Here is a 72,089-nt window from a genome sequence, read left to right as displayed (position 1 = left end):
ACACCTATGGCAGGTTTCAGAAACACCATAACCTATGGAAGAAGCATAAAACTCTCAGGCAAGACCTTCAAATCTGCAGAGGTTCTCTGAGGCACATCACAGTACACCTTTCATTCATGGAAACGAAGACATAAAGTCAGAGCCACACCAGGGTGCTCCTCAAGTGACTTCGGGAAGGAACCTAATTTCTACCCAACAGTGATGGCAAACTGAACAACAAATATCCCACACACCCTCACACACACGAAAATAGTGATATACTAACAGTTATCTTGTGTGTGCATTTCTTACATGCTATGGAGTTAATTACAGCTTTGAGCAAGACCAGAAGTCATGGAACATCACACAGCCTTGTTCATTCCATGTGTTTCCCCAGAGGAAATGAAAGATTTTGATTAAAGGAGACTTTTGCGTGGCTACGCAGCGGATACAGTCAAAGAGTGTGAAATAGTTGCGAGTTTGAGAATTTATGACAAGGAGCAAAGAAATTAATACATGAAGATACTACAGGTATTAAACAGACACAAGGACAGACACACATACACAAAGATAAACAGAGAGGTCGACACACAGACACAAACACACACACACACACACAAACACACACAAACATACTCCCAGGAGCCCAGCCTGTATTCAAGGCATGTCGAATGTTATCTGCAACGGCTGAAATCCTTTTGTTATCCTACTGAGTGGACACTTTCAGCACTTGAGAAAGGATCAAACTTAGAAAAACACGTGAAGTGACATCGGTTCCACCAATGTCCTCGAAGGAAGACATACTACCACCATTATGCCAAGGAATGAGTAAGACTAATCCAGAGTCAGTGCCTGAAGCCATCACTTGAGTTGAAGTCAATTCTAGCAAAGTAAAGATGCATGTACATACATGCATCATGATAGCCTGACCTCACTGGCCATATTCAAGGAACAGTGAATCTTTCCTCCTCAGACAATTGATTACAGTTGATCTAGGGAATAACAACGCAGAGAAAAACTCAAAATTACTGTCTTCCAAGTAGCGTTCCTGAGTGGCATTATGAGGATCTGATCATCTAAGGGATACTGATCCAGGAAACATTTTTAACCACACATGCGCCCCTACACATAAACACACCCACAGAGTGCCTGTGATCCATGAATATTAACGATTTTGGAGTAAGTGAATTACTTACTCCAAAAGTAAATGACTTCTCATCTAAGAAAAGTACCTTTCAGCAGAACCCATTCTTAGGAATACCTACAAACACTGGGGATGAGGTGAATTTCTTGAAACCTTCAATGCCCGTGGTTTAATGGACCCTGCAGACCAGAGAAGAAATTATGTTAGATCAACAAGTGCCTGTGCTGGGCCTCCATGTAACCTTTTCCTCCCTTGACAGTCCACTAGAACCACACCCTGAGATCACGTGGTCAGGATTAGCAGCAGAAACCAAGGCTTCCTGTGAGCACAATGGCATCCAGGCGGCCTATTATGCTTGGGGAGTTCCTGCGAAACGACGCAGAGGACTATGGACACTAAAAGCTGTGTGGCACAGTCGCTTATGGTAGCTGTGAAGAATGGAACAACTCGAATCTGATATGCTCAGGTCACCCATGTGCTCCTGCCATGCGTGCCCCGTATACCTAGGACCCAAGTAAAAGAGAAGGCTTCCACACAACACAGTGGCTCCTACCTCCAGCTTCTCATGCTTGGCTGGCTGCGCTACCATATCAACAGGCCATGCAGGAGCTGCCTCAGGATTCTTTATGTTAAAGGGGCTGGGATCCCACTGTGACATCACAACCAAGTATGTCCTGATTGGTCAGACCACGTAAGCACTGCCTCTAAGGCCCCTCTCCCTGCAGTCTCCAGCCACTTGTGTGGCAGTTTCCTGGCAAGAACTGATCTGGGGATTGCTTTTCTCCTCCATGTTCTCTCCACAGATCATTGAATGTTCAACTGGCATGACATTTCTGTCATGTTCCAAACTACTCCCAATCTCGACCCCACACTTTGGAGGACAGGAAGGATTTCACCTGGTGAGTACAAAAATACCTCAAGCCCCTTGAAGGTAAAGCAGACCAGAAAACTCCCTGAACCTTGCATCAGGCAACTTCCTTCAAAGAACTACATCTCCCATCATCTCGGAGGGGATTCCCTCATGTGGACCAAAAAAGTCACACAGTGAGGACCAGGGACTCTTATCCAGCTTTTTGTGTTCCTATCTTGAACAAAACATGCAAACACATACACTGGCTGCCAAGAGCCTCAAGGTGACCACAGGAATTCATTTCCTCTCGACACAGAAATTACTTCACTTTGATCTGAGAAATACATAGGCACCACACGCTATTGTCTAGTAATGCTTAGGTTTCTCTAGTCAGTGAAAGTTTTACCAAGTCTCGGGACAATGGCACGTTTCAGAAAGACCATAACCTATGGAATAAGCATGAAACTCTCAGGGAAGACCTTCAAATCTGCAAAGGTTCTCTGAGGGACATCACAGTACACCTTTCATTCATGGAACCGAAGACATAAAGTCAGAGCCACACAATGCTGCTCCTCAAGTGACTTCGGGAAGGAACCTAATTCCTACAAATCAGTGATGGCAGCCCGAACAACAGATATTCCACACCCACTCACACACACAAAATTAGTGATGTACTCAAAATTGTCTTGTATGTGAATTTCGTACATTCTATGGAGTGATTTACATCCGTTAGCATGACCGGAAGTCATGGAACATCACACAGCCTTCTACATTCCATCTGTTTCCACAGTTTTAAAGATAGATTTTGATTCAAGGAGACTTCCGCATGCCTAAGCAGTGGATACATTCAACGAGGGTGAAATAGTTGCTAGTATAAGAATTTATGAGAAACTGCAAGGAAATTAATACATGAAGACACTGCAAATATTAAACACAGACACAAAAACAAACATACACAGAAAGAAAGACAGACAGACAGGTAGACACACACACACAACTCACACACACACCCCCAGGAACTTGGCCTGTATTTCAACGCATGTCCAATATTATCTGCAAACCCTGAAATTCTGGCGGGACCTTACTGAGGGGACATTTTAAGCACTTTACAAAGGATCAAACTTAGAAAACCACTTAAAGTGAGATTGGGTCCAGCAGTGTCCTTGGAAGGAACACATACTACCACGATTCTGCCAAGGAATAACTGAAGCCTAATCCAGAGTAGTTGCCTGAAGCCATCACTTGCATTGAAATCACTTCTACCTGGGTCACAATGCACGTACATACATACATGATGATAACCTGACGTACACTGGCTATATTCAAGGAACGTTGAAACATTCCTCCTCAGACAATTGACTACAGTTGTCCTAGGGAATAGCTACATGGAGAAAAACCCAAAATTGCTGCTTTCCAGGATGCATTTCTGACTGGGATAATTAGGATGAAAGCATCCAACTGACACTGATCCTGGATTACTTTAAACCACACATGCGCCCCCACACATAAAAACACCCACAGAATGGCTGTGATCCATGAATATGAACTATTTTGGAGTAAGTGAATTTCTGGGCTTTCATCTAAGAAGAACACCTTTCACCAGAACTCATACTTACGAATACCTGGAAACACTGGTGAACGAGGTGAATGTCTTCAAACCTTCACTGCTCGTGGTTTAATGGACCTGCAGACCAGAGAAGAATTTATGTCAGATCGACAGGTGCCTGTGCTGTGCCTCCATGTAAACTTTTCCTCCCTTGCCAATCCACTAGATCCACACCCTGAGATCACGTGGGCAGGAACAGAAGCAGAAACCAAGGCTGCCTGTACACCACAGCGAAATATAGGCGGCCTGTTCTGCTTGGTGAGTTTACAAGCAGAAACCAAGGCTGCCTTTACACCAGAGCGACTTGCAGGCAGCCTGTTCTGCTTGGTGAGTTGCCTGCCCCAGTGACACAGACACCTATGGCAGGTTTCAGAAACACCATAACCTATGGAAGAAGCATAAAACTCTCAGGCAAGACCTTCAAATCTGCAGAGGTTCTCTGAGGCACATCACAGTACACCTTTCATTCATGGAAACGAAGACATAAAGTCAGAGCCACACCAGGGTGCTCCTCAAGTGACTTCGGGAAGGAACCTAATTTCTACCCAACAGTGATGGCAAACTGAACAACAAATATCCCACACACCCTCACACACACGAAAATAGTGATATACTAACAGTTATCTTGTGTGTGCATTTCTTACATGCTATGGAGTTAATTACAGCTTTGAGCAAGACCAGAAGTCATGGAACATCACACAGCCTTGTTCATTCCATGTGTTTCCCCAGAGGAAATGAAAGATTTTGATTAAAGGAGACTTTTGCGTGGCTACGCAGCGGATACAGTCAAAGAGTGTGAAATAGTTGCGAGTTTGAGAATTTATGACAAGGAGCAAAGAAATTAATACATGAAGATACTACAGGTATTAAACAGACACAAGGACAGACACACATACACAAAGATAAACAGAGAGGTCGACACACAGACACAAACACACACACACACACACACACACACACAAACATACTCCCAGGAGCCCAGCCTGTATTCAAGGCATGTCGAATGTTATCTGCAACGGCTGAAATCCTTTTGTTATCCTACTGAGTGGACACTTTCAGCACTTGAGAAAGGATCAAACTTAGAAAAACACGTGAAGTGACATCGGTTCCACCAATGTCCTCGAAGGAAGACATACTACCACCATTATGCCAAGGAATGAGTAAGACTAATCCAGAGTCAGTGCCTGAAGCCATCACTTGAGTTGAAGTCAATTCTAGCAAAGTAAAGATGCATGTACATACATGCATCATGATAGCCTGACCTCACTGGCCATATTCAAGGAACAGTGAATCTTTCCTCCTCAGACAATTGATTACAGTTGATCTAGGGAATAACAACGCAGAGAAAAACTCAAAATTACTGTCTTCCAAGTAGCGTTCCTGAGTGGCATTATGAGGATCTGATCATCTAAGGGATACTGATCCAGGAAACATTTTTAACCACACATGCGCCCCTACACATAAACACACCCACAGAGTGCCTGTGATCCATGAATATTAACGATTTTGGAGTAAGTGAATTACTTACTCCAAAAGTAAATGACTTCTCATCTAAGAAAAGTACCTTTCAGCAGAACCCATTCTTAGGAATACCTACAAACTCTGGGGATGAGGTGAATTTCTTGAAACCTTCAATGCCCGTGGTTTAATGGACCCTGCAGACCAGAGAAGAAATTATGTTAGATCAACAAGTGCCTGTGCTGGGCCTCCATGTAACCTTTTCCTCCCTTGACAGTCCACTAGAACCACACCCTGAGATCACGTGGTCAGGATTAGCAGCAGAAACCAAGGCTTCCTGTGAGCACAATGGCATCCAGGCGGCCTATTATGCTTGGGGAGTTCCTGCGAAACGACGCAGAGGACTATGGACACTAAAAGCTGTGTGGCACAGTCGCTTATGGTAGCTGTGAAGAATGGAACAACTCGAATCTGATATGCTCAGGTCACCCATGTGCTCCTGCCATGCGTGCCCCGTATACCTAGGACCCAAGTAAAAGAGAAGGCTTCCACACAAGACAGTGGCTCCTACCTCCAGCTTCTCATGCTTGGCTGGCTGCACTACCATATCAACAGGCCATGCAGGAGCTGCCTCAGGATTCTTTATGTTAAAGGGGCTGGGATCCCACTGTGACATCACAACCAAGTATGTCCTGATTGGTCAGACCACGTAAGCACTGCCTCTAAGGCCCCTCTCCCTGCAGTCTCCAGCCACTTGTGTGGCAGTTTCCTGGCAAGAACTGATCTGGGGATTGCTTTTCTCCTCCATGTTCTCTCCACAGATCATTGAATGTTCAACTGGCATGACATTTCTGTCATGTTCCAAACTACTCCCAATCTCGACCCCACACTTTGGAGGACAGGAAGGATTTCACCTGGTGAGTACAAAAATACCTCAAGCCCCTTGAAGGTAAAGCAGACCAGAAAACTCCCTGAACCTTGCATCAGGCAACTTCCTTCAAAGAACTACATCTCCCATCATCTCGGAGGGGATTCCCTCATGTGGACCAAAAAAGTCACACAGTGAGGACCAGGGACTCTTATCCAGCTTTTTGTGTTCCTATCTTGAACAAAACATGCAAACACATACACTGGCTGCCAAGAGCCTCAAGGTGACCACAGGAATTCATTTCCTCTCGACACAGAAATTACTTCACTTTGATCTGAGAAATACATAGGCACCACACGCTATTGTCTAGTAATGCTTAGGTTTCTCTAGTCAGTGAAAGTTTTACCAAGTCTCGGGACAATGGCACGTTTCAGAAAGACCATAACCTATGGAATAAGCATGAAACTCTCAGGGAAGACCTTCAAATCTGCAAAGGTTCTCTGAGGGACATCACAGTACACCTTTCATTCATGGAACCGAAGACATAAAGTCAGAGCCACACAATGCTGCTCCTCAAGTGACTTCGGGAAGGAACCTAATTCCTACAAATCAGTGATGGCAGCCCGAACAACAGATATTCCACACCCACTCACACACACAAAATTAGTGATGTACTCAAAATTGTCTTGTATGTGAATTTCGTACATTCTATGGAGTGATTTACATCCGTTAGCATGACCGGAAGTCATGGAACATCACACAGCCTTCTACATTCCATCTGTTTCCACAGTTTTAAAGATAGATTTTGATTCAAGGAGACTTCCGCATGCCTAAGCAGTGGATACATTCAACGAGGGTGAAATAGTTGCTAGTATAAGAACTTATGAGAAACTGCAAGGAAATTAATACATGAAGACACTGCAAATATTAAACACAGACACAAAAACAAACATACACAGAAAGAAAGACAGACAGACAGGTAGACACACACACACAACTCACACACACACCCCCAGGAACTTGGCCTGTATTTCAACGCATGTCCAATATTATCTGCAAACCCTGAAATTCTGGCGGGACCTTACTGAGGGGACATTTTAAGCACTTTACAAAGGATCAAACTTAGAAAACCACTTAAAGTGAGATTGGGTCCAGCAGTGTCCTTGGAAGGTACACATACTACCACGATTCTGCCAAGGAATAACTGAAGCCTAATCCAGAGTAGTTGCCTGAAGCCATCACTTGCATTGAAATCACTTCTACCTGGGTCACAATGCACGTACATACATACATGATGATAACCTGACGTACACTGGCTATATTCAAGGAACGTTGAATCATTCCTCCTCAGACAATTGACTACAGTTGTCCTAGGGAATAGCTACATGGAGAAAAACCCAAAATTGCTGCTTTCCAGGATGCATTTCTGACTGGGATAATTAGGATGAAAGCATCCAACTGACACTGATCCTGGATTACTTTAAACCACACATGCGCCCCCACACATAAAAACACCCACAGAATGGCTGTGATCCATGAATATGAACTATTTTGGAGTAAGTGAATTTCTGGGCTTTCATCTAAGAAGAACACCTTTCACCAGAACTCATACTTACGAATACCTGGAAACACTGGTGAACGAGGTGAATGTCTTCAAACCTTCACTGCTCGTGGTTTAATGGACCTGCAGACCAGAGAAGAATTTATGTCAGATCGACAGGTGCCTGTGCTGTGCCTCCATGTAAACTTTTCCTCCCTTGCCAATCCACTAGATCCACACCCTGAGATCACGTGGGCAGGAACAGAAGCAGAAACCAAGGCTGCCTGTACACCACAGCGAAATATAGGCGGCCTGTTCTGCTTGGTGAGTTTACAAGCAGAAACCAAGGCTGCCTTTACACCAGAGCGACTTGCAGGCAGCCTGTTCTGCTTGGTGAGTTGCCTGCCCCAGTGACACAGACACCTATGGCAGGTTTCAGAAACACCATAACCTATGGAAGAAGCATAAAACTCTCAGGCAAGACCTTCAAATCTGCAGAGGTTCTCTGAGGCACATCACAGTACACCTTTCATTCATGGAAACGAAGACATAAAGTCAGAGCCACACCAGGGTGCTCCTCAAGTGACTTCGGGAAGGAACCTAATTTCTACCCAACAGTGATGGCAAACTGAACAACAAATATCCCACACACCCTCACACACACGAAAATAGTGATATACTAACAGTTATCTTGTGTGTGCATTTCTTACATGCTATGGAGTTAATTACAGCTTTGAGCAAGACCAGAAGTCATGGAACATCACACAGCCTTGTTCATTCCATGTGTTTCCCCAGAGGAAATGAAAGATTTTGATTAAAGGAGACTTTTGCATGGCTACGCAGCGGATACAGTCAAAGAGTGTGAAATAGTTGCGAGTTTGAGAATTTATGACAAGGAGCAAAGAAATTAATACATGAAGATACTACAGGTATTAAACAGACACAAGGACAGACACACATACACAAAGATAAACAGAGAGGTCGACACACAGACACAAACACACACACACACACACACACACACACACAAACATACTCCCAGGAGCCCAGCCTGTATTCAAGGCATGTCGAATGTTATCTGCAACGGCTGAAATCCTTTTGTTATCCTACTGAGTGGACACTTTCAGCACTTGAGAAAGGATCAAACTTAGAAAAACACGTGAAGTGACATGGGTTCCACCAATGTCCTTGAAGGAAGACATACTACCACCATTATGCCAAGGAACGAGTAAGACTAATCCAGAGTCAGTGCCTGAAGCCATCACTTGAGTTGAAGTCAATTCTAGCAAAGTAACGATGCATGTACATACATGCATCGCGATAGCCTGACTACACTGGCCATATTCAAGGAACAGTGAATCTTTCCTCCTCAGACAATTGATTACAGTTGATCTAGGGAATAACAACGCAGAGAAAAACTCAAAATTACTGTCTTCCAAGTAGCATTCCTGAGTGGCATTATGAGGATCTGATCATCTAATGGATACTGATCCAGGAAATATTTTTAACCACACATGCGCCCCTACACATAAACACACCCACAGAGTGCCTGTGATCCATGAATATTAACGATTTTGGAGTAAGTGAATTACTTACTCCAAAAGTAAAAGACTTCTCATCTAAGAAAAGTACCTTTTAGCAGAACGCATTCTTAGGAATACCTACAAACACTGGGGATGAGGTGAATTTCTTGAAACCTTCAATGCCCGTGGTTTAATGGACCCTGCAGACCAGAGAAGAAATTATGTTAGATCAACAAGTGCCTGTGCTGGGCCTCCATGTAACCTTTTCCTCCCTTGACAGTCCACTAGAACCACACCCTGAGATCACGTGGTCAGGATTAGCAGCAGAAACCAAGGCTTCCTGGGAGCACAATGACATCCAGGCGGCCTATTATGCTTGGTGAGTTCCTGCGAAACGACGCAGAGGACTATGGACACTAAAAGCTGTGTGGCACAGTCGCTTATGGTAGCTGTGAAGAATGGAACAACTCGAATCTGATATGCTCAGGTCACCCATGTGCTCCTGCCATGCGTGCCCCGTATACCTAGGACCCAAGTAAAAGAGAAGGCTTCCACACAACACAGTGGCTCCTACCTCCAGCTTCTCATGCTTGGCTGGCTGCGCTACCATAGCAACAGGCCATGCAGGAGCTGCCTCAGGATTCTTTATGTTCCAGGGGCTGGGATCCCACTGTGACTTCACAACCAAGTATGTCCTGATTGGTCAGACCACGTAAGCACTGCCTCTAAGGCCCCTCTCCCTGCAGTCTCCAGCCACTTGTGTGGCAGTTTCCTGGCAAGAACTGATCTGGGGATTGCTTTTCTCCTCCATGTTCTCTCCACAGATCATTGAATGTTCAACTGGCATGACATTTCTGTCATGTTCCAAACTACTCCCAATCTGGACCCCACACTTTGGAGGACAGGAAGGATTTCACCTGGTGAGTACAAAAATACCTCAAGCCCCTTGAAGGTAAAGCAGACCAGAAAACTCCCTGAACCTTGCATCAGGCAACTTCCTTCAAAGAACTACATCTCCCATCATCTCGGAGGGGATTCCCTCATGTGGACCAAAAAAGTCACACAGTGAGGACCAGGGACTCTTATCCAGCTTTTTGTGTTCCTATCTTGAACAAAACATGCAAACACACACACTGGCTGCCAAGAGCCTCAAGGTGACCACAGGAATTCATTGCCTCTCGACACAGAAATTACTTCACTTTGATCTGAGAAATACATAGGCACCACACGCTATTGTCTAGGAATGCTTAGGTTTCTCTAGTCAGTGAAAGTTTTACCAAGTCTCGGGACAATGGCACGTTTCAGAAAGACCATAACCTATGGAATAAGCATGAAACTCTCAGGGAAGACCTTCAAATCTGCAAAGGTTCTCTGAGGGACATCACAGTACACCTTTCATTCATGGAACCGAAGACATAAAGTCAGAGCCACACAATGCTGCTCCTCAAGTGACTTCGGGAAGGAACCTAATTCCTACAAATCAGTGATGGCAGCCCGAACAACAGATATTCCACACACACTCACACACACAAAATTAGTGATGTACTCAAAATTATCTTGTATGTGAATTTCGTACATTCTATGGAGTGATTTACATCCGTTAGCATGACCAGAAGTCATGGAACATCACACAGCCTTCTACATTCCATCTGTTTCCACAGTTTTAAAGATAGATTTTGATTCAAGGAGACTTCCGCATGCCTAAGCAGTGGATACATTCAACGAGGGTGAAATAGTTGCTAGTATAAGAATTTATGAGAAACTGCAAGGAAATTAATACATGAAGACACTGCAAATATTAAACACAGACACAAAAACAAACATACACAAAAAGAAAGACAGACAGACAGGTAGACACACACACACAACTCACACACACACCCCCAGGAACTTGGCCTGTATTTCAACGCATGTCCAATATTATCTGCAAACCCTGAAATTCTGGCGGGACCTTACTGAGGGGACATTTTAAGCACTTTACAAAGGATCAAACTTAGAAAACCACTTAAAGTGAGATTGGGTCCAGCAGTGTCCTTGGAAGGAACACATACTACCACGATTCTGCCAAGGAATAACTGAAGCCTAATCCAGAGTAGTTGCCTGAAGCCATCACTTGCATTGAAATCACTTCTACCTGGGTCACAATGCACGTACATACATGCATCATGATAACCTGACGTACACTGGCTATATTCAAGGAACGTTGAAACATTCCTCCTCAGACAATTGACTACAGTTGTCCTAGGGAATAGCTACATGGAGAAAAACCCAAAATTGCTGCTTTCCAGGATGCATTTCTGACTGGGATAATTAGGATGAAAGCATCCAACTGACACTGATCCTGGATTACTTTAAACCACACATGCGCCCCCACACATAAAAACACCCACAGAATGGCTGTGATCCATGAATATGAACTATTTTGGAGTAAGTGAATTTCTGGGCTTTCATCTAAGAAGAACACCTTTCACCAGAACTCATACTTACGAATACCTGGAAACACTGGTGAACGAGGTGAATGTCTTCAAACCTTCACTGCTCGTGGTTTAATGGACCTGCAGACCAGAGAAGAATTTATGTCAGATCAACAGGTGCCTGTGCTGTGCCTCCATGTAAACTTTTCCTCCCTTGCCAATCCACTAGAACCACACCCTGAGATCACGTGGGCAGGAACAGAAGCAGAAACCAAGGCTGCCTGTACACCACAGCGCAATATAGGCGGCCTGTTCTGCTTGGTGAGTTTACAAGCAGAAACCAAGGCTGCCTTTACACCAGAGCGACTTGCAGGCAGCCTGTTCTGCTTGGTGAGTTGCCTGCCCCAGTGACACAGACACCTATGGCAGGTTTCAGAAACACCATAACCTATGGAAGAAGCATAAAACTCTCAGGCAAGACCTTCAAATCTGCAGAGGTTCTCTGAGGCACATCACAGTACACCTTTCATTCATGGAAACGAAGACATAAAGTCAGAGCCACACCAGGGTGCTCCTCAAGTGACTTCGGGAAGGAACCTAATTTCTACCCAACAGTGATGGCAAACTGAACAACAAATATCCCACACACCCTCACACACACGAAAATAGTGATATACTAACAGTTATCTTGTGTGTGCATTTCTTACATGCTATGGAGTTAATTACAGCTTTGAGCAAGACCAGAAGTCATGGAACATCACACAGCCTTGTTCATTCCATGTGTTTCCCCAGAGGAAATGAAAGATTTTGATTAAAGGAGACTTTTGCATGGCTACGCAGCGGATACAGTCAAAGAGTGTGAAATAGTTGCGAGTTTGAGAATTTATGACAAGGAGCAAAGAAATTAATACATGAAGATACTACAGGTATTAAACAGACACAAGGACAGACACACATACACAACGATAAACAGAGAGGTCGACACACAGACACACACACACACACGCACACACACACACACATACACACACACATACACACACAAACATACACCCAGGAGCGCAGCCTGTATTCAAGGCATGTCGAATGTTATCTGCAAAGGCTGAAATCCTTTTGTTATCCTACTGAGTGGACACTTTTAGCACTTGAGAAAGGATCAAACTTAGAAAAACACGTGAAGTGACATGGGTTCCACCAATGTCCTTGAAGGAAGACATACTACCACCATTATGCCAAGGAACGAGTAAGACTAATCCAGAGTCAGTGCCTGAAGCCATCACTTGAGTTGAAGTCAGTTCTAGCAAAGTAACGATGCATGTACATACATGCATCGCGATAGCCTGACTACACTGGCCATATTCAAGGAACAGTGAATCTTTCCTCCTCAGACAATTGATTACAGTTGATCTAGGGAATAACAACGCAGAGAAAAACTCAAAATTACTGTCTTCCAAGTAGCATTCCTGAGTGGCATTATGAGGATCTGATCATCTAATGGATACTGATCCATGAAATATTTTTAACCACACATGCGCCCCTACACATAAACACACCCACAGAGTGCCTGTGATCCATGAATATTAACGATTTTGGAGTAAGTGAATTACTTACTCCAAAAGTAAATGACTTCTCATCTAAGAAAAGTACCTTTTAGCAGAACCCATTCTTAGGAATACCTACAAACACTGGGGATGAGGTGAATTTCTTGAAACCTTCAATGCCCGTGGTTTAATGGACCCTGCAGACCAGAGAAGAAATTATGTTAGATCAACAAGTGCCTGTGCTGGGCCTCCATGTAACCTTTTCCTCCCTTGACAGTCCACTAGAACCACACCCTGAGATCACGTGGTCAGGATTAGCAGCAGAAACCAAGGCTTCCTGGGAGCACAATGACATCCAGGCGGCCTATTATGCTTGGTGAGTTCCTGCGAAACGACGCAGAGGACTATGGACACTAAAAGCTGTGTGGCACAGTCGCTTATGGTAGCTGTGAAGAATGGAACAACTCGAATCTGATATGCTCAGGTCACCCATGTGCTCCTGCCATGCGTGCCCCGTATACCTAGGACCCAAGTAAAAGAGAAGGCTTCCACACAAGACAGTGGCTCCTACCTCCAGCTTCTCATGCTTGGCTGGCTGCGCTACCATAGCAACAGGCCATGCAGGAGCTGCCTCAGGATTCTTTATGTTCCAGGGGCTGGGATCCCACTGTGACATCACAACCAAGTATGTCCTGATTGGTCAGACCACGTAAGCACTGCCTCTAAGGCCCCTCTCCCTGCAGTCTCCAGCCACTTGTGTGGCAGTTTCCTGGCAAGAACTGATCTGGGGATTGCTTTTCTCCTCCATGTTCTCTCCACAGATCATTGAATGTTCAACTGGCATGACATTTCTGTCATGTTCCAAACTACTCCCAATCTGGACCCCACACTTTGGAGGACAGGAAGGATTTCACCTGGTGAGTACAAAAATACCTCAAGCCCCTTGAAGGTAAAGCAGACCAGAAAACTCCCTGAACCTTGCATCAGGCAACTTCCTTCAAAGAACTACATCTCCCATCATCTCGGAGGGGATTCCCTCATGTGGACCAAAAAAGTCACACAGTGAGGACCAGGGACTCTTATCCAGCTTTTTGTGTTCCTATCTTGAACAAAACATGCAAACACACACACTGGCTGCCAAGAGCCTCAAGGTGACCACAGGAATTCATTGCCTCTCGACACAGAAATTACTTCACTTTGATCTGAGAAATACATAGGCACCACACGCTATTGTCTAGGAATGCTTAGGTTTCTCTAGTCAGTGAAAGTTTTACCAAGTCTCGGGACAATGGCACGTTTCAGAAAGACCATAACCTATGGAATAAGCATGAAACTCTCAGGGAAGACCTTCAAATCTGCAAAGGTTCTCTGAGGGACATCACAGTACACCTTTCATTCATGGAACCGAAGACATAAAGTCAGAGCCACACAATGCTGCTCCTCAAGTGACTTCGGGAAGGAACCTAATTCCTACAAATCAGTGATGGCAGCCCGAACAACAGATATTCCACACACACTCACACACACAAAATTACTGATGTACTCAAAATTATCTTGTATGTGAATTTCGTACATTCTATGGAGTGATTTACATCCGTTAGCATGACCGGAAGTCATGGAACATCACACAGCCTTCTACATTCCATCTGTTTCCACAGTTTTAAAGATAGATTTTGATTCAAGGAGACTTCCGCATGCCTAAGCAGTGGATACATTCAACGAGGGTGAAATAGTTGCTAGTATAAGAATTTATGAGAAACTGCAAGGAAATTAATACATGAAGACACTGCAAATATTAAACACAGACACAAAAACAAACATACACAAAAAGAAAGACAGACAGACAGGTAGACACACACACACAACTCACACACACACCCCCAGGAACTTGGCCTGTATTTCAACGCATGTCCAATATTATCTGCAAACCCTGAAATTCTGGCGGGACCTTACTGAGGGGACATTTTAAGCACTTTACAAAGGATCAAACTTAGAAAACCACTTAAAGTGAGATTGGGTCCAGCAGTGTCCTTGGAAGGAACACATACTACCACGATTCTGCCAAGGAATAACTGAAGCCTAATCCAGAGTAGTTGCCTGAAGCCATCACTTGCATTGAAATCACTTCTACTTGGGTCACAATGCACGTACATACATGCATCATGATAACCTGACGTACACTGGCTATATTCAAGGAACGTTGAAACATTCCTCCTCAGACAATTGACTACAGTTGTCCTAGGGAATAGCTACATGGAGAAAAACCCAAAATTGCTGCTTTCCAGGATGAATTTCTGACTGGGATAATTAGGATGAAAGCATCCAACTGACACTGATCCTGGATTACTTTAAACCACACATGCGCCCCCACACATAAAAACACCCACAGAATGGCTGTGATCCATGAATATGAACTATTTTGGAGTAAGTGAATTTCTGGGCTTTCATCTAAGAAGAACACTTTTCACCAGAACTCATACTTACGAATACCTGGAAACACTGGTGAACGAGGTGAATGTCTTCAAACCTTCACTGCTCGTGGTTTAATGGACCTGCAGACCAGAGAAGAATTTATGTCAGATCAACAGGTGCCTGTGCTGTGCCTCCATGTAAACTTTTCCTCCCTTGCCAATCCACTAGAACCACACCCTGAGATCACGTGGGCAGGAACAGAAGCAGAAACCAAGGCTGCCTGTACACCACAGCGAAATATAGGCGGCCTGTTCTGCTTGGTGAGTTTACAAGCAGAAACCAAGGCTGCCTTTACACCAGAGCGACTTGCAGGCAGCCTGTTCTGCTTGGTGAGTTGCCTGCCCCAGTGACACAGACACCTATGGCAGGTTTCAGAAACACCATAACCTATGGAAGAAGCATAAAACTCTCAGGCAAGACCTTCAAATCTGCAGAGGTTCTCTGAGGCACATCACAGTACACCTTTCATTCATGGAAACGAAGACATAAAGTCAGAGCCACACCAGGGTGCTCCTCAAGTGACTTCGGGAAGGAACCTAATTTCTACCCAACAGTGATGGCAAACTGAACAACAAATATCCCACACACCCTCACACACACGAAAATAGTGATATACTAACAGTTATCTTGTGTGTGCATTTCTTACATGCTATGGAGTTAATTACAGCTTTGAGCAAGACCAGAAGTCATGGAACATCACACAGCCTTGTTCATTCCATGTGTTTCCCCAGAGGAAATGAAAGATTTTGATTAAAGGAGACTTTTGCATGGCTACGCAGCGGAAACAGTCAAAGAGTGTGAAATAGTTGCGAGTTTGAGAATTTATGACAAGGAGCAAAGAAATTAATACATGAAGATACTACAGGTATTAAACAGACACAAGGACAGACACACATACACAAAGATAAACAGAGAGGTCGACACACAGACACAAACACACACACGCACACACACACACACATACACACACACATACACACACAAACATACACCCAGGAGCGCAGCCTGTATTCAAGGCATGTCGAATGTTATCTGCAACGGCTGAAATCCTTTTGTTATCCTACTGAGTGGACACTTTCAGCACTTGAGAAAGGATCAAACTTAGAAAAACACGTGAAGTGACATGGGTTCCACCAATGTCCTTGAAGGAAGACATACTACCACCATTATGCCAAGGAACGAGTAAGACTAATCCAGAGTCAGTGCCTGAAGCCATCACTTGAGTTGAAGTCAATTCTAGCAAAGTAACGATGCATGTACATACATGCATCATGATAGCCTGACTACACTGGCCATATTCAAGGAACAGTGAATCTTTCCTCCTCAGACAATTGATTACAGTTGATCTAGGGAATAACAACGCAGAGAAAAACTCAAAATTACTGTCTTCCAAGTAGCATTCCTGAGTGGCATTATGAGGATCTGATCATCTAATGGATACTGATCCATGAAATATTTTTAACCACACATGCGCCCCTACACATAAACACACCCACAGAGTGCCTGTGATCCATGAATATTAACGATTTTGGAGTAAGTGAATTACTTACTCCAAAAGTAAATGACTTCTCATCTAAGAAAATTACCTTTTAGCAGAACCCATTCTTAGGAATACCTACAAACACTGGGGATGAGGTGAATTTCTTGAAACCTTCAATGCCCGTGGTTTAATGGACCCTGCAGACCAGAGAAGAAATTATGTTAGATCAACAAGTGCCTGTGCTGGGCCTCCATGTAACCTTTTCCTCCCTTGACAGTCCACTAGAACCACACCCTGAGATCACGTGGTCAGGATTAGCAGCAGAAACCAAGGCTTCCTGGGAGCACAATGACATCCAGGCGGCCTATTATGCTTGGTGAGTTCCTGCGAAACGACGCAGAGGACTATGGACACTAAAAGCTGTGTGGCACAGTCGCTTATGGTAGCTGTGAAGAATGGAACAACTCGAATCTGATATGCTCAGGTCACCCATGTGCTCCTGCCATGCGTGCCCCGTATACCTAGGACCCAAGTAAAAGAGAAGGCTTCCACACAACACAGTGGCTCCTACCTCCAGCTTCTCATGCTTGGCTGGCTGCGCTACCATAGCAACAGGCCATGCAGGAGCTGCCTCAGGATTCTTTATGTTCCAGGGGCTGGGATCCCACTGTGACATCACAACCAAGTATGTCCTGATTGGTCAGACCACGTAAGCACTGCCTCTAAGGCCCCTCTCCCTGCAGTCTCCAGCCACTTGTGTGGCAGTTTCCTGGCAAGAACTGATCTGGGGATTGCTTTTCTCCTCCATGTTCTCTCCACAGATCATTGAATGTTCAACTGGCATGACATTTCTGTCATGTTCCAAACTACTCCCAATCTGGACCCCACACTTTGGAGGACAGGAAGGATTTCACCTGGTGAGTACAAAAATACCTCAAGCCCCTTGAAGGTAAAGCAGACCAGAAAACTCCCTGAACCTTGCATCAGGCAACTTCCTTCAAAGAACTACATCTCCCATCATCTCGGAGGGGATTCCCTCATGTGGACCAAAAAAGTCACACAGTGAGGACCAGGGACTCTTATCCAGCTTTTTGTGTTCCTATCTTGAACAAAACATGCAAACACACACACTGGCTGCCAAGAGCCTCAAGGTGACCACAGGAATTCATTGCCTCTCGACACAGAAATTACTTCACTTTGATCTGAGAAATACATAGGCACCACACGCTATTGTCTAGGAATGCTTAGGTTTCTCTAGTCAGTGAAAGTTTTACCAAGTCTCGGGACAATGGCACGTTTCAGAAAGACCATAACCTATGGAATAAGCATGAAACTCTCAGGGAAGACCTTCAAATCTGCAAAGGTTCTCTGAGGGACATCACAGTACACCTTTCATTCATGGAACCGAAGACATAAAGTCAGAGCCACACAATGCTGCTCCTCAAGTGACTTCGGGAAGGAACCTAATTCCTACAAATCAGTGATGGCAGCCCGAACAACAGATATTCCACACACACTCACACACACAAAATTAGTGATGTACTCAAAATTATCTTGTATGTGAATTTCTTACATTCTATGGAGTGATTTACATCCGTTAGCATGACCAGAAGTCATGGAACATCACACAGCCTTCTACATTCCATCTGTTTCCACAGTTTTAAAGATAGATTTTGATTCAAGGAGACTTCCGCATGCCTAAGCAGTGGATACATTCAACGAGGGTGAAATAGTTGCTAGTATAAGAATTTATGAGAAACTGCAAGGAAATTAATACATGAAGACACTGCAAATATTAAACACAGACACAAAAACAAACATACACAAAAAGAAAGACAGACAGACAGGTAGACACACACACACAACTCACACACACACCCCCAGGAACTTGGCCTGTATTTCAACGCATGTCCAATATTATCTGCAAACCCTGAAATTCTGGCGGGACCTTACTGAGGGGACATTTTAAGCACTTTACAAAGGATCAAACTTAGAAAACCACTTAAAGTGAGATTGGGTCCAGCAGTGTCCTTGGAAGGAACACATACTACCACGATTCTGCCAAGGAATAACTGAAGCCTAATCCAGAGTAGTTGCCTGAAGCCATCACTTGCATTGAAATCACTTCTACCTGGGTCACAATGCACGTACATACATGCATCATGATAACCTGACGTACACTGGCAATATTCAAGGAACGTTGAATCATTCCTCCTCAGACAATTGACTACAGTTGTCCTAGGGAATAGCTACATGGAGAAAAACCCAAAATTGCTGCTTTCCAGGATGCATTTCTGACTGGGATAATTAGGATGAAAGCATCCAACTGACACTGATCCTGGATTACTTTAAACCACACATGCGCCCCCACACATAAAATCACCCACAGAATGGCTGTGATCCATGAATATGAACTATTTTGGAGTAAGTGAATTTCTGGGCTTTCATCTAAGAAGAACACCTTTCACCAGAACTCATACTTACGAATACCTGGAAACACTGGTGAACGAGGTGAATGTCTTCAAACCTTCACTGCTCGTGGTTTAATGGACCTGCAGACCAGAGAAGAATTTATGTCAGATCAACAGGTGCCTGTGCTGTGCCTCCATGTAAACTTTTCCTCCCTTGCCAATCCACTAGAACCACACCCTGAGATCACGTGGGCAGGAACAGAAGCAGAAACCAAGGCTGCCTGTACACCACAGCGAAATATAGGCGGCCTGTTCTGCTTGGTGAGTTTACAAGCAGAAACCAAGGCTGCCTTTACACCAGAGCGACTTGCAGGCAGCCTGTTCTGCTTGGTGAGTTGCCTGCCCCAGTGACACAGACACCTATGGCAGGTTTCAGAAACACCATAATCTATGGAAGAAGCATAAAACTCTCAGGCAAGACCTTCAAATCTGCAGAGGTTCTCTGAGGCACATCACAGTACACCTTTCATTCATGGAAACGAAGACATAAAGTCAGAGCCACACCAGGGTGCTCCTCAAGTGACTTCGGGAAGGAACCTAATTTCTACCCAACAGTGATGGCAAACTGAACAACAAATATCCCACACACCCTCACACACACGAAAATAGTGATATACTAACAGTTATCTTGTGTGTGCATTTCTTACATGCTATGGAGTTAATTACAGCTTTGAGCAAGACCAGAAGTCATGGAACATCACACAGCCTTCTTCATTCCATGTGTTTCCCCAGAGGAAATGAAAGATTTTGATTAAAGGAGACTTTTGCATGGCTACGCAGCGGAAACAGTCAAAGAGTGTGAAATAGTTGCGAGTTTGAGAATTTATGACAAGGAGCAAAGAAATTAATACATGAAGATACTACAGGTATTAAACAGACACAAGGACAGACACATACACAAAGATAAACAGAGAGGTCGACACACAGACACAAACACACACACACACACACACACACATACACACACACATACACACACAAACATACACCCAGGAGCGCAGCCTGTATTCAAGGCATGTCGAATGTTATCTGCAACGGCTGAAATCCTTTTGTTATCCTACTGAGTGGACACTTTCAGCACTTGAGAAAGGATCAAACTTAGAAAAACACGTGAAGTGACATGGGTTCCACCAATGTCCTTGAAGGAAGACATACTACCACCATTATGCCAAGGAACGAGTAAGACTAATCCAGAGTCAGTGCCTGAAGCCATCACTTGAGTTGAAGTCAATTCTAGCAAAGTAAAGATGCATGTACATACATGCATCATGATAGCCTGACTACACTGGCCATATTCAAGGAACAGTGAATCTTTCCTCCTCAGACAATTGATTACAGTTGATCTAGGGAATAACAACGCAGAGAAAAACTCAAAATTACTGTCTTCCAAGTAGCATTCCTGAGTGGCATTATGAGGATCTGATCATCTAATGGATACTGATCCATGAAATATTTTTAACCACACATGCGCCCCTACACATAAACACACCCACAGAGTGCCTGTGATCCATGAATATTAACGATTTTGGAGTAAGTGAATTACTTACTCCAAAAGTAAATGACTTCTCATCTAAGAAAAGTACCTTTTAGCAGAACCCATTCTTAGGAATACCTACAAACACTGGGGATGAGGTGAATTTCTTGAAACCTTCAATGCCCGTGGTTTAATGGACCCTGCAGACCAGAGAAGAAATTATGTTAGATCAACAAGTGCCTGTGCTGGGCCTCCATGTAACCTTTTCCTCCCTTGACAGTCCACTAGAACCACACCCTGAGATCACGTGGTCAGGATTAGCAGCAGAAACCAAGGCTTCCTGGGAGCACAATGACATCCAGGCGGCCTATTATGCTTGGTGAGTTCCTGCGAAACGACGCAGAGGACTATGGACACTAAAAGCTGTGTGGCACAGTCGCTTATGGTAGCTGTGAAGAATGGAACAACTCGAATCTGATATGCTCAGGTCACCCATGTGCTCCTGCCATGCGTGCCCCGTATACCTAGGACCCAAGTAAAAGAGAAGGCTTCCACACAACACAGTGGCTCCTACCTCCAGCTTCTCATGCTTGGCTGGCTGCGCTACCATAGCAACAGGCCATGCAGGAGCTGCCTCAGGATTCTTTATGTTCCAGGGGCTGGGATCCCACTGTGACATCACAACCAAGTATGTCCTGATTGGTCAGACCACGTAAGCACTGCCTCTAAGGCCCCTCTCCCTGCAGTCTCCAGCCACTTGTGTGGCAGTTTCCTGGCAAGAACTGATCTGGGGATTGCTTTTCTCCTCCATGTTCTCTCCACAGATCATTAAATGTTCAACTGGCATGACATTTCTGTCATGTTCCAAACTACTCCCAATCTGGACCCCACACTTTGGAGGACAGGAAGGATTTCACCTGGTGAGTACAAAAATACCTCAAGCCCCTTGAAGGTAAAGCAGACCAGAAAACTCCCTGAACCTTGCATCAGGCAACTTCCTTCAAAGAACTACATCTCCCATCATCTCGGAGGGGATTCCCTCATGTGGACCAAAAAAGTCACACAGTGAGGACCAGGGACTCTTATCCAGCTTTTTGTGTTCCTATCTTGAACAAAACATGCAAACACACACACTGGCTGCCAAGAGCCTCAAGGTGACCACAGGAATTCATTGCCTCTCGACACAGAAATTACTTCACTTTGATCTGAGAAATACATAGGCACCACACGCTATTGTCTAGGAATGCTTAGGTTTCTCTAGTCAGTGAAAGTTTTACCAAGTCTCGGGACAATGGCACGTTTCAGAAAGACCATAACCTATGGAATAAGCATGAAACTCTCAGGGAAGACCTTCAAATCTGCAAAGGTTCTCTGAGGGACATCACAGTACACCTTTCATTCATGGAACCGAAGACATAAAGTCAGAGCCACACAATGCTGCTCCTCAAGTGACTTCGGGAAGGAACCTAATTCCTACAAATCAGTGATGGCAGCCCGAACAACAGATATTCCACACACACTCACACACACAAAATTAGTGATGTACTCAAAATTATCTTGTATGTGAATTTCTTACATTCTATGGAGTGATTTACATCCGTTAGCATGACCAGAAGTCATGGAACATCACACAGCCTTCTACATTCCATCTGTTTCCACAGTTTTAAAGATAGATTTTGATTCAAGGAGACTTCCGCATGCCTAAGCAGTGGATACATTCAACGAGGGTGAAATAGTTGCTAGTATAAGAATTTATGAGAAACTGCAAGGAAATTAATACATGAAGACACTGCAAATATTAAACACAGACACAAAAACAAACATACACAAAAAGAAAGACAGACAGACAGGTAGACACACACACACAACTCACACACACACCCCCAGGAACTTGGCCTGTATTTCAACGCATGTCCAATATTATCTGCAAACCCTGAAATTCTGGCGGGACCTTACTGAGGGGACATTTTAAGCACTTTACAAAGGATCAAACTTAGAAAACCACTTAAAGTGAGATTGGGTCCAGCAGTGTCCTTGGAAGGAACACATACTACCACGATTCTGCCAAGGAATAACTGAAGCCTAATCCAGAGTAGTTGCCTGAAGCCATCACTTGCATTGAAATCACTTCTACCTGGGTCACAATGCACGTACATACATGCATCATGATAACCTGACGTACACTGGCAATATTCAAGGAACGTTGAATCATTCCTCCTCAGACAATTGACTACAGTTGTCCTAGGGAATAGCTACATGGAGAAAAACCCAAAATTGCTGCTTTCCAGGATGCATTTCTGACTGGGATAATTAGGATGAAAGCATCCAACTGACACTGATCCTGGATTACTTTAAACCACACATGCGCCCCCACACATAAAAACACCCACAGAATGGCTGTGATCCATGAATATGAACTATTTTGGAGTAAGTGAATTTCTGGGCTTTCATCTAAGAAGAACACCTTTCACCAGAACTCATACTTACGAATACCTGGAAACACTGGTGAACGAGGTGAATGTCTTCAAACCTTCACTGCTCGTGGTTTAATGGACCTGCAGACCAGAGAAGAATTTATGTCAGATCAACAGGTGCCTGTGCTGTGCCTCCATGTAAACTTTTCCTCCCTTGCCAATCCACTAGAACCACACCCTGAGATCACGTGGGCAGGAACAGAAGCAGAAACCAAGGCTGCCTGTACACCACAGCGAAATATAGGCGGCCTGTTCTGCTTGGTGAGTTTACAAGCAGAAACCAAGGCTGCCTTTACACCAGAGCGACTTGCAGGCAGCCTGTTCTGCTTGGTGAGTTGCCTGCCCCAGTGACACAGACACCTATGGCAGGTTTCAGAAACACCATAATCTATGGAAGAAGCATAAAACTCTCAGGCAAGACCTTCAAATCTGCAGAGGTTCTCTGAGGCACATCACAGTACACCTTTCATTCATGGAAACGAAGACATAAAGTCAGAGCCACACCAGGGTGCTCCTCAAGTGACTTCGGGAAGGAACCTAATTTCTACCCAACAGTGATGGCAAACTGAACAACAAATATCCCACACACCCTCACACACACGAAAATAGTGATATACTAACAGTTATCTTGTGTGTGCATTTCTTACATGCTATGGAGTTAATTACAGCTTTGAGCAAGACCAGAAGTCATGGAACATCACACAGCCTTCTTCATTCCATGTGTTTCCCCAGAGGAAATGAAAGATTTTGATTAAAGGAGACTTTTGCATGGCTACGCAGCGGAAACAGTCAAAGAGTGTGAAATAGTTGCGAGTTTGAGAATTTATGACAAGGAGCAAAGAAATTAATACATGAAGATACTACAGGTATTAAACAGACACAAGGACAGACACATACACAAAGATAAACAGAGAGGTCGACACACAGACACAAACACACACACACACACACACACACATACACACACACATACACACACAAACATACACCCAGGAGCGCAGCCTGTATTCAAGGCATGTCGAATGTTATCTGCAACGGCTGAAATCCTTTTGTTATCCTACTGAGTGGACACTTTCAGCACTTGAGAAAGGATCAAACTTAGAAAAACACGTGAAGTGACATGGGTTCCACCAATGTCCTTGAAGGAAGACATACTACCACCATTATGCCAAGGAACGAGTAAGACTAATCCAGAGTCAGTGCCTGAAGCCATCACTTGAGTTGAAGTCAATTCTAGCAAAGTAACGATGCATGTACATACATGCATCGCGATAGCCTGACTACACTGGCCATATTCAAGGAACAGTGAATCTTTCCTCCTCAGACAATTGATTACAGTTGATCTAGGGAATAACAACGCAGAGAAAAACTCAAAATTACTGTCTTCCAAGTAGCATTCCTGAGTGGCATTATGAGGATCTGATCATCTAATGGATACTGATCCAGGAAATATTTTTAACCACACATGCGCCCCTACACATAAACACACCCACAGAGTGCCTGTGATCCATGAATATTAACGATTTTGGAGTAAGTGAATTACTTACTCCAAAAGTAAAAGACTTCTCATCTAAGAAAAGTACCTTTTAGCAGAACGCATTCTTAGGAATACCTACAAACACTGGGGATGAGGTGAATTTCTTGAAACCTTCAATGCCCGTGGTTTAATGGACCCTGCAGACCAGAGAAGAAATTATGTTAGATCAACAAGTGCCTGTGCTGGGCCTCCATGTAACCTTTTCCTCCCTTGACAGTCCACTACAACCACACCCTGAGATCACGTGGTCAGGATTAGCAGCAGAAACCAAGGCTTCCTGGGAGCAAAATGACATCCAGGCGGCCTATTATGCTTGGTGAGTTCCTGCGAAACGACGCAGAGGACTATGGACACTAAAAGCTGTGTGGCACAGTCGCTTATGGTAGCTGTGAAGAATGGAACAACTCGAATCTGATATGCTCAGGTCACCCATGTGCTCCTGCCATGCGTGCCCCGTATACCTAGGACCCAAGTAAAAGAGAAGGCTTCCACACAACACAGTGGCTCCTACCTCCAGCTTCTCATGCTTGGCTGGCTGCGCTACCATAGCAACAGGCCATGCAGGAGCTGCCTCAGGATTCTTTATGTTCCAGGGGCTGGGATCCCACTGTGACTTCACAACCAAGTATGTCCTGATTGGTCAGACCACGTAAGCACTGCCTCTAAGGCCCCCCTCCCTGCAGTCTCCAGCCACTTGTGTGGCAGTTTCCTGGCAAGAACTGATCTGGGGATTGCTTTTCTCCTCCATGTTCTCTCCACAGATCATTGAATGTTCAACTGGCATGACATTTCTGTCATGTTCCAAACTACTCCCAATCTGGACCCCACACTTTGGAGGACAGGAAGGATTTCACCTGGTAAGTACAAAAATACCTCAAGCCCCTTGAAGGTAAAGCAGACCAGAAAACTCCCTGAACCTTGCATCAGGCAACTTCCTTCAAAGAACTACATCTGCCATCATCTCGGAGGGGATTCCCTCATGTGGACCAAAAAAGTCACACAGTGAGGACCAGGGACTCTTATCCAGCTTTTTGTGTTCCTATCTTGAACAAAACATGCAAACACACACACTGGCTGCCAAGAGCCTCAAGGTGACCACAGGAATTCATTGCCTCTCGACACAGAAATTACTTCACTTTGATCTGAGAAATACATAGGCACCACACGCTATTGTCTAGGAATGCTTAGGTTTCTCTAGTCAGTGAAAGTTTTACCAAGTCTCGGGACAATGGCACGTTTCAGAAAGACCATAACCTATGGAATAAGCATGAAACTCTCAGGGAAGACCTTCAAATCTGCAAAGGTTCTCTGAGGGACATCACAGTACACCTTTCATTCATGGAACCGAAGACATAAAGTCAGAGCCACACAATGCTGCTCCTCAAGTGACTTCGGGAAGGAACCTAATTCCTACAAATCAGTGATGGCAGCCCGAACAACAGATATTCCACACACACTCACACACACAAAATTAGTGATGTACTCAAAATTATCTTGTATGTGAATTTCTTACATTCTATGGAGTGATTTACATCCGTTAGCATGACCAGAAGTCATGGAACATCACACAGCCTTCTACATTCCATCTGTTTCCACAGTTTTAAAGATAGATTTTGATTCAAGGAGACTTCCGCATGCCTAAGCAGTGGATACATTCAACGAGGGTGAAATAGTTGCTAGTATAAGAATTTATGAGAAACTGCAAGGAAATTAATACATGAAGACACTGCAAATATTAAACACAGACACAAAAACAAACATACACAAAAAGAAAGACAGACAGACAGGTAGACACACACACACAACTCACACACACACCCCCAGGAACTTGGCCTGTATTTCAACGCATGTCCAATATTATCTGCAAACCCTGAAATTCTGGCGGGACCTTACTGAGGGGACATTTTAAGCACTTTACAAAGGATCAAACTTAGAAAACCACTTAAAGTGAGATTGGGTCCAGCAGTGTCCTTGGAAGGAACACATACTACCACGATTCTGCCAAGGAATAACTGAAGCCTAATCCAGAGTAGTTGCCTGAAGCCATCACTTGCATTGAAATCACTTCTACCTGGGTCACAATGCACGTACATACATGCATCATGATAACCTGACGTACACTGGCAATATTCAAGGAACGTTGAATCATTCCTCCTCAGACAATTGACTACAGTTGTCCTAGGGAATAGCTACATGGAGAAAAACCCAAAATTGCTGCTTTCCAGGATGCATTTCTGACTGGGATAATTAGGATGAAAGCATCCAACTGACACTGATCCTGGATTACTTTAAACCACACATGCGCCCCCACACATAAAAACACCCACAGAATGGCTGTGATCCATGAATATGAACTATTTTGGAGTAAGTGAATTTCTGGGCTTTCATCTAAGAAGAACACCTTTCACCAGAACTCATACTTACGAATACCTGGAAACACTGGTGAACGAGGTGAATGTCTTCAAACCTTCACTGCTCGTGGTTTAATGGACCTGCAGACCAGAGAAGAATTTATGTCAGATCAACAGGTGCCTGTGCTGTGCCTCCATGTAAACTTTTCCTCCCTTGCCAATCCACTAGAACCACACCCTGAGATCACGTGGGCAGGAACAGAAGCAGAAACCAAGGCTGCCTGTACACCACAGCGAAATATAGGCGGCCTGTTCTGCTTGGTGAGTTTACAAGCAGAAACCAAGGCTGCCTTTACACCAGAGCGACTTGCAGGCAGCCTGTTCTGCTTGGTGAGTTGCCTGCCCCAGTGACACAGACACCTATGGCAGGTTTCAGAAACACCATAATCTATGGAAGAAGCATAAAACTCTCAGGCAAGACCTTCAAATCTGCAGAGGTTCTCTGAGGCACATCACAGTACACCTTTCATTCATGGAAACGAAGACATAAAGTCAGAGCCACACCAGGGTGCTCCTCAAGTGACTTCGGGAAGGAACCTAATTTCTACCCAACAGTGATGGCAAACTGAACAACAAATATCCCACACACCCTCACACACACGAAAATAGTGATATACTAACAGTTATCTTGTGTGTGCATTTCTTACATGCTATGGAGTTAATTACAGCTTTGAGCAAGACCAGAAGTCATGGAACATCACACAGCCTTCTTCATTCCATGTGTTTCCCCAGAGGAAATGAAAGATTTTGATTAAAGGAGACTTTTGCATGGCTACGCAGCGGAAACAGTCAAAGAGTGTGAAATAGTTGCGAGTTTGAGAATTTATGACAAGGAGCAAAGAAATTAATACATGAAGATACTACAGGTATTAAACAGACACAAGGACAGACACATACACAAAGATAAACAGAGAGGTCGACACACAGACACAAACACACACACACACACACACACACATACACACACACATACACACACAAACATACACCCAGGAGCGCAGCCTGTATTCAAGGCATGTCGAATGTTATCTGCAACGGCTGAAATCCTTTTGTTATCCTACTGAGTGGACACTTTCAGCACTTGAGAAAGGATCAAACTTAGAAAAACACGTGAAGTGACATGGGTTCCACCAATGTCCTTGAAGGAAGACATACTACCACCATTATGCCAAGGAACGAGTAAGACTAATCCAGAGTCAGTGCCTGAAGCCATCACTTGAGTTGAAGTCAATTCTAGCAAAGTAACGATGCATGTACATACATGCATCGCGATAGCCTGACTACACTGGCCATATTCAAGGAACAGTGAATCTTTCCTCCTCAGACAATTGATTACAGTTGATCTAGGGAATAACAACGCAGAGAAAAACTCAAAATTACTGTCTTCCAAGTAGCATTCCTGAGTGGCATTATGAGGATCTGATCATCTAATGGATACTGATCCAGGAAATATTTTTAACCACACATGCGCCCCTACACATAAACACACCCACAGAGTGCCTGTGATCCATGAATATTAACGATTTTGGAGTAAGTGAATTACTTACTCCAAAAGTAAAAGACTTCTCATCTAAGAAAAGTACCTTTTAGCAGAACGCATTCTTAGGAATACCTACAAACACTGGGGATGAGGTGAATTTCTTGAAACCTTCAATGCCCGTGGTTTAATGGACCCTGCAGACCAGAGAAGAAATTATGTTAGATCAACAAGTGCCTGTGCTGGGCCTCCATGTAACCTTTTCCTCCCTTGACAGTCCACTACAACCACACCCTGAGATCACGTGGTCAGGATTAGCAGCAGAAACCAAGGCTTCCTGGGAGCAAAATGACATCCAGGCGGCCTATTATGCTTGGTGAGTTCCTGCGAAACGACGCAGAGGACTATGGACACTAAAAGCTGTGTGGCACAGTCGCTTATGGTAGCTGTGAAGAATGGAACAACTCGAATCTGATATGCTCAGGTCACCCATGTGCTCCTGCCATGCGTGCCCCGTATACCTAGGACCCAAGTAAAAGAGAAGGCTTCCACACAACACAGTGGCTCCTACCTCCAGCTTCTCATGCTTGGCTGGCTGCGCTACCATAGCAACAGGCCATGCAGGAGCTGCCTCAGGATTCTTTATGTTCCAGGGGCTGGGATCCCACTGTGACTTCACAACCAAGTATGTCCTGATTGGTCAGACCACGTAAGCACTGCCTCTAAGGCCCCCCTCCCTGCAGTCTCCAGCCACTTGTGTGGCAGTTTCCTGGCAAGAACTGATCTGGGGATTGCTTTTCTCCTCCATGTTCTCTCCACAGATCATTGAATGTTCAACTGGCATGACATTTCTGTCATGTTCCAAACTACTCCCAATCTGGACCCCACACTTTGGAGGACAGGAAGGATTTCACCTGGTAAGTACAAAAATACCTCAAGCCCCTTGAAGGTAAAGCAGACCAGAAAACTCCCTGAACCTTGCATCAGGCAACTTCCTTCAAAGAACTACATCTGCCATCATCTCGGAGGGGATTCCCTCATGTGGACCAAAAAAGTCACACAGTGAGGACCAGGGACTCTTATCCAGCTTTTTGTGTTCCTATCTTGAACAAAACATGCAAACACACACACTGGCTGCCAAGAGCCTCAAGGTGACCACAGGAATTCATTGCCTCTTGACACAGAAATTACTTCACTTTGATCTGAGAAATACATAGGCACCACACGCTATTGTCTAGGAATGCTTAGGTTTCTCTAGTCAGTGAAAGTTTTACCAAGTCTCGGGACAATGGCACGTTTCAGAAAGACCATAACCTATGGAATAAGCATGAAACTCTCAGGGAAGACCTTCAAATCTGCAAAGGTTCTCTGAGGGACATCACAGTACACCTTTCATTCATGGAACCGAAGACATAAAGTCAGAGCCACACAATGCTGCTCCTCAAGTGACTTCGGGAAGGAACCTAATTCCTACAAATCAGTGATGGCAGCCCGAACAACAGATATTCCACACACACTCACACACACAAAATTAGTGATGTACTCAAAATTATCTTGTATGTGAATTTCGTACATTCTATGGAGTGATTTACATCCGTTAGCATGACCAGAAGTCATGGAACATCACACAGCCTTCTACATTCCATCTGTTTCCACAGTTTTAAAGATAGATTTTGATTCAAGGAGACTTCCGCATGCCTAAGCAGTGGATACATTCAACGAGGGTGAAATAGTTGCTAGTATAAGAATTTATGAGAAACTGCAAGGAAATTAATACATGAAGACACTGCAAATATTAAACACAGACACAAAAACAAACATACACAAAAAGAAAGACAGACAGACAGGTAGACACACACACACAACTCACACACACACCCCCAGGAACTTGGCCTGTATTTCAACGCATGTCCAATATTATCTGCAAACCCTGAAATTCTGGCGGGACCTTACTGAGGGGACATTTTAAGCACTTTACAAAGGATCAAACTTAGAAAACCACTTAAAGTGAGATTGGGTCCAGCAGTGTCCTTGGAAGGAACACATACTACCACGATTCTGCCAAGGAATAACTGAAGCCTAATCCAGAGTAGTTGCCTGAAGCCATCACTTGCATTGAAATCACTTCTACCTGGGTCACAATGCACGTACATACATGCATCATGATAACCTGACGTACACTGGCAATATTCAAGGAACGTTGAATCATTCCTCCTCAGACAATTGACTACAGTTGTCCTAGGGAATAGCTACATGGAGAAAAACCCAAAATTGCTGCTTTCCAGGATGCATTTCTGACTGGGATAATTAGGATGAAAGCATCCAACTGACACTGATCCTGGATTACTTTAAACCACACATGCGCCCCCACACATAAAAACACCCACAGAATGGCTGTGATCCATGAATATGAACTATTTTGGAGTAAGTGAATTTCTGGGCTTTCATCTAAGAAGAACACCTTTCACCAGAACTCATACTTACGAATACCTGGAAACACTGGTGAACGAGGTGAATGTCTTCAAACCTTCACTGCTCGTGGTTTAATGGACCTGCAGACCAGAGAAGAATTTATGTCAGATCAACAGGTGTCTGTGCTGTGCCTCCATGTAAACTTTTCCTCCCTTGCCAATCCACTAGAACCACACCCTGAGATCACGTGGGCAGGAACAGAAGCAGAAACCAAGGCTGCCTGTACACCACAGCGAAATATAGGCGGCCTGTTCTGCTTGGTGAGTTTACAAGCAGAAACCAAGGCTGCCTTTACACCAGAGCGACTTGCAGGCAGCCTGTTCTGCTTGGTGAGTTGCCTGCCCCAGTGACACAGACACCTATGGCAGGTTTCAGAAACACCATAACCTATGGAAGAAGCATAAAACTCTCAGGCAAGACCTTCAAATCTGCAGAGGTTCTCTGAGGCACATCACAGTACACCTTTCATTCATGGAAACGAAGACATAAAGTCAGAGCCACACCAGGGTGCTCCTCAAGTGACTTCGGGAAGGAACCTAATTTCTACCCAACAGTGATGGCAAACTGAACAACAAATATCCCACACACCCTCACACACACGAAAATAGTGATATACTAACAGTTATCTTGTGTGTGCATTTCTTACATGCTATGGAGTTAATTACAGCTTTGAGCAAGACCAGAAGTCATGGAACATCACACAGCCTTCTTCATTCCATGTGTTTCCCCAGAGGAAATGAAAGATTTTGATTAAAGGAGACTTTTGCATGGCTACGCAGCGGAAACAGTCAAAGAGTGTGAAATAGTTGCGAGTTTGAGAATTTATGACAAGGAGCAAAGAAATTAATACATGAAGATACTACAGGTATTAAACAGACACAAGGACAGACACATACACAAAGATAAACAGAGAGGTCGACACACAGACACAAACACACACACACACACACACACACATACACACACACATACACACACAAACATACACCCAGGAGCGCAGCCTGTATTCAAGGCATGTCGAATGTTATCTGCAACGGCTGAAATTCTTTTGTTATCCTACTGAGTGGACACTTTCAGCACTTGAGAAAGGATCAAACTTAGAAAAACACGTGAAGTGACATGGGTTCCACCAATGTCCTTGAAGGAAGACATACTACCACCATTATGCCAAGGAACGAGTAAGACTAATCCAGAGTCAGTGCCTGAAGCCATCACTTGAGTTGAAGTCAATTCTAGCAAAGTAACGATGCATGTACATACATGCATCGCGATAGCCTGACTACACTGGCCATATTCAAGGAACAGTGAATCTTTCCTCCTCAGACAATTGATTACAGTTGATCTAGGGAATAACAACGCAGAGAAAAACTCAAAATTACTGTCTTCCAAGTAGCATTCCTGAGTGGCATTATGAGGATCTGATCATCTAATGGATACTGATCCAGGAAATATTTTTAACCACACATGCGCCCCTACACATAAACACACCCACAGAGTGCCTGTGATCCATGAATATTAACGATTTTGGAGTAAGTGAATTACTTACTCCAAAAGTAAAAGACTTCTCATCTAAGAAAAGTACCTTTTAGCAGAACGCATTCTTAGGAATACCTACAAACACTGGGGATGAGGTGAATTTCTTGAAACCTTCAATGCCCGTGGTTTAATGGACCCTGCAGACCAGAGAAGAAATTATGTTAGATCAACAAGTGCCTGTGCTGGGCCTCCATGTAACCTTTTCCTCCCTTGACAGTCCACTAGAACCACACCCTGAGATCACGTGGTCAGGATTAGCAGCAGAAACCAAGGCTTCCTGGGAGCAAAATGACATCCAGGCGGCCTATTATGCTTGGTGAGTTCCTGCGAAACGACGCAGAGGACTATGGACACTAAAAGCTGTGTGGCACAGTCGCTTATGGTAGCTGTGAAGAATGGAACAACTCGAATCTGATATGCTCAGGTCACCCATGTGCTCCTGCCATGCGTGCCCCGTATACCTAGGACCCAAGTAAAAGAGAAGGCTTCCACACAACACAGTGGCTCCTACCTCCAGCTTCTCATGCTTGGCTGGCTGCGCTACCATAGCAACAGGCCATGCAGGAGCTGCCTCAGGATTCTTTATGTTCCAGGGGCTGGGATCCCACTGTGACTTCACAACCAAGTATGTCCTGATTGGTCAGACCACGTAAGCACTGCCTCTAAGGCCCCCCTCCCTGCAGTCTCCAGCCACTTGTGTGGCAGTTTCCTGGCAAGAACTGATCTGGGGATTGCTTTTCTCCTCCATGTTCTCTCCACAGATCATTGAATGTTCAACTGGCATGACATTTCTGTCATGTTCCAAACTACTCCCAATCTGGACCCCACACTTTGGAGGACAGGAAGGATTTCACCTGGTGAGTACAAAAATACCTCAAGCCCCTTGAAGGTAAAGCAGACCAGAAAACTCCCTGAACCTTGCATCAGGCAACTTCCTTCAAAGAACTACATCTGCCATCATCTCGGAGGGGATTCCCTCATGTGGACCAAAAAAGTCACACAGTGAGGACCAGGGACTCTTATCCAGCTTTTTGTGTTCCTATCTTGAACAAAACATGCAAACACACACACTGGCTGCCAAGAGCCTCAAGGTGACCACATGAATTCATTGCCTCTCGACACAGAAATTACTTCACTTTGATCTGAGAAATACATAGGCACCACACGCTATTGTCTAGGAATGCTTAGGTTTCTCTAGTCAGTGAAAGTTTTACCAAGTCTCGGGACAATGGCACGTTTCAGAAAGACCATAACCTATGGAATAAGCATGAAACTCTCAGGGAAGACCTTCAAATCTGCAAAGGTTCTCTGAGGGACATCACAGTACACCTTTCATTCATGGAACCGAAGACATAAAGTCAGAGCCACACAATGCTGCTCCTCAAGTGACTTCGGGAAGGAACCTAATTCCTACAAATCAGTGATGGCAGCCCGAACAACAGATATTCCACACACACTCACACACACAAAATTAGTGATGTACTCAAAATTATCTTGTATGTGAATTTCGTACATTCTATGGAGTGATTTACATCCGTTAGCATGACCAGAAGTCATGGAACATCACACAGCCTTCTACATTCCATCTGTTTCCACAGTTTTAAAGATAGATTTTGATTCAAGGAGACTTCCGCATGCCTAAGCAGTGGATACATTCAACGAGGGTGAAATAGTTGCTAGTATAAGAATTTATGAGAAACTGCAAGGAAATTAATACATGAAGACACTGCAAATATTAAACACAGACACAAAAACAAACATACACAAAAAGAAAGACAGACAGACAGGTAGACACACACACACAACTCACACACACACCCCCAGGAACTTGGCCTGTATTTCAACGCATGTCCAATATTATCTGCAAACCCTGAAATTCTGGCGGGACCTTACTGAGGGGACATTTTAAGCACTTTACAAAGGATCAAACTTAGAAAACCACTTAAAGTGAGATTGGGTCCAGCAGTGTCCTTGGAAGGAACACATACTACCACGATTCTGCCAAGGAATAACTGAAGCCTAATCCAGAGTAGTTGCCTGAAGCCATCACTTGCATTGAAATCACTTCTACCTGGGTCACAATGCACGTACATACATGCATCATGATAACCTGACGTACACTGGCTATATTCAAGGAACGTTGAAACATTCCTCCTCAGACAATTGACTACAGTTGTCCTAGGGAATAGCTACATGGAGAAAAACCCAAAATTGCTGCTTTCCAGGATGCATTTCTGACTGGGATAATTAGGATGAAAGCATCCAACTGACACTGATCCTGGATTACTTTAAACCACACATGCGCCCCCACACATAAAAACACCCACAGAATGGCTGTGATCCATGAATATGAACTATTTTGGAGTAAGTGAATTTCTGGGCTTTCATCTAAGAAGAACACCTTTCACCAGAACTCATACTTACGAATACCTGGAAACACTGGTGAACGAGGTGAATGTCTTCAAACCTTCACTGCTCGTGGTTTAATGGACCTGCAGACCAGAGAAGAATTTATGTCAGATCAACAGGTGCCTGTGCTGTGCCTCCATGTAAACTTTTCCTCCCTTGCCAATCCACTAGAACCACACCCTGAGATCACGTGGGCAGGAACAGAAGCAGAAACCAAGGCTGCCTGTACACCACAGCGAAATATAGGCGGCCTGTTCTGCTTGGTGAGTTTACAAGCAGAAACCAAGGCTGCCTTTACACCAGAGCGACTTGCAGGCAGCCTGTTCTGCTTGGTGAGTTGCCTGCCCCAGTGACACAGACACCTATGGCAGGTTTCAGAAACACCATAACCTATGGAAGAAGCATAAAACTCTCAGGCAAGACCTTCAAATCTGCAGAGGTTCTCTGAGGCACATCACAGTACACCTTTCATTCATGGAAACGAAGACATAAAGTCAGAGCCACACCAGGGTGCTCCTCAAGTGACTTCGGGAAGGAACCTAATTTCTACCCAACAGTGATGGTAAACTGAACAACAAATATCCCACACACCCTCACACACACGAAAATAGTGATATACTAACAGTTATCTTGTGTGTGCATTTCTTACATGCTATGGAGTTAATTACAGCTTTGAGCAAGACCAGAAGTCATGGAACATCACACAGCCTTCTTCATTCCATGTGTTTCCCCAGAGGAAATGAAAGATTTTGATTAAAGGAGACTTTTGCATGGCTACGCAGCGGAAACAGTCAAAGAGTGTGAAATAGTTGCGAGTTTGAGAATTTATGACAAGGAGCAAAGAAATTAATACATGAAGATACTACAGGTATTAAACAGACACAAGGACAGACACACATACACAAAGATAAACAGAGAGGTCGACACACAGACACAAACACACACACACACACACACACACACACATACACACACAAACATACACCCAGGAGCGCAGCCTGTATTCAAGGCATGTCGAATGTTATCTGCAACGGCTGAAATCCTTTTGTTATCCTACTGAGTGGACACTTTCAGCACTTGAGAAAGGATCAAACTTAGAAAAACACGTGAAGTGACATGGGTTCCACCAATGTCCTTGAAGGAAGACATACTACCACCATTATGCCAAGGAACGAGTAAGACTAATCCAGAGTCAGTGCCTGAAGCCATCACTTGAGTTGAAGTCAATTCTAGCAAAGTAACGATGCATGTACATACATGCATCGCGATAGCCTGACTACACTGGCCATATTCAAGGAACAGTGAATCTTTCCTCCTCAGACAATTGATTACAGTTGATCTAGGGAATAACAACGCAGAGAAAAACTCAAAATTACTGTCTTCCAAGTAGCATTCCTGAGTGGCATTATGAGGATCTGATCATCTAATGGATACTGATCCAGGAAATATTTTTAACCACACATGCGCCCCTACACATAAACACACCCACAGAGTGCCTGTGATCCATGAATATTAACGATTTTGGAGTAAGTGAATTACTTACTCCAAAAGTAAAAGACTTCTCATCTAAGAAAAGTACCTTTTAGCAGAACCCATTCTTAGGAATACCTACAAACACTGGGGATGAGGTGAATTTCTTGAAACCTTCAATGCCCGTGGTTTAATGGACCCTGCAGCCCAGAGAAGAAATTATGTTAGATCAACAAGTGCCTGTGCTGGGCCTCCATGTAACCTTTTCCTCCCTTGACAGTCCACTAGAACCACACCCTGAGATCACGTGGTCAGGATTAGCAGCAGAAACCAAGGCTTCCTGTGAGCACAATGACATCCAGGCGGCCTATTATGCTTTGTGAGTTCCTGCGAAACGACGCAGAGGACCATGGACACTAAAAGCTGTGTGGCACAGTCGCTTATGGTAGCTGTGAAGAATGGAACAACTCGAATCTGATATGCTCAGGTCACCCATGTGCTCCTGCCATGCGTGCCCCGTATACCTAGGACCCAAGTAAAAGAGAAGGCTTCCACACAACACAGTGGCTCCTACCTCCAGCTTCTCATGCTTGGCTGGCTGCGCTACCATAGCAACAGGCCATGCAGGAGCTGCCTCAGGATTCTTTATGTTCCAGGGGCTGGGATCCCACTGTGACTTCACAACCAAGTATGTCCTGATTGGTCAGACCACGTAAGCACTGCCTCTAAGGCCCCTCTCCCTGCAGTCTCCAGCCACTTGTGTGGCAGTTTCCTGGCAAGAACTGATCTGGGGATTGCTTTTCTCCTCCATGTTCTCTCCACAGATCATTGAATGTTCAACTGGCATGACATTTCTGTCATGTTCCAAACTACTCCCAATCTGGACCCCACACTTTGGAGGACAGGAAGGATTTCACCTGGTGAGTACAAAAATACCTCAAGCCCCTTGAAGGTAAAGCAGACCAGAAAACTCCCTGAACCTTGCATCAGGCAACTTCCTTCAAAGAACTACATCTCCCATCATCTCGGAGGGGATTCCCTCATGTGGACCAAAAAAGTCACACAGTGAGGACCAGGGACTCTTATCCAGCTTTTTGTGTTCCTATCTTGAACAAAACATGCAAACACACACACTGGCTGCCAAGAGCCTCAAGGTGACCACATGAATTCATTGCCTCTCGACACAGAAATTACTTCACTTTGATCTGAGAAATACATAGGCACCACACGCTATTGTCTAGGAATGCTTAGGTTTCTCTAGTCAGTGAAAGTTTTACCAAGTCTCGGGACAATGGCACGTTTCAGAAAGACCATAACCTATGGAATAAGCATGAAACTCTCAGGGAAGACCTTCAAATCTGCAAAGGTTCTCTGAGGGACATCACAGTACACCTTTCATTCATGGAACCGAAGACATAAAGTCAGAGCCACACAATGCTGCTCCTCAAGTGACTTCGGGAAGGAACCTAATTCCTACAAATCAGTGATGGCAGCCCGAACAACAGATATTCCACACACACTCACACACACAAAATTAGTGATGTACTCAAAATTATCTTGTATGTGAATTTCGTACATTCTATGGAGTGATTTACATCCGTTAGCATGACCAGAAGTCATGGAACATCACACAGCCTTCTACATTCCATCTGTTTCCACAGTTTTAAAGATAGATTTTGATTCAAGGAGACTTCCGCATGCCTAAGCAGTGGATACATTCAACGAGGGTGAAATAGTTGCTAGTATAAGAATTTATGAGAAACTGCAAGGAAATTAATACATGAAGACACTGCAAATATTAAACACAGACACAAAAACAAACATACACAAAAAGAAAGACAGACAGACAGGTAGACACACACACACAACTCACACACACACCCCCAGGAACTTGGCCTGTATTTCAATGCATGTCCAATATTATCTGCAAACCCTGAAATTCTGGCGGGACCTTACTGAGGGGACATTTTAAGCACTTTACAAAGGATCAAACTTAGAAAACCACTTAAAGTGAGATTGGGTCCAGCAGTGTCCTTGGAAGGAACACATACTACCACGATTCTGCCAAGGAATAACTGAAGCCTAATCCAGAGTAGTTGCCTGAAGCCATCACTTGCATTGAAATCACTTCTACCTGGGTCACAATGCACGTACATACATACATGATGATAACCTGACGTACACTGGCTATATTCAAGGAACGTTGAAACATTCCTCCTCAGACAATTGACTACAGTTGTCCTAGGGAATAGCTACATGGAGAAAAACCCAAAATTGCTGCTTTCCAGGATGCATTTCTGACTGGGATAATTAGGATGAAAGCATCCAACTGACACTGATCCTGGATTACTTTAAACCACACATGCGCCCCCACACATAAAAACACCCACAGAATGGCTGTGATCCATGAATATGAACTATTTTGGAGTAAGTGAATTTCTGGGCTTTCATCTAAGAAGAACACCTTTCACCAGAACTCATACTTACGAATACCTGGAAACACTGGTGAACGAGGTGAATGTCTTCAAACCTTCACTGCTCGTGGTTTAATGGACCTGCAGACCAGAGAAGAATTTATGTCAGATCAACAGGTGCCTGTGCTGTGCCTCCATGTAAACTTTTCCTCCCTTGCCAATCCACTAGAACCACACCCTGAGATCACGTGGGCAGGAACAGAAGCAGAAACCAAGGCTGCCTGTACACCACAGCGCAATATAGGCGGCCTGTTCTGCTTGGTGAGTTTACAAGCAGAAACCAAGGCTGCCTTTACACCAGAGCGACTTGCAGGCAGCCTGTTCTGCTTGGTGAGTTGCCTGCCCCAGTGACACAGACACCTATGGCAGGTTTCAGAAACACCATAACCTATGGAAGAAGCATAAAACTCTCAGGCAAGACATTCAAATCTGCAGAGGTTCTCTGAGGCACATCACAGTACACCTTTCATTCATGGAAACGAAGACATAAAGTCAGAGCCACACCAGGGTGCTCCTCAAGTGACTTCGGGAAGGAACCTAATTTCTACCCAACAGTGATGGCAAACTGAACAACAAATATCCCACACACCCTCACACACACGAAAATAGTGATATACTAACAGTTATCTTGTGTGTGCATTTCTTACATGCTATGGAGTTAATTACAGCTTTGAGCAAGACCAGAAGTCATGGAACATCACACAGCCTTGTTCATTCCATGTGTTTCCCCAGAGGAAATGAAAGATTTTGATTAAAGGAGACTTTTGCATGGCTACGCAGCGGAAACAGTCAAAGAGTGTGAAATAGTTGCGAGTTTGAGAATTTATGACAAGGAGCAAAGAAATTAATACATGAAGATACTACAGGTATTAAACAGACACAAGGACAGACACACATACACAAAGATAAACAGAGAGGTCGACACACAGACACAAACACACACACGCACACACACACACACATACACACACACATACACACACAAACATACACCCAGGAGCGCAGCCTGTATTCAAGGCATGTCGAATGTTATCTGCAACGGCTGAAATCCTTTTGTTATCCTACTGAGTGGACACTTTCAGCACTTGAGAAAGGATCAAACTTAGAAAAACACGTGAAGTGACATGGGTTCCACCAATGTCCTTGAAGGAAGACATACTACCACCATTATGCCAAGGAACGAGTAAGACTAATCCAGAGTCAGTGCCTGAAGCCATCACTTGAGTTGAAGTCAATTCTAGCAAAGTAACGATGCATGTACATACATGCATCGCGATAGCCTGACTACACTGGCCATATTCAAGGAACAGTGAATCTTTCCTCCTCAGACAATTGATTACAGTTGATCTAGGGAATAACAACGCAGAGAAAAACTCAAAATTACTGTCTTCCAAGTAGCATTCCTGAGTGGCATTATGAGGATCTGATCATCTAATGGATACTGATCCAGGAAATATTTTTAACCACACATGCGCCCCTACACATAAACACACCCACAGAGTGCCTGTGATCCATGAATATTAACGATTTTGGAGTAAGTGAATTACTTACTCCAAAAGTAAATGACTTCTCATCTAAGAAAAGTACCTTTTAGCAGAACCCATTCTTAGGAATACCTACAAACACTGGGGATGAGGTGAATTTCTTGAAACCTTCAATGCCCGTGGTTTAATGGACCCTGCAGACCAGAGAAGAAATTATGTTAGATCAACAAGTGCCTGTGCTGGGCCTCCATGTAACCTTTTCCTCCCTTGACAGTCCACTAGAACCACACCCTGAGATCACGTGGTCAGGAATAGCAGCAGAAACCAAGGCTTCCTGGGAGCACAATGACATCCAGGCGGCCTATTATGCTTGGTGAGTTCCTGCGAAACGACGCAGAGGACTATGGACACTAAAAGCTGTGTGGCACAGTCGCTTATGGTAGCTGTGAAGAATGGAACAACTCGAATCTGATATGCTCAGGTCACCCATGTGATCCTGCCATGCGTGCCCCGTATACCTAGGACCCAAGTAAAAGAGAAGGCTTCCACACAACACAGTGGCTCCTACCTCCAGCTTCTCATGCTTGGCTGGCTGCGCTACCATAGCAACAGGCCATGCAGGAGCTGCCTCAGGATTCTTTATGTTCCAGGGGCTGGGATCCCACTGTGACATCACAACCAAGTATGTCCTGATTGGTCAGACCACGTAAGCACTGCCTCTAAGGCCCCTCTCCCTGCAGTCTCCAGCCACTTGTGTGGCAGTTTCCTGGCAAGAACTGATCTGGGGATTGCTTTTCTCCTCCATGTTCTCTCCACAGATCATTGAATGTTCAACTGGCATGACATTTCTGTCATGTTCCAAACTACTCCCAATCTGGACCCCACACTTTGGAGGACAGGAAGGATTTCACCTGGTGAGTACAAAAATACCTCAAGCCCCTTGAAGGTAAAGCAGACCAGAAAACTCCCTAAACCTTGCATCAGGCAACTTCCTTCAAAGAACTACATCTCCCATCATCTCGGAGGGGATTCCCTCATGTGGACCAAAAAAGTCACACAGTGAGGACCAGGGACTCTTATCCAGCTTTTTGTGTTCCTATCTTGAACAAAACATGCAAACACACACACTGGCTGCCAAGAGCCTCAAGGTGACCACATGAATTCATTGCCTCTCGACACAGAAATTACTTCACTTTGATCTGAGAAATACATAGGCACCACACGCTATTGTCTAGGAATGCTTAGGTTTCTCTAGTCAGTGAAAGTTTTACCAAGTCTCGGGACAATGGCACGTTTCAGAAAGACCATAACCTATGGAATAAGCATGAAACTCTCAGGGAAGACCTTCAAATCTGCAAAGGTTCTCTGAGGGACATCACAGTACACCTTTCATTCATGGAACCGAAGACATAAAGTCAGAGCCACACAATGCTGCTCCTCAAGTGACTTCGGGAAGGAACCTAATTCCTACAAATCAGTGATGGCAGCCCGAACAACAGATATTCCACACACACTCACACACACAAAATTAGTGATGTACTCAAAATTATCTTGTATGTGAATTTCGTACATTCTATGGAGTGATTTACATCCGTTAGCATGACCAGAAGTCATGGAACATCACACAGCCTTCTACATTCCATCTGTTTCCACAGTTTTAAAGATAGATTTTGATTCAAGGAGACTTCCGCATGCCTAAGCAGTGGATACATTCAACGAGGGTGAAATAGTTGCTAGTATAAGAATTTATGAGAAACTGCAAGGAAATTAATACATGAAGACACTGCAAATATTAAACACAGACACAAAAACAAACATACACAAAAAGAAAGACAGACAGACAGGTAGACACACACACACAACTCACACACACACCCCCAGGAACTTGGCCTGTATTTCAACGCATGTCCAATATTATCTGCAAACCCTGAAATTCTGGCGGGACCTTACTGAGGGGACATTTTAAGCACTTTACAAAGGATCAAACTTAGAAAACCACTTAAAGTGAGATTGGGTCCAGCAGTGTCCTTGGAAGGAACACATACTACCACGATTCTGCCAAGGAATAACTGAAGCCTAATCCAGAGTAGTTGCCTGAAGCCATCACTTGCATTGAAATCACTTCTACCTGGGTCACAATGCACGTACATACATGCATCATGATAACCTGACGTACACTGGCAATATTCAAGGAACGTTGAATCATTCCTCCCCAGACAATTGACTACAGTTGTCCTAGGGAATAGCTACATGGAGAAAAACCTAAAATTGCTGCTTTCCAGGATGCATTTCTGACTGGGATAATTAGGATGAAAGCATCCAACTGACACTGATCCTGGATTACGTTAAACCACACATGCGCCACCACACATAAAAACACCCACAGAATGGCTGTGATCCATGAATATGAACTATTTTGGAGTAAGTGAATTTCTGGGCTTTCATCTAAGAAGAACACCTTTCACCAGAACTCATACTTACGAATACCTGGAAACATTGGTGAACGAGGTGAATGTCTTCAAACCTTCACTGCTCGTGGTTTAATGGACCTGCAGACCAGAGAAGAATTTATGTCAGATCAACAGGTGTCTGTGCTGTGCCTCCATGTAAACTTTTCCTCCCTTGCCAATCCACTAGAACCACACCCTGAGATCACGTGGGCAAGAACAGAAGCAGAAACCAAGGCTGCCTGTACACCACAGCGAAATATAGGCGGCCTGTTCTGCTTGGTGAGTTTACAAGCAGAAACCAAGGCTGCCTTTACACCAGAGCGACTTGCAGGCAGCCTGTTCTGCTTGGTGAGTTGCCTGCCCCAGTGACACAGACACCTATGGCAGGTTTCAGAAACACCATAACCTATGGAAGAAGCATAAAACTCTCAGGCAAGACCTTCAAATCTGCAGAGGTTCTCTGAGGCACACCACAGTACACTTTTCATTCATGGAAACGAAGACATAAAGTCAGAGCCACACCAGGGTGCTCCTCAAGTGACTTCGGGAAGGAACCTAATTTCTACCCAACAGTGATGGCAAACTGAACAACAAATATCCCACACACCCTCACACACACGAAAATAGTGATATACTAACAGTTATCTTGTGTGTGCATTTCTTACATGCTATGGAGTTAATTACAGCTTTGAGCAAGACCAGAAGTCATGGAACATCACACAGCCTTCTTCATTCCATGTGTTTCCCCAGAGGAAATGAAAGATTTTGATTAAAGGAGACTTTTGCATGGCTACGCAGCGGAAACAGTCAAAGAGTGTGAAATAGTTGCGAGTTTGAGAATTTATGACAAGGAGCAAAGAAATTAATACATGAAGATACTACAGGTATTAAACAGACACAAGGACAGACACACATACACAAATATAAACAGAGAGGTCGACACACAGACACAAACACACACACGCACACACACACACACATACACACACACATACACACACAAACATACACCCAGGAGCGCAGCCTGTATTCAAGGCATGTCGAATGTTATCTGCAACGGCTGAAATCCTTTTGTTATCCTACTGAGTGGACACTTTCAGCACTTGAGAAAGGATCAAACTTAGAAAAACACGTGAAGTGACATGGGTTCCACCAATGTCCTTGAAGGAAGACATACTACCACCATTATGCCAAGGAACGAGTAAGACTAATCCAGAGTCAGTGCCTGAAGCCATCACTTGAGTTGAAGTCAATTCTAGCAAAGTAACGATGCATGTACATACATGCATCGCGATAGCCTGACTACACTGGCCATATTCAAGGAACAGTGAATCTTTCCTCCTCAGACAATTGATTACAGTTGATCTAGGGAATAACAACGCAGAGAAAAACTCAAAATTACTGTCTTCCAAGTAGCATTCCTGAGTGGCATTATGAGGATCTGATCATCTAATGGATACTGATCCAGGAAATATTTTTAACCACACATGCGCCCCTACACATAAACACACCCACAGAGTGCCTGTGATCCATGAATATTAACGATTTTGGAGTAAGTGAATTACTTACTCCAAAAGTAAAAGACTTCTCATCTAAGAAAAGTACCTTTTAGCAGAACGCATTCTTAGGAATACCTACAAACACTGGGGATGAGGTGAATTTCTTGAAACCTTCAATGCCCGTGGTTTAATGGACCCTGCAGACCAGAGAAGAAATTATGTTAGATCAACAAGTGCCTGTGCTGGGCCTCCATGTAACCTTTTCCTCCCTTGACAGTCCACTAGAACCACACCCTGAGATCACGTGGTCAGGATTAGCAGCAGAAACCAAGGCTTCCTGGGAGCACAATGACATCCAGGCGGCCTATTATGCTTGGTGAGTTCCTGCGAAACGACGCAGAGGACTATGGACACTAAAAGCTGTGTGGCACAGTCGCTTATGGTAGCTGTGAAGAATGGAACAACTCGAATCTGATATGCTCAGGTCACCCATGTGATCCTGCCATGCGTGCCCCGTATACCTAGGACCCAAGTAAAAGAGAAGGCTTCCACACAACACAGTGGCTCCTACCTCCAGCTTCTCATGCTTGGCTGGCTGCGCTACCATAGCAACAGGCCATGCAGGAGCTGCCTCAGGATTCTTTATGTTCCAGGGGCTGGGATCCCACTGTGACATCACAACCAAGTATGTCCTGATTGGTCAGACCACGTAAGCACTGCCTCTAAGGCCCCTCTCCCTGCAGTCTCCAGCCACTTGTGTGGCAGTTTCCTGGCAAGAACTGATCTGGGGATTGCTTTTCTCCTCCATGTTCTCTCCACAGATCATTGAATGTTCAACTGGCATGACATTTCTGTCATGTTCCAAACTACTCCCAATCTGGACCCCACACTTTGGAGGACAGGAAGGATTTCACCTGGTGAGTACAAAAATACCTCAAGCCCCTTGAAGGTAAAGCAGACCAGAAAACTCCCTAAACCTTGCATCAAGGCAACTTCCTTCAAAGAACTACATCTCCCATCATCTCGGAGGGGATTCCCTCATGTGGACCAAAAAAGTCACACAGTGAGGACCAGGGACTCTTATCCAGCTTTTTGTGTTCCTATCTTGAACAAAACATGCAAACACACACACTGGCTGCCAAGAGCCTCAAGGTGACCACATGAATTCATTGCCTCTCGACACAGAAATTACTTCACTTTGATCTGAGAAATACATAGGCACCACACGCTATTGTCTAGGAATGCTTAGGTTTCTCTAGTCAGTGAAAGTTTTACCAAGTCTCGGGACAATGGCACGTTTCAGAAAGACCATAACCTATGGAATAAGCATGAAACTCTCAGGGAAGACCTTCAAATCTGCAAAGGTTCTCTGAGGGACATCACAGTACACCTTTCATTCATGGAACCGAAGACATAAAGTCAGAGCCACACAATGCTGCTCCTCAAGTGACTTCGGGAAGGAACCTAATTCCTACAAATCAGTGATGGCAGCCCGAACAACAGATATTCCACACACACTCACACACACAAAATTAGTGATGTACTCAAAATTATCTTGTATGTGAATTTCGTACATTCTATGGAGTGATTTACATCCGTTAGCATGACCAGAAGTCATGGAACATCACACAGCCTTCTACATTCCATCTGTTTCCACAGTTTTAAAGATAGATTTTGATTCAAGGAGACTTCCGCATGCCTAAGCAGTGGATACATTCAACGAGGGTGAAATAGTTGCTAGTATAAGAATTTATGAGAAACTGCAAGGAAATTAATACATGAAGACACTGCAAATATTAAACACAGACACAAAAACAAACATACACAAAAAGAAAGACAGACAGACAGGTAGACACACACACACAACTCACTCACACACACACCCCCAGGAACTTGGCCTGTATTTCAACGCATGTCCAATATTATCTGCAAACCCTGAAATTCTGGCGGGACCTTACTGAGGGGACATTTTAAGCACTTTACAAAGGATCAAACTTAGAAAACCACTTAAAGTGAGATTGGGTCCAGCAGTGTCCTTGGAAGGAACACATACTACCACGATTCTGCCAAGGAATAACTGAAGCCTAATCCAGAGTAGTTGCCTGAAGCCATCACTTGCATTGAAATCACTTCTACCTGGGTCACAATGCACGTACATACATGCATCATGATAACCTGACGTACACTGGCAATATTCAAGGAACGTTGAATCATTCCTCCTCAGACAATTGACTACAGTTGTCCTAGGGAATAGCTACATGGAGAAAAACCCAAAATTGCTGCTTTCCAGGATGCATTTCTGACTGGGATAATTAGGATGAAAGCATCCAACTGACACTGATCCTGGATTACTTTAAACCACACATGCGCCACCACACATAAAAACACCCACAGAATGGCTGTGATCCATGAATATGAACTATTTTGGAGTAAGTGAATTTCTGGGCTTTCATCTAAGAAGAACACCTTTCACCAGAACTCATACTTACGAATACCTGGAAACATTGGTGAACGAGGTGAATGTCTTCAAACCTTCACTGCTCGTGGTTTAATGGACCTGCAGACCAGAGAAGAATTTATGTCAGATCAACAGGTGTCTGTGCTGTGCCTCCATGTAAACTTTTCCTCCCTTGCCAATCCACTAGAACCACACCCTGAGATCACGTGGGCAGGAACAGAAGCAGAAACCAAGGCTGCCTGTACACCACAGCGAAATATAGGCGGCCTGTTCTGCTTGGTGAGTTTACAAGCAGAAACCAAGGCTGCCTTTACACCAGAGCGACTTGCAGGCAGCCTGTTCTGCTTGGTGAGTTGCCTGCCCCAGTGACACAGACACCTCTGGCAGGTTTCAGAAACACCATAACCTATGGAAGAAGCATAAAACTCTCAGGCAAGACCTTCAAATCTGCAGAGGTTCTCTGAGGCACATCACAGTACACCTTTCATTCATGGAAACGAAGACATAAAGTCAGAGCCACACCAGGGTGCTCCTCAAGTGACTTCGGGAAGGAACCTAATTTCTACCCAACAGTGATGGCAAACTGAACAACAAATATCCCACACACCCTCACACACACGAAAATAGTGATATACTAACAGTTATCTTGTGTGTGCATTTCTTACATGCTATGGAGTTAATTACAGCTTTGAGCAAGACCAGAAGTCATGGAACATCACACAGCCTTCTTCATTCCATGTGTTTCCCCAGAGGAAATGAAAGATTTTGATTAAAGGAGACTTTTGCATGGCTACGCAGCGGAAACAGTCAAAGAGTGTGAAATAGTTGCGAGTTTGAGAATTTATGACAAGGAGCAAAGAAATTAATACATGAAGATACTACAGGTATTAAACAGACACAAGGACAGACACACATACACAAAGATAAACAGAGAGGTCGACACACAGACACAAACACACACACACACACACACACACACACACATACACACACACATACACACACAAACATACACCCAGGAGCGCAGCCTGTACTCAAGGCATGTCGAATGTTATCTGCAACGGCTGAAATCCTTTTGTTATCCTACTGAGTGGACACTTTCAGCACTTGAGAAAGGATCAAACTTAGAAAAACACGTGAAGTGACATGGGTTCCACCAATGTCCTTGAAGGAAGACATACTACCACCATTATGCCAAGGAACGAGTAAGACTAATCCAGAGTCAGTGCCTGAAGCCATCACTTGAGTTGAAGTCAATTCTAGCAAAGTAACGATGCATGTACATACATGCATCGCGATAGCCTGACTACACTGGCCATATTCAAGGAACAGTGAATCTTTCCTCCTCAGACAATTGATTACAGTTGATCTAGGGAATAACAACGCAGAGAAAAACTCAAAATTACTGTCTTCCAAGTAGCATTCCTGAGTGGCATTATGAGGATCTGATCATCTAATGGATACTGATCCAGGAAATATTTTTAACCACACATGCGCCCCTACACATAAACACACCCACAGAGTGCCTGTGATCCATGAATATTAACGATTTTGGAGTAAGTGAATTACTTACTCCAAAAGTAAAAGACTTCTCATCTAAGAAAAGTACCTTTTAGCAGAACGCATTCTTAGGAATACCTACAAACACTGGGGATGAGGTGAATTTCTTGAAACCTTCAATGCCCGTGGTTTAATGGACCCTGCAGACCAGAGAAGAAATTATGTTAGATCAACAAGTGCCTGTGCTGGGCCTCCATGTAACCTTTTCCTCCCTTGACAGTCCACTAGAACCACACCCTGAGATCACGTGGTCAGGATTAGCAGCAGAAACCAAGGCTTCCTGTGAGCACAATGACATCCAGGTGGCCTATTATGCTTTGTGAGTTCCTGCGAAACGACGCAGAGGACAATGGACACTAAAAGCTGTGTGGCACAGTCGCTTATGGTAGCTGTGAAGAATGGAACAACTCGAATCTGATATGCTCAGGTCACCCATGTGCTCCTGCCATGCGTGCCCCGTATACCTAGGACCCAAGTAAAAGAGAAGGCTTCCACACAACACAGTGGCTCCTACCTCCAGCTTCTCATGCTTGGCTGGCTGCGCTACCATAGCAACAGGCCATGCAGGAGCTGCCTCAGGATTCTTTATGTTCCAGGGGCTGGGATCCCACTGTGACTTCACAACCAAGTATGTCCTGATTGGTCAGACCACGTAAGCACTGCCTCTAAGGCCCCTCTCCCTGCAGTCTCCAGCCACTTGTGTGGCAGTTTCCTGGCAAGAACTGATCTGGGGATTGCTTTTCTCCTCCATGTTCTCTCCACAGATCATTGAATGTTCAACTGGCATGACATTTCTGTCATGTTCCAAACTACTCCCAATCTGGACCCCACACTTTGGAGGACAGGAAGGATTTCACCTGGTGAGTACAAAAATACTTCAAGCCCCTTGAAGGTAAAGCAGACCAGAAAACTCCCTGAACCTTGCATCAGGCAACTTCCTTCAAAGAACTACATCTGCCCTCATCTCGGAGGGGATTCCCTCATGTGGACCAAAAAAGTCACACAGTGAGGACCAGGGACTCTTATCCAGCTTTTTGTGTTCCTATCTTGAACAAAACATGCAAACACACACACTGGCTGCCAAGAGCCTCAAGGTGACCACATGAATTCATTGCCTCTCGACACAGAAATTACTTCACTTTGATCTGAGAAATACATAGGCACCACACGCTATTGTCTAGGAATGCTTAGGTTTCTCTAGTCAGTGAAAGTTTTACCAAGTCTCGGGACAATGGCACGTTTCAGAAAGACCATAACCTATGGAATAAGCATGAAACTCTCAGGGAAGACCTTCAAATCTGCAAAGGTTCTCTGAGGGACATCACAGTACACCTTTCATTCATGAAACCGAAGACATAAAGTCAGAGCCACACAATGCTGCTCCTCAAGTGACTTCGGGAAGGAACCTAATTCCTACAAATCAGTGATGGCAGCCCGAACAACAGATATTCCACACACACTCACACACACAAAATTAGTGATGTACTCAAAATTATCTTGTATGTGAATTTCGTACATTCTATGGAGTGATTTACATCCATTAGCATGACCAGAAGTCATGGAACATCACACAGCCTTCTACATTCCATCTGTTTCCACAGTTTTAAAGATAGATTTTCATTCAAGGAGACTTCCGCATGCCTAAGCAGTGGATACATTCAACGAGGGTGAAATAGTTGCTAGTATAAGAATTTATGAGAAACTGCAAGGAAATTAATACATGAAGACACCGCAAATATTAAACACAGACACAAAAACAAACATACACAAAAAGAAAGACAGACAGACAGGTAGTCACACACACACAACTCACACACACCCCCCCAGGAACTTGGCCTGTATTTCAATGCATGTCCAATATTATCTGCAAACCCTGAAATTCTGGCGGGACCTTACTGAGGGGACATTTTAAGCACTTTACAAAGGATCAAACTTAGAAAACCACTTAAAGTGAGATTGGGTCCAGCAGTGTCCTTGGAAGGAACACATACTACCTCGAATCTGCCAAGGAATAACTGAAGCCTAATCCAGAGTAGTTGCCTGAAGCCATCACTTGCATTGAAATCACTTCTACCTGGGTCACAATGCACGTACATACATGCATCATGATAACCTGACGTACACTGGCTATATTCAAGGAACATTGAAACATTCCTCCTCAGACAATTGACTACAGTTGTCCTAGGGAATAGCTACATGGAGAAAAACCCAAAATTGCTGCTTTCCAGGATGCATTTCTGACTGGGATAATTAGGATGAAAGCATCCAACTGACACTGATCCTGGATTACTTTAAACCACACATGCGCCCCCACACATAAAAACACCCACAGAATGGCTGTGATCCATGAATATGAACTATTTTGGAGTAAGTGAATTTCTGGGCTTTCATCTAAGAAGAACACCTTTCACCAGAACTCATACTTACGAATACCTGGAAACACTGGTGAACGAGGTGAATGTCTTCAAACCTTCACTGCTCGTGGTTTAATGGACCTGCAGACCAGAGAAGAATTTATGTCAGATCAACAGGTGCCTGTGCTGTGCCTCCATGTAAACTTTTCCTCCCTTGCCAATCCACTAGAACCACACCCTGAGATCACGTGGGCAGGAACAGAAGCAGAAACCAAGGCTGCCTGTACACCACAGCGAAATATAGGCGGCCTGTTCTGCTTGGTGAGTTTACAAGCAGAAACCAAGGCTGCCTTTACACCAGAGCGACTTGCAGGCAGCCTGTTCTGCTTGGTGAGTTGCCTGCCCCAGTGACACAGACACCTCTGGCAGGTTTCAGAAACACCATAACCTATGGAAGAAGCATAAAACTCTCAGGCAAGACCTTCAAATCTGCAGAGGTTCTCTGAGGCACATCACAGTACACCTTTCATTCATGGAAACGAAGACATAAAGTCAGAGCCACACCAGGGTGCTCCTCAAGTGACTTCGGGAAGGAACCTAATTTCTACCCAACAGTGATGGCAAACTGAACAACAAATATCCCACACACCCTCACACACACGAAAATAGTGATATACTAACAGTTATCTTGTGTGTGCATTTCTTACATGCTATGGAGTTAATTACAGCTTTGAGCAAGACCAGAAGTCATGGAACATCACACAGCCTTCTTCATTCCATGTGTTTCCCCAGAGGAAATGAAAGATTTTGATTAAAGGAGACTTTTGCATGGCTACGCAGCGGAAACAGTCAAAGAGTGTGAAATAGTTGCGAGTTTGAGAATTTATGACAAGGAGCAAAGAAATTAATACATGAAGATACTACAGGTATTAAACAGACACAAGGACAGACACACATACACAAAGATAAACAGAGAGGTCGACACACAGACACAAACACACACACGCACACACACACACACATACACACACACATACACACACAAACATACACCCAGGAGCGCAGCCTGTATTCAAGGCATGTCGAATGTTATCTGCAACGGCTGAAATCCTTTTGTTATCCTACTGAGTGGACACTTTCAGCACTTGAGAAAGGATCAAACTTAGAAAAACACGTGAAGTGACATGGGTTCCACCAATGTCCTTGAAGGAAGACATACTACCACCATTATGCCAAGGAACGAGTAAGACTAATCCAGAGTCAGTGCCTGAAGCCATCACTTGAGTTGAAGTCAATTCTAGCAAAGTAACGATGCATGTACATACATGCATCGCGATAGCCTGACTACACTGGCCATATTCAAGGAACAGTGAATCTTTCTTCCTCAGACAATTGATTACAGTTGATCTAGGGAATAACAACGCAGAGAAAAACTCAAAATTACGGTCTTCCAAGTAGCATTTCTGAGTGGCATTATGAGGATCTGATCATCTAATGGATACTGATCCAGGAAATATTTTTAACCACACATGCGCCCCTACACATAAACACACCCACAGAGTGCCTGTGATCCATGAATATTAACGATTTTGGAGTAAGTGAATTACTTACTCCAAAAGTAAAAGACTTCTCATCTAAGAAAAGTACCTTTTAGCAGAACGCATTCTTAGGAATACCTACAAACACTGGGGATGAGGTGAATTTCTTGAAACCTTCAATGCCCGTGGTTTAATGGACCCTGCAGACCAGAGAAGAAATTATGTTAGATCAACAAGTGCCTGTGCTGGGCCTCCATGTAACCTTTTCCTCCCTTGACAGTCCACTAGAACCACACCCTGAGATCACGTGGTCAGGATTAGCAGCAGAAACCAAGGCTTCCTGGGAGCACAATGACATCCAGGCGGCCTATTATGCTTGGTGAGTTCCTGCGAAACGATGCAGAGGACTATGGACACTAAAAGCTGTGTGGCACAGTCGCTTATGGTAGCTGTGAAGAATGGAACAACTCGAATCTGATATGCTCAGGTCACCCATGTGCTCCTGCCATGCGTGCCCCGTATACCTAGGACCCAAGTAAAAGAGAAGGCTTCCACACAACACAGTGGCTCCTACCTCCAGCTTCTCATGCTTGGCTGGCTGCGCTACCATAGCAACAGGCCATGCAGGAGCTGCCTCAGGATTCTTTATGTTCCAGGGGCTGGGATCCCACTGTGACTTCACAACCAAGTATGTCCTGATTGGTCAGACCACGTAAGCACTGCCTCTAAGGCCCCTCTCCCTGCAGTCTCCAGCCACTTGTGTGGCAGTTTCCTGGCAAGAACTGATCTGGGGATTGCTTTTCTCCTCCATGTTCTCTCCACAGATCATTGAATGTTCAACTGGCATGACATTTCTGTCATGTTCCAAACTACTCCCAATCTGGACCCCACACTTTGGAGGACAGGAAGGATTTCACCTGGTGAGTACAAAAATACCTCAAGCCCCTTGAAGGTAAAGCAGACCAGAAAACTCCCTGAACCTTGCATCAGGCAACTTCCTTCAAAGAACTACATCTGCCATCATCTCGGAGGGGATTCCCTCATGTGGACCAAAAAAGTCACACAGTGAGGACCAGGGACTCTTATCCAGCTTTTTGTGTTCCTATCTTGAACAAAACATGCAAACACACACACTGGCTGCCAAGAGCCTCAAGGTGACAACAGGAATTCATTTCCTCTCGACACAGAAATTACTTCACTTTGATCTGAGAAATACATAGGCACCACACGCTATTGTCTAGGAATGCTTAGGTTTCTCTAGTCAGTGAAAGTTTTACCAAGTCTCGGGACAATGGCACGTTTCAGAAAGACCATAACCTATGGAATAAGCATGAAACTCTCAGGGAAGACCTTCAAATCTGCAAAGGTTCTCTGAGGGACATCACAGTACACCTTTCATTCATGGAACCGAAGACATAAAGTCAGAGCCACACAATGCTGCTCCTCAAGTGACTTCGGGAAGGAACCTAATTCCTACAAATCAGTGATGGCAGCCCGAACAACAGATATTCCACACACACTCACACACACAAAATTAGTGATGTACTCAAAATTATCTTGTATGTGAATTTCGTACATTCTATGGAGTGATTTACATCCGTTAGCATGACCAGAAGTCATGGAACATCACACAGCCTTCTACATTCCATCTGTTTCCACAGTTTAAAAGATAGATTTTGATTCAAGGAGACTTCCGCATGCCTAAGCAGTGGATACATTCAACGAGGGTGAAATAGTTGCTAGTATAAGAATTTATGAGAAACTGCAAGGAAATTAATACATGAAGACACTGCAAATATTAAACACAGACACAAAAACAAACATACACAAAAAGAAAGACAGACAGACAGGTAGACACACACACACAACTCACACACACACCCCCAGGAACTTGGCCTGTATTTCAACGCATGTCCAATATTATCTGCAAACCCTGAAATTCTGGCGGGACCTTACTGAGGGGACATTTTAAGCACTTTACAAAGGATCAAACTTAGAAAACCACTTAAAGTGAGATTGGGTCCAGCAGTGTCCTTGGAAGGAACACATACTACCACGATTCTGCCAAGGAATAACTGAAGCCTAATCCAGAGTAGTTGCCTGAAGCCATCACTTGCATTGAAATCACTTCTACCTGGGTCACAATGCACGTACATACATGCATCATGATAACCTGACGTACACTGGCAATATTCAAGGAACGTTGAATCATTCCTCCTCAGACAATTGACTACAGTTGTCCTAGGGAATAGCTACATGGAGAAAAACCCAAAATTGCTGCTTTCCAGGATGCATTTCTGACTGGGATAATTAGGATGAAAGCATCCAACTGACACTGATCCTGGATTACTTTAAACCACACATGCGCCACCACACATAAAAACACCCACAGAATGGCTGTGATCCATGAATATGAACTATTTTGGAGTAAGTGAATTTCTGGGCTTTCATCTAAGAAGAACACCTTTCACCAGAACTCATACTTACGAATACCTGGAAACATTGGTGAACGAGGTGAATGTCTTCAAACCTTCACTGCTCGTGGTTTAATGGACCTGCAGACCAGAGAAGAATTTATGTCAGATCAACAGGTGTCTGTGCTGTGCCTCCATGTAAACTTTTCCTCCCTTGCCAATCCACTAGAACCACACCCTGAGATCACGTGGGCAGGAACAGAAGCAGAAACCAAGGCTGCCTGTACACCACAGCGAAATATAGGCGGCCTGTTCTGCTTGGTGAGTTTACAAGCAGAAACCAAGGCTGCCTTTACACCAGAGCGACTTGCAGGCAGCCTGTTCTGCTTGGTGAGTTGCCTGCCCCAGTGACACAGACACCTATGGCAGGTTTCAGAAACACCATAACCTATGGAAGAAGCATAAAACTCTCAGGCAAGACCTTCAAATCTGCAGAGGTTCTCTGAGGCACATCACAGTACACCTTTCATTCATGGAAACGAAGACATAAAGTCAGAGCCACACCAGGGTGCTCCTCAAGTGACTTCGGGAAGGAACCTAATTTCTACCCAACAGTGATGGCAAACTGAACAACAAATATCCCACACACCCTCACACACACGAAAATAGTGATATACTAACAGTTATCTTGTGTGTGCATTTCTTACATGCTATGGAGTTAATTACAGCTTTGAGCAAGACCAGAAGTCATGGAACATCACACAGCCTTCTTCATTCCATGTGTTTCCCCAGAGGAAATGAAAGATTTTGATTAAAGGAGACTTTTGCATGGCTACGCAGCGGAAACAGTCAAAGAGTGTGAAATAGTTGCGAGTTTGAGAATTTATGACAAGGAGCAAAGAAATTAATACATGAAGATACTACAGGTATTAAACAGACACAAGGACAGACACACATACACAAAGATAAACAGAGAGGTCGACACACAGACACAAACACACACACACGCACACACACACACACATACACACACACATACACACACAAACATACACCCAGGAGCGCAGCCTGTACTCAAGGCAAGTCGAATGTTATCTGCAACTGCTGAAATCCTTTTGTTATCCTACTGAGTGGACACTTTCAGCACTTGAGAAAGGATCAAACTTAGAAAAACACGTGAAGTGACATGGGTTCCACCAATGTCCTTGAAGGAAGACATACTACCACCATTATGCCAAGGAACGAGTAAGACTAATCCAGAGTCAGTGCCTGAAGCCATCACTTGAGTTGAAGTCAATTCTAGCAAAGTAACGATGCATGTACATACATGCATCGCGATAGCCTGACTACACTGGCCATATTCAAGGAACAGTGAATCTTTCCTCCTCAGACAATTGATTACAGTTGATCTAGGGAATAACAACGCAGAGAAAAACTCAAAATTACTGTCTTCCAAGTAGCATTCCTGAGTGGCATTATGAGGATCTGTTCATCTAATGGATACTGATCCAGGAAATATTTTTAACCACACATGCGCCCCTACACATAAACACACCCACAGAGTGCCTGTGATCCATGAATATTAACGATTTTGGAGTAAGTGAATTACTTACTCCAAAAGTAAAAGACTTCTCATCTAAGAAAAGTACCTTTTAGCAGAACGCATTCTTAGGAATACCTACAAACACTGGGGATGAGGTGAATTTCTTGAAACCTTCAATGCCCGTGGTTTAATGGACCCTGCAGACCAGAGAAGAAATTATGTTAGATCAACAAGTGCCTGTGCTGGGCCTCCATGTAACCTTTTCCTCCCTTGACAGTCCACTAGAACCACACCCTGAGATCACGTGGTCAGGATTAGCAGCAGAAACCAAGGCTTCCTGGGAGCACAATGACATCCAGGCGGCCTATTATGCTTGGTGAGTTCCTGCGAAACGACGCAGAGGACTATGGACACTAAAAGCTGTGTGGCACAGTCGCTTATGGTAGCTGTGAAGAATGGAACAACTCGAATCTGATATGCTCAGGTCACCCATGTGCTCCTGCCATGCGTGCCCCGTATACCTAGGACCCAAGTAAAAGAGAAGGCTTCCACACAACACAGTGGCTCCTACCTCCAGCTTCTCATGCTTGGCTGGCTGCGCTACCATAGCAACAGGCCATGCAGGAGCTGCCTCAGGATTCTTTATGTTCCAGGGGCTGGGATCCCACTGTGACTTCACAACCAAGTATGTCCTGATTGGTCAGACCACGTAAGCACTGCCTCTAAGGCCCCTCTCCCTGCAGTCTCCAGCCACTTGTGTGGCAGTTTCCTGGCAAGAACTGATCTGGGGATTGCTTTTCTCCTCCATGTTCTCTCCACAGATCATTGAATGTTCAACTGGCATGACATTTCTGTCATGTTCCAAACTACTCCCAATCTGGACCCCACACTTTGGAGGACAGGAAGGATTTCACCTGGTGAGTACAAAAATACCTCAAGCCCCTTGAAGGTAAAGCAGACCAGAAAACTCCCTGAACCTTGCATCAGGCAACTTCCTTCAAAGAACTACATCTCCCATCATCTCGGAGGGGATTCCCTCATGTGGACCAAAAAAGTCACACAGTGAGGACCAGGGACTCTTATCCAGCTTTTTGTGTTCCTATCTTGAACAAAACATGCAAACACACACACTGGCTGCCAAGAGCCTCAAGGTGACCACATGAATTCATTGCCTCTCGACACAGAAATTACTTCACTTTGATCTGAGAAATACATAGGCACCACACGCTATTGTCTAGGAATGCTTAGGTTTCTCTAGTCAGTGAAAGTTTTACCAAGTCTCGGGACAATGGCACGTTTCAGAAAGACCATAACCTATGGAATAAGCATGAAACTCTCAGGGAAGACCTTCAAATCTGCAAAGGTTCTCTGAGGGACATCACAGTACACCTTTCATTCATGGAACCGAAGACATAAAGTCAGAGCCACACAATGCTGCTCCTCAAGTGACTTCGGGAAGGAACCTAATTCCTACAAATCAGTGATGGCAGCCCGAACAACAGATATTCCACACACACTCACACACACAAAATTAGTGATGTACTCAAAATTATCTTGTATGTGAATTTCGTACATTCTATGGAGTGATTTACATCCGTTAGCATGACCAGAAGTCATGGAACATCACACAGCCTTCTACATTCCATCTGTTTCCACAGTTTTAAAGATAGATTTTGATTCAAGGAGACTTCCGCATGCCTAAGCAGTGGATACATTCAACGAGGGTGAAATAGTTGCTAGTATAAGAATTTATGAGAAACTGCAAGGAAATTAATACATGAAGACACTGCAAATATTAAACACAGACACAAAAACAAACATACACAAAAAGAAAGACAGACAGACAGGTAGACACACACACACAACTCACACACACACCCCCAGGAACTTGGCCTGTATTTCAACGCATGTCCAATATTATCTGCAAACCCTGAAATTCTGGCGGGACCTTACTGAGGGGACATTTTAAGCACTTTACAAAGGATCAAACTTAGAAAACCACTTAAAGTGAGATTGGGTCCAGCAGTGTCCTTGGAAGGAACACATACTACCACGATTCTGCCAAGGAATAACTGAAGCCTAATCCAGAGTAGTTGCCTGAAGCCATCACTTGCATTGAAATCACTTCTACCTGGGTCACAATGCACGTACATACATGCATCATGATAACCTGACGTACACTGGCAATATTCAAGGAACGTTGAATCATTCCTCCTCAGACAATTGACTACAGTTGTCCTAGGGAATAGCTACACGGAGAAAAACCCAAAATTGCTGCTTTCCAGGATGCATTTCTGACTGGGATAATTAGGATGAAAGCATCCAACTGACACTGATCCTGGATTACTTTAAACCACACATGCGCCACCACACATAAAAACACCCACAGAATGGCTGTGATCCATGAATATGAACTATTTTGGAGTAAGTGAATTTCTGGGCTTTCATCTAAGACGAACACCTTTCACCAGAACTCATACTTACGAATACCTGGAAACACTGGTGAACGAGGTGAATGTCTTCAAACCTTCACTGCTCGTGGTTTAATGGACCTGCAGACCAGAGAAGAATTTATGTCAGATCAACAGGTGTCTGTGCTGTGCCTCCATGTAAACTTTTCCTCCCTTGCCAATCCACTAGAACCACACCCTGAGATCACGTGGGCAGGAACAGAAGCAGAAACCAAGGCTGCCTGTACACCACAGCGAAATATAGGCGGCCTGTTCTGCTTGGTGAGTTTACAAGCAGAAACCAAGGCTGCCTTTACACCAGAGCGACTTGCAGGCAGCCTGTTCTGCTTGGTGAGTTGCCTGCCCCAGTGACACAGACACCTATGGCAGGTTTCAGAAACACCATAACCTATGGAAGAAGCATAAAACTCTCAGGCAAGACCTTCAAATCTGCAGAGGTTCTCTGAGGCACATCACAGTACACCTTTCATTCATGGAAACGAAGACATAAAGTCAGAGCCACACCAGGGTGCTCCTCAAGTGACTTCGGGAAGGAACCTAAATTCTACCCAACAGTGATGGCAAACTGAACAACAAATATCCCACACACCCTCACACACACGAAAATAGTGATATACTAACAGTTATCTTGTGTGTGCATTTCTTACATGCTATGGAGTTAATTACAGCTTTGAGCAAGACCAGAAGTCATGGAACATCACACAGCCTTCTTCATTCCATGTGTTTCCCCAGAGGAAATGAAAGATTTTGATTAAAGGAGACTTTTGCATGGCTACGCAGCGGAAACAGTCAAAGAGTGTGAAATAGTTGCGAGTTTGAGAATTTATGACAAGGAGCAAAGAAATTAATACATGAAGATACTACAGGTATTAAACAGACACAAGGACAGACACACATACACAAAGATAAACAGAGAGGTCGACACACAGACACAAACACACACACACACACACACACACACATACACACACACATACACACACCAACATACACCCAGGAACGCAGCCTGTATTCAAGGCATGTCGAATGTTATCTGCAACGGCTGAAATCCTTTTGTTATCCTACTGAGTGGACACTTTCAGCACTTGAGAAAGGATCAAACTTAGAAAAACACGTGAAGTGACATGGGTTCCACCAATGTCCTTGAAGGAAGACATACTACCACCATTATGCCAAGGAACGATTAAGACTAATCCAGAGTCAGTGCCTGAAGCCATCACTTGAGTTGAAGTCAATTCTAGCAAAGTAACGATGCATGTACATACATGCATCGCGATAGCCTGACTACACTGGCCATATTCAAGGAACAGTGAATCTTTCCTCCTCAGACAATTGATTACAGTTGATCTAGGGAATAACAACGCAGAGAAAAACTCAAAATTACTGTCTTCCAAGTAGCATTCCTGAGTGGCATTATGAGGATCTGATCATCTAATGGATACTGATCCAGGAAATATTTTTAACCACACATGCGCCCCTACACATAAACACACCCACAGAGTGCCTGTGATCCATGAATATTAACGATTTTGGAGGAAGTGAATTACTTACTCCAAAAGTAAAAGACTTCTCATCTAAGAAAAGTACCTTTTAGCAGAACGCATTCTTAGGAATACCTACAAACACTGGGGATGAGGTGAATTTCTTGAAACCTTCAATGCCCGTGGTTTAATGGACCCTGCAGACCAGAGAAGAAATTATGTTAGATCAACAAGTGCCTGTGCTGGGCCTCCATGTAACCTTTTCCTCCCTTGACAATCCACTAGAACCACACCCTGAGATCACGTGGTCAGGATTAGCAGCAGAAACCAAGGCTTCCTGGGAGCACAATGACATCCAGGCGGCCTATTATGCTTGGTGAGTTCCTGCGAAACGACGCAGAGGACTATGGACACTAAAAGCTGTGTGGCACAGTCGCTTATGGTAGCTGTGAAGAATGGAACAACTCGAATCTGATATGCTCAGGTCACCCATGTGCTCCTGCCATGCGTGCCCCGTATACCTAGGACCCAAGTAAAAGAGAAGGCTTCCACACAACACAGTGGCTCCTACCTCCAGCTTCTCATGCTTGGCTGGCTGCGCTACCATAGCAACAGGCCATGCAGGAGCTGCCTCAGGATTCTTTATGTTCCAGGGGCTGGGATCCCACTGTGACTTCACAACCAAGTATGTCCTGATTGGTCAGACCACGTAAGCACTGCCTCTAAGGCCCCTCTCCCTGCAGTCTCCAGCCACTTGTGTGGCAGTTTCCTGGCAAGAACTGATCTGGGGATTGCTTTTCTCCTCCATGTTCTCTCCACAGATCATTGAATGTTCAACTGGCATGACATTTCTGTCATGTTCCAAACTACTCCCAATCTGGACCCCACACTTTGGAGGACAGGAAGGATTTCACCTGGTGAGTACAAAAATACCTCAAGCCCCTTGAAGGTAAAGCAGACCAGAAAACTCCCTGAACCTTGCATCAGGCAACTTCCTTCAAAGAACTACATCTCCCATCATCTCGGAGGGGATTCCCTCATGTGGACCAAAAAAGTCACACAGTGAGGACCAGGGACTCTTATCCAGCTTTTTGTGTTCCTATCTTGAACAAAACATGCAAACACACACACTGGCTGCCAAGAGCCTCAAGGTGACCACATGAATTCATTGCCTCTCGACACAGAAATTACTTCACTTTGATCTGAGAAATACATAGGCACCACACGCTATTGTCTAGGAATGCTTAGGTTTCTCTAGTCAGTGAAAGTTTTACCAAGTCTCGGGACAATGGCACGTTTCAGAAAGACCATAACCTATGGAATAAGCATGAAACTCTCAGGGAAGACCTTCAAATCTGCAAAGGTTCTCTGAGGGACATCACAGTACACCTTTCATTCATGGAACCGAAGACATAAAGTCAGAGCCACACAATGCTGCTCCTCAAGTGACTTCGGGAAGGAACCTAATTCCTACAAATCAGTGATGGCAGCCCGAACAACAGATATTCCACACACACTCACACACACAAAATTAGTGATGTACTCAAAATTATCTTGTATGTGAATTTCGTACATTCTATGGAGTGATTTACATCCGTTAGCATGACCAGAAGTCATGGAACATCACACAGCCTTCTACATTCCATCTGTTTCCACAGTTTTAAAGATAGATTTTGATTCAAGGAGACTTCCGCATGCCTAAGCAGTGGATACATTCAACGAGGGTGAAATAGTTGCTAGTATAAGAATTTATGAGAAACTGCAAGGAAATTAATACATGAAGACACTGCAAATATTAAACACAGACACAAAAACAAACATACACAAAAAGAAAGACAGACAGACAGGTAGACACACACACACAACTCACACACACACCCCCAGGTACTTGGCCTGTATTTCAACGCATGTCCAATATTATCTGCAAACCCTGAAATTCTGGCGGGACCTTACTGAGGGGACATTTTAAGCACTTTACAAAGGATCAAACTTAGAAAACCACTTAAAGTGAGATTGGGTCCAGCAGTGTCCTTGGAAGGAACACATACTACCACGATTCTGCCAAGGAATAACTGAAGCCTAATCCAGAGTAGTTGCCTGAAGCCATCACTTGCATTGAAATCACTTCTACCTGGGTCACAATGCACGTACATACATGCATCATGATAACCTGACGTACACTGGCAATATTCAAGGAACGTTGAATCATTCCTCCTCAGACAATTGACTACAGTTGTCCTAGGGAATAGCTACATGGAGAAAAACCCAAAATTGCTGCTTTCCAGGATGCATTTCTGACTGGGATAATTAGGATGAAAGCATCCAACTGACACTGATCCTGGATTACTTTAAACCACACATGCGCCGCCACACATAAAACACCCACAGAATGGCTGTGATCCATGAATATGAACTATTTTGGAGTAAGTGAATTTCTGGGCTTTCATCTAAGAAGAACACCTTTCACCAGAACTCATACTTACGAATACCTGGAAACATTGGTGAACGAGGTGAATGTCTTCAAACCTTCACTGCTCGTGGTTTAATGGACCTGCAGACCAGAGAAGAATTTATGTCAGATCAACAGGTGTCTGTGCTGTGCCTCCATGTAAACTTTTCCACCCTTGCCAATCCACTAGAACCACACCCTGAGATCACGTGGGCAGGAACAGAAGCAGAAACCAAGGCTGCCTGTACACCACAGCGAAATATAGGCGGCCTGTTCTGCTTGGTGAGTTTACAAGCAGAAACCAAGGCTGCCTTTACACCAGAGCGACTTGCAGGCAGCCTGTTCTGCTTGGTGAGTTGCCTGCCCCAGTGACACAGACACCTATGGCAGGTTTCAGAAACACCATAACCTATGGAAGAAGCATAAAACTCTCAGGCAAGACCTTCAAATCTGCAGAGGTTCTCTGAGGCACATCACAGTACACCTTTCATTCATGGAAACGAAGACATAAAGTCAGAGCCACACCAGGGTGCTCCTCAAGTGACTTCGGGAAGGAACCTAATTTCTACCCAACAGTGATGGCAAACTGAACAACAAATATCCCACACACCCTCACACACACGAAAATAGTGATATACTAACAGTTATCTTGTGTGTGCATTTCTTACATGCTATGGAGTTAATTACAGCTTTGAGCAAGACCAGAAGTCATGGAACATCACACAGCCTTCTTCATTCCATGTGTTTCCCCAGAGGAAATGAAAGATTTTGATTAAAGGAGACTTTTGCATGGCTACGCAGCGGAAACAGTCAAAGAGTGTGAAATAGTTGCGAGTTTGAGAATTTATGACAAGGAGCAAAGAAATTAATACATGAAGATACTACAGGTATTAAACAGACACAAGGACAGACACACATACACAAAGATAAACAGAGAGGTCGACACACAGACACAAACACACACACACACACACACACACACACACATACACACACACATACACACACAAACATACACCCAGGAGCACAGCCTGTACTCAAGGCAAGTCGAATGTTATCTGCAACGGCTGAAATCCTTTTGTTATCCTACTGAGTGGACACTTTCAGCACTTGAGAAAGGATCAAACTTAGAAAAACACGTGAAGTGACATGGGTTCCACCAATGTCCTTGAAGGAAGACATACTACCACCATTATGCCAAGGAACGAGTAAGACTAATCCAGAGTCAGTGCCTGAAGCCATCACTTGAGTTGAAGTCAATTCTAGCAAAGTAACGATGCATGTACATACATGCATCGCGATAGCCTGACTACACTGGCCATATTCAAGGAACAGTGAATCTTTCCTCCTCAGACAATTGATTACAGTTGATCTAGGGAATAACAACGCAGAGAAAAACTCAAAATTACTGTCTTCCAAGTAGCATTCCTGAGTGGCATTATGAGGATCTGATCATCTAATGGATACTGATCCAGGAAATATTTTTAACCACACATGCGCCCCTACACATAAACACACCCACAGAGTGCCTGTGATCCATGAATATTAACGATTTTGGAGTAAGTGAATTACTTACTCCAAAAGTAAATGACTTCTCATCTAAGAAAAGTACCTTTTAGCAGAACCCATTCTTAGGAATACCTACAAACACTGGGGATGAGGTGAATTTCTTGAAACCTTCAATGCCCGTGGTTTAATGGACCCTGCAGACCAGAGAAGAAATTATGTTAGATCAACAAGTGCCTGTGCTGGGCCTCCATGTAACCTTTTCCTCCCTTGACAGTCCACTAGAACCACACCCTGAGATCACGTGGTCAGGATTAGCAGCAGAAACCAAGGCTTCCTGGGAGCACAATGACATCCAGGCGGCCTATTATGCTTGGTGAGTTCCTGCGAAACGACGCAGAGGACTATGGACACTAAAAGCTGTGTGGCACAGTCGCTTATGGTAGCTGTGAAGAATGGAACAACTCGAATCTGATATGCTCAGGTCACCCATGTGCTCCTGCCATGCGTGCCCCGTATACCTAGGACCCAAGTAAAAGAGAAGGCTTCCACACAACACAGTGGCTCCTACCTCCAGCTTCTCATGCTTGGCTGGCTGCGCTACCATAGCAACAGGCCATGCAGGAGCTGCCTCAGGATTCTTTATGTTCCAGGGGCTGGGATCCCACTGTGACTTCACAACCAAGTATGTCCTGATTGGTCAGACCACGTAAGCACTGCCTCTAAGGCCCCTCTCCCTGCAGTCTCCAGCCACTTGTGTGGCAGTTTCCTGGCAAGAACTGATCTGGGGATTGCTTTTCTCCTCCATGTTCTCTCCACAGATCATTGAATGTTCAACTGGCATGACATTTCTGTCATGTTCCAAACTACTCCCAATCTGGACCCCACACTTTGGAGGACAGGAAGGATTTCACCTGGTGAGTACAAAAATACCTCAAGCCCCTTGAAGGTAAAGCAGACCAGAAAACTCCCTGAACCTTGCATCAGGCAACTTCCTTCAAAGAACTACATCTCCCATCATCTCGGAGGGGATTCCCTCATGTGGACCAAAAAAGTCACACAGTGAGGACCAGGGACTCTTATCCAGCTTTTTGTGTTTCTATCTTGAACAAAACATGCAAACACACACACTGGCTGCCAAGAGCCTCAAGGTGACCACATGAATTCATTGCCTCTCGACACAGAAATTACTTCACTTTGATCTGAGAAATACATAGGCACCACACGCTATTGTCTAGGAATGCTTAGGTTTCTCTAGTCAGTGAAAGTTTTACCAAGTCTCGGGACAATGGCACGTTTCAGAAAGACCATAACCTATGGAATAAGCATGAAACTCTCAGGGAAGACCTTCAAATCTGCAAAGGTTCTCTAAGGGACATCACAGTACACCTTTTATTCATGGAACCAAAGACATAAAGTCAGAGCCACACAATGCTGCTCCTCAAGTGACTTCGGGAAGGAACCTAATTCCTACAAATCAGTGATGGCAGCCCGAACAACAGATATTCCACACACACTCACACACACAAAATTAGTGATGTACTCAAAATTATCTTGTATGTGAATTTCGTACATTCTATGGAGTGATTTACATCCGTTAGCATGACCAGAAGTCATGGAACATCACACAGCCTTCTACATTCCATCTGTTTCCACAGTTTTAAAGATAGATTTTGATTCAAGGAGACTTCCGCATGCCTAAGCAGTGGATACATTCAACGAGGGTGAAATAGTTGCTAGTATAAGAACTTATGAGAAACTGCAAGGAAATTAATACATGAAGACACTGCAAATATTAAACACAGACACAAAAACAAACATACACAAAAAGAAAGACAGACAGACAGGTAGACACACACACACAACTCACACACACACCCCCAGGAACTTGGCCTGTATTTCAACGCATGTCCAATATTATCTGCAAACCCTGAAATTCTGGCGGGACCTTACTGAGGGGACATTTTAAGCACTTTACAAAGGATCAAACTTAGAAAACCACTTAAAGTGAGATTGGGTCCAGCAGTGTCCTTGGAAGGAACACATACTACCACGATTCTGCCAAGGAATAACTGAAGCCTAATCCAGAGTAGTTGCCTGAAGCCATCACTTGCATTGAAATCACTTCTACCTGGGTCACAATGCACGTACATACATGCATCATGATAACCTGACGTACACTGGCTATATTCAAGGAACGTTGAATCATTCCTCCTCAGACAATTGACTACAGTTGTCCTAGGGAATAGCTACACGGAGAAAAACCCAAAATTGCTGCTTTCCAGGATGCATTTCTGACTGGGATAATTAGGATGAAAGCATCCAACTGACACTGATCCTGGATTACTTTAAACCACACATGCGCCACCACACATAAAAACACCCACAGAATGGCTGTGATCCATGAATATGAACTATTTTGGAGTAAGTGAATTTCTGGGCTTTCATCTAAGAAGAACACCTTTCACCAGAACTCATACTTACGAATACCTGGAAACACTGGTGAACGAGGTGAATGTCTTCAAACCTTCACTGCTCGTGGTTTAATGGACCTGCAGACCAGAGAAGAATTTATGTCAGATCAACAGGTGTCTGTGCTGTGCCTCCATGTAAACTTTTCCTCCCTTGCCAATCCACTAGAACCACACCCTGAGATCACGTGGGCAGGAACAGAAGCAGAAACCAAGGCTGCCTGTACACCACAGCGAAATATAGGCGGCCTGTTCTGCTTGGTGAGTTTACAAGCAGAAACCAAGGCTGCCTTTACACCAGAGCGACTTGCAGGCAGCCTGTTCTGCTTGGTGAGTTGCCTGCCCCAGTGACACAGACACCTATGGCAGGTTTCAGAAACACCATAACCTATGGAAGAAGCATAAAACTCTCAGGCAAGACCTTCAAATCTGCAGAGGTTCTCTGAGGCACATCACAGTACACCTTTCATTCATGGAAACGAAGACATAAAGTCAGAGCCACACCAGGGTGCTCCTCAAGTGACTTCGGGAAGGAACCTAATTTCTACCCAACAGTGATGGCAAACTGAACAACAAATATCCCACACACCCTCACACACACGAAAATAGTGATATACTAACAGTTATCTTGTGTGTGCATTTCTTACATGCTATGGAGTTAATTACAGCTTTGAGCAAGACCAGAAGTCATGGAACATCACACAGCCTTCTTCATTCCATGTGTTTCCCCAGAGGAAATGAAAGATTTTGATTAAAGGAGACTTTTGCATGGCTACGCAGCGGAAACAGTCAAAGAGTGTGAAATAGTTGCGAGTTTGAGAATTTATGACAAGGAGCAAAGAAATTAATACATGAAGATACTACAGGTATTAAACAGACACAAGGACAGACACACATACACAAAGATAAACAGAGAGGTCGACACACAGACACAAACACACACACACACACACACACACACATACACACACACATACACACACCAACATACACCCAGGAACGCAGCCTGTATTCAAGGCATGTCGAATGTTATCTGCAACGGCTGAAATCCTTTTGTTATCCTACTGAGTGGACACTTTCAGCACTTGAGAAAGGATCAAACTTAGAAAAACACGTGAAGTGACATGGGTTCCACCAATGTCCTTGAAGGAAGACATACTACCACCATTATGCCAAGGAACGAGTAAGACTAATCCAGAGTCAGTGCCTGAAGCCATCACTTGAGTTGAAGTCAATTCTAGCAAAGTAACGATGCATGTACATACATGCATCGCGATAGCCTGACTACACTGGCCATATTCAAGGAACAGTGAATCTTTCCTCCTCAGACAATTGATTACAGTTGATCTAGGGAATAACAACGCAGAGAAAAACTCAAAATTACTGTCTTCCAAGTAGCATTCCTGAGTGGCATTATGAGGATCTGATCATCTAATGGATACTGATCCAGGAAATATTTTTAACCACACATGCGCCCCTACACATAAACACACCCACAGAGTGCCTGTGATCCATGAATATTAACGATTTTGGAGGAAGTGAATTACTTACTCCAAAAGTAAAAGACTTCTCATCTAAGAAAAGTACCTTTTAGCAGAACCCATTCTTAGGAATACCTACAAACACTGGGGATGAGGTGAATTTCTTGAAACCTTCAATGCCCGTGGTTTAATGGACCCTGCAGACCAGAGAAGAAATTATGTTAGATCAACAAGTGCCTGTGCTGGGCCTCCATGTAACCTTTTCCTCCCTTGACAATCCACTAGAACCACACCCTGAGATCACGTGGTCAGGATTAGCAGCAGAAACCAAGGCTTCCTGGGAGCACAATGACATCCAGGCGGCCTATTATGCTTGGTGAGTTCCTGCGAAACGACGCAGAGGACTATGGACACTAAAAGCTGTGTGGCACAGTCGCTTATGGTAGCTGTGAAGAATGGAACAACTCGAATCTGATATGCTCAGGTCACCCATGTGCTCCTGCCATGCGTGCCCCGTATACCTAGGACCCAAGTAAAAGAGAAGGCTTCCACACAACACAGTGGCTCCTACCTCCAGCTTCTCATGCTTGGCTGGCTGCGCTACCATAGCAACAGGCCATGCAGGAGCTGCCTCAGGATTCTTTATGTTCCAGGGGCTGGGATCCCACTGTGACTTCACAACCAAGTATGTCCTGATTGGTCAGACCACGTAAGCACTGCCTCTAAGGCCCCTCTCCCTGCAGTCTCCAGCCACTTGTGTGGCAGTTTCCTGGCAAGAACTGATCTGGGGATTGCTTTTCTCCTCCATGTTCTCTCCACAGATCATTGAATGTTCAACTGGCATGACATTTCTGTCATGTTCCAAACTACTCCCAATCTGGACCCCACACTTTGGAGGACAGGAAGGATTTCACCTGGTGAGTACAAAAATACCTCAAGCCCCTTGAAGGTAAAGCAGACCAGAAAACTCCCTGAACCTTGCATCAGGCAACTTCCTTCAAAGAACTACATCTCCCATCACCTCGGAGGGGATTCCCTCATGTGGACCAAAAAAGTCACACAGTGAGGACCAGGGACTCTTATCCAGCTTTTTGTGTTCCTATCTTGAACAAAACATGCAAACACACACACTGGCTGCCAAGAGCCTCAAGGTGACCACATGAATTCATTGCCTCTCGACACAGAAATTACTTCACTTTGATCTGAGAAATACATAGGCACCACACGCTATTGTCTAGGAATGCTTAGGTTTCTCTAGTCAGTGAAAGTTTTACCAAGTCTCGGGACAATGGCACGTTTCAGAAAGACCATAACCTATGGAATAAGCATGAAACTCTCAGGGAAGACCTTCAAATCTGCAAAGGTTCTCTGAGGGACATCACAGTACACCTTTCATTCATGGAACCGAAGACATAAAGTCAGAGCCACACAATGCTGCTCCTCAAGTGACTTCGGGAAGGAACCTAATTCCTACAAATCAGTGATGGCAGCCCGAACAACAGATATTCCACACACACTCACACACACAAAATTAGTGATGTACTCAAAATTATCTTGTATGTGAATTTCGTACATTCTATGGAGTGATTTACATCCGTTAGCATGACCAGAAGTCATGGAACATCACACAGCCTTCTACATTCCATCTGTTTCCACAGTTTTAAAGATAGATTTTGATTCAAGGAGACTTCCGCATGCCTAAGCAGTGGATACATTCAACGAGGGTGAAATAGTTGCTAGTATAAGAATTTATGAGAAACTGCAAGGAAATTAATACATGAAGACACTGCAAATATTAAACACAGACACAAAAACAAACATACACAAAAAGAAAGACAGACAGACAGGTAGACACACACACACAACTCACACACACACCCCCAGGAACTTGGCCTGTATTTCAACGCATGTCCAATATTATCTGCAAACCCTGAAATTCTGGCGGGACCTTACTGAGGGGACATTTTAAGCACTTTACAAAGGATCAAACTTAGAAAACCACTTAAAGTGAGATTGGGTCCAGCAGTGTCCTTGGAAGGAACACATACTACCACGATTCTGCCAAGGAATAACTGAAGCCTAATCCAGAGTAGTTGCCTGAAGCCATCACTTGCATTGAAATCACTTCTACCTGGGTCACAATGCACGTACATACATGCATCATGATAACCTGACGTACACTGGCAATATTCAAGGAACGTTGAATCATTCCTCCTCAGACAATTGACTACAGTTGTCCTAGGGAATAGCTACATGGAGAAAAACCCAAAATTGCTGCTTTCCAGGATGCATTTCTGACTGGGATAATTAGGATGAAAGCATCCAACTGACACTGATCCTGGATTACTTTAAACCACACATGCGCCCCCACACATAAAAACACCCACAGAATGGCTGTGATCCATGAATATGAACTATTTTGGAGTAAGTGAATTTCTGGGCTTTCATCTAAGAAGAACACCTTTCACCAGAACTCATACTTACGAATACCTGGAAACATTGGTGAACGAGGTGAATGTCTTCAAACCTTCACTGCTCGTGGTTTAATGGACCTGCAGACCAGAGAAGAATTTATGTCAGATCAACAGGTGTCTGTGCTGTGCCTCCATGTAAACTTTTCCACCCTTGCCAATCCACTAGAACCACACCCTGAGATCACGTGGGCAGGAACAGAAGCAGAAACCAAGGCTGCCTGTACACCACAGCGAAATATAGGCGGCCTGTTCTGCTTGGTGAGTTTACAAGCAGAAACCAAGGCTGCCTTTACACCAGAGCGACTTGCAGGCAGCCTGTTCTGCTTGGTGAGTTGCCTGCCCCAGTGACACAGACACCTATGGCAGGTTTCAGAAACACCATAACCTATGGAAGAAGCATAAAACTCTCAGGCAAGACCTTCAAATCTGCAGAGGTTCTCTGAGGCACATCACAGTACACCTTTCATTCATGGAAACGAAGACATAAAGTCAGAGCCACACCAGGGTGCTCCTCAAGTGACTTCGGGAAGGAACCTAATTTCTACCCAACAGTGATGGCAAACTGAACAACAAATATCCCACACACCCTCACACACACGAAAATAGTGATATACTAACAGTTATCTTGTGTGTGCATTTCTTACATGCTATGGAGTTAATTACAGCTTTGAGCAAGACCAGAAGTCATGGAACATCACACAGCCTTCTTCATTCCATGTGTTTCCCCAGAGGAAATGAAAGATTTTGATTAAAGGAGACTTTTGCATGGCTACGCAGCGGAAACAGTCAAAGAGTGTGAAATAGTTGCGAGTTTGAGAATTTATGACAAGGAGCAAAGAAATTAATACATGAAGATACTACAGGTATTAAACAGACACAAGGACAGACACACATACACAAAGATAAACAGAGAGGTCGACACACAGACACAAACACACACACACACACACACACACACACACACATACACACACACATACACACACAAACATACACCCAGGAGCACAGCCTGTACTCAAGGCAAGTCGAATGTTATCTGCAACGGCTGAAATCCTTTTGTTATCCTACTGAGTGGACACTTTCAGCACTTGAGAAAGGATCAAACTTAGAAAAACACGTGAAGTGACATGGGTTCCACCAATGTCCTTGAAGGAAGACATACTACCACCATTATGCCAAGGAACGAGTAAGACTAATCCAGAGTCAGTGCCTGAAGCCATCACTTGAGTTGAAGTCAATTCTAGCAAAGTAACGATGCATGTACATACATGCATCGCGATAGCCTGACTACACTGGCCATATTCAAGGAACAGTGAATCTTTCCTCCTCAGACAATTGATTACAGTTGATCTAGGGAATAACAACGCAGAGAAAAA

Source organism: Castor canadensis, chromosome 8 (assembly GCF_047511655.1).
Source record: "Castor canadensis chromosome 8, mCasCan1.hap1v2, whole genome shotgun sequence".
In the NCBI taxonomy this organism is placed as follows: Eukaryota; Metazoa; Chordata; class Mammalia; order Rodentia; family Castoridae; genus Castor; species Castor canadensis.
Note: the sequence above shows the minus strand (reverse complement) of the source record.